The sequence below is a fragment of the Melospiza melodia genome, chromosome 5, assembly GCF_035770615.1.
Source record: "Melospiza melodia melodia isolate bMelMel2 chromosome 5, bMelMel2.pri, whole genome shotgun sequence".
Classification (NCBI taxonomy): Eukaryota; Metazoa; Chordata; class Aves; order Passeriformes; family Passerellidae; genus Melospiza; species Melospiza melodia.
In genome coordinates this window covers 6,514,517-6,586,605 of record NC_086198.1, presented here as the reverse complement: position 1 = coordinate 6,586,605, position 72,089 = coordinate 6,514,517, and the positions used below count along the sequence as shown (strand labels likewise).

Genomic DNA, 72,089 nt, shown 5'->3' with positions numbered 1-72,089 from the left:
ACATTCTCTTCCCCCTTATTCCTGGGAAAGTAGCTATTATGGATGGCAATGTACGGATCACTATTCCCTTAGGGACACTGCATACTTGCAAGAGAGACTGGTTTTATACTGGCAGTATACTGGCAGTGTTTAGCATTTGTCTGCATTTGGATAGATTCCAGTCATTGTTCAGCTTAGAATAAGCGTTAGGGCATTGGGTATGTAATGGATTATTTTTATAAAATGCTTTGTGAGTATGAGCCTATTATTTTTTTGTGATTTAAATATGTGTTTTAATTTTTTACTGACCATAAAATGAATGTAGATAAAAGAAAATTTTCATTTGAGTTTGTTATCTAGTTATTATTAGTTATACAAAAGTAGCTCAAATGGTCACTCTTATCTGCAGCAAGTTTGAATGACATAATTCATTGGCTCTTCTGAGCAAAAGTAATAAGAAATGTTTACTTCATGCCAAGAATTCTTGTCAAAGTGTGATTTGACAACAGTTACTGGTGACCTCTACAAGACCCAGAGTTGCAATTCAACTTGATCAACAGTTATTAAATATTATGCATCAAAACAGGCATTTTTCTTGGTTGAAGCTTTATATCCTTTTCTAGACCCAGGACTGTTTTTATTTCACCTGCCAGTTTCAGTGCAAATTTCTGTTTCAAATCTTTTGGTCTTTGCTAATCTGAGGAATATATATGCACCAAATAGAAGCTTTTACCAAAATAATCTGTATAAATTACTAGAATTTTATGCAAAAGGAAAGCTTTACATTTGGATAATCAGATATAGATCAGTTAGCTCAGTTTAGCATTTTGTGCTTTATTCCTTACACAAACTAGTAAATTCTAGACTAAATATTCAAAAGCTGGAACAAAATCTAAGTCCAGTCAGGCTTGACTTTATACACACAAATAACTCAGTGGCTAATGTAATTATCTCAAAACGGGCACTGTAAACACAAGCATTTAAATGTTTACACTGATAAATCAGAAATATTGTAGCATATATAAATCTGTATGTGTAAATCCAAGACACAAATATCAATAAGTGCATGTAAAAAATAAGAGATCACCTGGGACCAAAGACTATGGATTTCATGATTATAAAAGGTTGTTATTATACGACAGAGTGTCAGTTTTCTTGATTGCTTAACCAGGCAAACCAGTGGTAATTGGCTAAGGCATATGATCTCTTAAATCTCTTAGATCTTCAAGATCCCTCTGGGATACCTCTGGGAATAATGTTCCTGTTATAAGTACTATTATCTACACACTATTATTTCTTTATGGTCATACATAAAGTCTTCACTCAGGGAAAGTCAATGTATAGCAAACATCACCAAGAAATGAAGAACAGACTATAAGATGACTATATGTAACCAAATCAAAAGACAAAATTTGATTTTTTTTAGAAAGTAAAAGAACTTTAGTACTGGCACTGTAGGAATGTTAACAAATATCTACACATATCAGAGACAACCTAGAAAACACACTGGCTATTGTTCTTTAATTTTAATTGTAGTGGTATTTTGATATAGGGTTGTTTTGATTTTTTGGAATTATTGGGCTTTTTTGACAGATGACTTGTCCCATGATAACACAAAAGTTTACTGCAAATTCACAGAAGGTAAAGTACAAACCCTCTGATTTGGGAGAACAGCCTGTTTTGACTCAGCTAAAGCCAGAAATTTTGTATAATTGGCTGAAATACTGCTAAATTTTGACCAACTTGAAATCTCATGGCGATAAAAAAGAGAAAAAATGCAAGAAACTCTCATTTTGTATAACTCTCTTTGCCTCCAACTTTCCCAAATTGCTAAAAAATAAATCCCATATTCTTCCAACAGTACCATTTTCTTACAGAATTTTTCAGGCATTGTATGATGTATAGAGAAGATATTCCAATTGTGTCCTGGGTATTTTTCCTTTTAGTTTTTGATAAAGACTATGGCCACACCATTCCCATGGGCTATTCTAGTATGAGAATGCTTATAAGCACCTCTCCATAAAGCGTCCTTTCTGCATTCACACAGCAGACCTTCCAGGATTTGTTCCAGTTCCAACCTTCCTGTCACACAACTATCACAACGTTACTGTACAGTACAACACAAGGAGCTCTGCCTTACCCCACCATAACCAAAGGGGTGAAAATCCTGGGCCAGGGCAGTACCTCTGCATTAGCATCTTGGCAGATAGCAGCCTTCATGAGGCAGAGTGCACTGAGTCTGTCTGCACAGGGCTGGCCTGATGGAATGATGTCTCCATCTCACACATCAGTGCTCCCTGCCCCATCCCAGGCTGCCCTGTGTCACGCAGGGTAGGGCATGCCAGGTGTCTCATGTGCTGGCTCTCTTCATCACCTGACACATTGTACCAGTCTGTGCCTCAAAGCCAATCTACAGCTCTAACCTGGACCCTACAGAGCTTAAGAACACAGTGGTGTAGAGCAGGACACCTGCAAGGACCCAGTAGGACAAAAGTCCTTTCTTAGCCTGTGTAGGAGGGTAAGAGTAGCACAACTTGGAAACTGAATCAGGAGACACACATTTTATTCACACTGAAAGCCAGGGATATGCTTTACTGTTTTCCAGGCCAAAACACTCCTCGTCAGAGCTTAAGAAGAACAGAATCTTATAACCAGCCTCCAAAGAAATGTTTTCCAAGTTTTTTTCGAAATTTTTTTCCAATGTTGTCCAAATGTCTTTCCAGTATACTGCAGTTCATAAAAAAAAACAACAAAAACTAACAAAACCACTCCCACACCAAAACAACAACAAAAAACCTCCAAACCAAAGAAGGAACAAGATGAAGTGACCTTGTCTTCTCATCCTGGCATAATCTGAAATTAGATGTCTTAGGAGTATTGGGCTCCTGTTCCCTAAACATGAAGATACTTTTTCAGACAAGAACAATCAAAAAGAGTCTTGTCAGCTATTGCCAATCAGTGAACAGTATTTGACCTTCAACAACACTGATTTTACTACCACTCACTCTGTTTTACTGATGCTGGTGAATCAGTTAAAGTTTCAGATTGTGTCTAGTAAAGTAAACACTGACTTGAAAACACATAAAATATTTTAAAAATGCAAGGGCACATACCTTTATTTCAAACTAAAGTCGACATGTAAAGTAGTAGCTTTACTTCCTAGGAGATTTAAAATCATTAACTTGACAAAAAAAATCTGCTTTCTAAAGTATTTCAAAATATTTTAGAACTCTTTCACCTCTATAAACAAGATTTTAATTGACTTTTCTGAATTATCCCAGTTTATTCTAGATATGTGTTATATTCTTCATGATATATAGATTTATTGGAATAACTCAGACAGGCAGAACAATGATGTGAGAGCAACTGCACCTCAAAATACAGCTAACAGAACTTACTACAGCATCCAGTCTGAGCAGCCAGCTTATTTAGTCCTTCAGGACTGATAGTCTGCTAGTTCATGTAAGTATTATAGCTTATTGAAAAAAAAAAAAAACTAGCACACTGAAGTGTAAAGAATGTCAAAGCTTGTAGATGCTATACCATATAATTTCACAAGCTATGCTTTGTTTGGCAGGTGTAATTTTCTTAAAAAACTGTTGAGCAGCTAAGAGCTTTTAAGAATACTTTTTCTCACTTGTAGACTGTAAACAATTACAAAATGAATACAATATGATGTAGGAAATAGGTACATAAGTCAGCCACTTTTAGAATATCACACCCATAAGAGTATTTGCTTTGTTAGTACATGCAGCATGAGATTCTGGTATAAGTGTCTCTTTTCCTTGCACAGAACTCTATTTGCCACCCATTTGTATGAAGCATGTACTCACTGACTCCCTGTGAGGAAGAAAAAGAAAAGAATGCTTTCCATATAAGTAATAGGGAAGGAAACCTTATTCTTTCTAGTGTTTGTTTAGTAGCTGAACTTCAAACATTCTCTGAAAAGCAAACAACTCCAGGAAAAGGAAAATTGAAACACAACAAGCATGTTGAACACATGAAAAGTCTTGAACTGCAACTGCAGATTAAATAAAAGGTTAACAATGATGGGAACCAAATACATAGTTAAAAATTCAAGAAAAAGGGAGGAACCAAATTACACAGGTTCATGACAAGTGTTAAATCTTCTACTGATAATTTTTTAGTGTTCCTGTTCATGTTTTATACACTCTAGAATGAAAAATTTCTTCTTTGAGCAATGGGGGATCATGAAGCATCAATTTCACACAGAGTTTATTCTTTTAACATCTTTGTATGAAATAAATAGCAGGAGAAAACATCTACATTTTAAAGAAAATTATTCTAGGTAAGATATACGAGAATGTCAGCAAATAACACAATATCTTGGGTGCTACTGCTTTAGCCTCTAGCAAAAAACAAAAATGTCTCATTGCCCAGAAATACTGCATTACTGCATTGGAAAAACAAAGCAAGAGCTCCCTCTATGCAACTCTAGATACATAACTTTGTTGTACTGAAATATATTTTACAATATACTGTGAATGTGACTGATGCATATTACAAATCAACAAAATTACTCAAAACAATCAGAGTTCTGAGCAGTAGACTGAACTATTTCCCCCCCCTAATACAAATAGACAAGAATTACAGGGTAAAACATGTAAGACTTTTATACTACATGAGTTGTTAGGAAGTTACATGACTGGAATTTCAGATGAAGCACAAGAATGCTTCCACTTGAAAGTAAGCTAACCCACGCTAATAAGAAACATCCGAGGAAGTTTATTATTATTGCTACAGTCAGATGGCTGTAGAATTTACCGTTCTCAGCTGTTTTCCCTACCTCTCTGTTGAAAGCTTCTGCTCCCACAGCAGGAACAACTTCTGAACTATCACAGATGGTTCACTATCTCACCCAGATCACCACAACAAATTATATTGATGCTGCTTAGGATTACTTTAATATCCTGTGTACGAAACAGCAGTAGTTCAGAACTTGTTTCGTGTGTGGTTGCTCCTGCTACAGAAGCAGTAATCTCCAAGAGAATGAATACCAGGCAGACAAACAATAATTGCTTCAGCCAAATGAACTGTTAACACTTGTGTTTGCAAATTAGGTTTCTGAACACAAAGGTGATTCTTTAGTGATGTAATGCAGAAATGGGAACTGTTGCAACATTTCCAGGCTATCTTTGCAAGCATTCTTCTGCCTTATACAAACAATTCTTAGAGTTAATTATAATTTTTCACAGAACTTTGGCAGATAATCCTGCAACCAAGGGGGACAAAAAGCATTTCTTCATGAAAAATAATCAATAATGCATGATGGTAGTGAGCACTGTTAAGATATGGTTGCTGCAGACATTACTTACTGCCTTGAAGCTGTATAAAACTATTCTGAGTGTCATTGCATGTTCTATAATAAGAAAAAGCCATCTCCTGCTCATCTTATCCTTTTAGAAACAAAATATTTGCCAGCATAATTCAAATCTAAATTGGAAAATTACTTTCTGTCCTTAAGTTTGTGACAATTTTATTTTAAATTTAATGTGCTGTGAGATAGATACAATTTATGTAAAAGGCAGCTAAGATGTTAACAGTATGAAAGTCTTACTGTTCATTTTGAGGTTTCCTTCTCTTCTCCTCAGTGGCCAGACTGACAAGTCTTTTGCACAGAGAAAGGAGAACAATGAGTGCTGGTAGCTTACTGATTTCACAAATTCTTTTCTCATACCCTGAGGAAAGAACAAATTCTCTTCAGAATCACTTGTTATCTGGCAGAAATACTTATTGCCTGTCAAAACTTCCATCAGAATGTGTCACTTTGACCAGAGCACTCTTTTCTTGTCAAACTATGCTGTTGAGACAATTGCAACCTAATTGCTGAAGACATCAACCAAGACTACTCTAAGAATTTTCCGACACAGGCCAGCCTAAGAAAGCTGCTTCAGGAGTCTCACAATTTATTCATAAGAAAGATGGTAACTAGCCTGAAAATTGTGATTAGAGATTTCTGCCATGGTTACATTTTTTACAGTACATTCCTCTCCCAAAGAATACATTGTCAGAGGCTTGGTGCTTCTAGAATCAACAAACAACTTATTCAGATTTTCACAGCAGAAGTTTACTGCTGGGGTGTTAATGAGTCTCTAATTTATACTCTGGCTTTGTGGAGCTCTTTATGTTGACATGTCCACAGCTGGGTGTTGGTACTGCCCATCTGAACAACCTACTGGAAAATACCACTGGAGTGGGGTTTCTGGACAATTAGAAAAGTGTCATAAGAATTCAGAATTTATGACATGGAAGGTAGTCCTCTAGACATTACTAATGATTCCAGAGCTTTAATAGCAATAAGTTAGATTTGAAATATATGTATAATGATCTGGTTATAATTATAGGACAGGCAGTCATACTTTTGATAACTACAATCTGCCCAGCATTACTCATTTGCTGTAAATCAGAGGCAATTAGCAATTCTTTGCATGTTTTCTGGGTTCCTGAGCCCATGCAGGAGTATCTTCACTGCCTCTGTGAGATTAATGACACTAAATTTACTTGTGATGTGATCACACAGTTATTTGGGCTGACAGGCCTAGCAAAATAATATCAATCTTTGCAACCAATGGCAAAAGCAGCATGAAGAGGGACAGCCAACATAGTTGAATCTTCCTTGGCTGCCAGAATGGTGGGAGGTAGACCACTGGCACCTGCTGCCCGTTAGAGGAAGTAGCTGAGCAAAAGAATAACAATTTACTCTAGGATCTAAAAGTGTGTACTGAGAAATTCTATTCAATAATGAAACTTTTGGAAGAAGTCTATTGTGTTGATTCATCTCTTCTGATAAAGGACATCTTAATACTGAATTGTATCTTTTGTTAATATTTAATGTGAGTCAGGCAACACTAGTGTGAATTTGCATTCATAATTCCTTTCTGAAAAGATAATTCGACATGCCCTCCTTTTTCACTTTGCTATGTATTCAGCTTTAGTTGCAAAGATCATTTACTGTGCTAATGCCTTTCCCCTTCAAAAGTGTCTGTGCTTGCCATGTCTCATGATGAATACCCATTTGTAAACAAAGTAGTGATGCATTATTATAGCTGAAGGGCATTGTTTTACCTGGATGTAAATTCATCATTTTTTAATGCATCGCAGCTTGATGCTTGATATCTCATCAAGCACTCTGAAAGCTTTGTTGACACAGATTGATGATCCAAACAATTAACTTAATAATGGCATCAGCAACTGGAGGTTAGTATTAGCCAGAGAAAGAGCAGATCAAGTTCTTCCCTAGTGTATGCCTAACAAAATCAAAGGAGGTATGTTTGGGAGCTATTTATTGCAAACAATTTATTTGATCCCCTTTTTTCATTTTCTGAGCTAATTTTAAGAGCCTAGCTATGCTGTATTAAGTACTCTGTGGACAACAAATGGAAGCTTTTTTTTAAACAGGTTATGTTCTGTAGTTTCAGAAAAGCTAATAATTTGTGAATATTCTGTTAGAGCTCAACTGCAGATAGGTGCTTCCCAGCTGTTAACTTCTACACCTCACCTGAAACATGGTGTATATATGGAGATGTGGTAACTACCATACTTCTGGTTTGTTCCAATGTATAGTAAAATGACATTCAGTAAAACATTTTTTCTTTATTGTTTTTATAACTTGTCTAACTAGAAAAGCTTTCCCATTCTAGCACTATCTCAATGCATCTCTATGTGGACCTGGGAATCCACTGATGAATATATGGCGTCATTTAAATTCAGACTGAACAAGTAATAATTGTCTTAAGGAAGATCATTTGCTGTGGGTTTGATGGATTCTAGAAGACTGCAACCTCATTATTATATCCTTTGTTATCAATCTTTCTGATAACAACCTATCAGAAAACTCAGCATCTAACAGAATACAAAGTAATAATTCTTGAAACTAGGGAACTTAGTGATGGTTTACTAGGGAGTCTAATGTCTTGTGCCAACTGATGTAATTGTACTTGGCAAACAGTGCATGGGAACTGCCAGTTTCAAGCTGGAGACTGACAGATGAGTAGCTTTTCTTTCTGAAGTGAGCCAGGTGCTTGGAGTTAGATGTAAAGGGCTTAGGTATTGCCTTGAAGCTAAGCTGTTTCATCCTCTCTTTGATAGTAATAAATGAGAGAAATTCATGAGTCAGATGACTATAAAAGTAACCTGGATTCAAAGATGACACCTGCCACCATCTGTCTGCCTCCTTTTTTTTTCTTTTTTTTTGAAGTTTTTGTCATTTTTTATAACATGGATAATTTCTACATCCTCATCATTCCCTTCCTCTACCAGAGTTTTTAAACTCAGATTTGGAAGAAATTCTTCAGATATTTCACAGCAGTTGATATGTCTTTAATGGTACAGTTAGTGTTCCCATGTTAACACAAATCCTTTTCCACTTGTACATCTGGCACCACACAAAAAGTGGAGTGCTTAGCTAAGTAATCTTCCTACCTGTAAGGTATGACTACACACAGACAACTACTTATATTTGCCAGGTCTGTGGCATGTATCAGTGATCTTGCACTTGTAATTTACTTGCAGGAGCAAAAAAACCTTGTATGTTGGATGTCAATGTACTTTTCACTACCTTAGGAATACTGATTTTAGTACAGCTGTTAACAAAGTAAGACAAGCACTGGTAACTATTTCTTGTATTAAGATGCTGGGTACGCTCAATTTCGGCTTGTTTTTGAGAAAAGCAAAAATCAGATTAAAGTAATTCGAAAGAAACAGACTGCTAGAGGTAATACAACATGCAAATAAAGATGATGATACTCCAGTACTCCATATAGTATGCATTGATTTGCTTAAGTCTAATACATTAAAAAAAAAAAAAAAAAGCTGAGAAATGGAAGATGGTGACCAGTGGAGATGAGGAACTACCAGGTAAATTGGAGTTTGATTTGTGCTCCTAAAGTAGAATAAGCTGTAGGGAAAACAAGAATGTCTACACAAGCTTGTATTTTAAATTCGCTTTTCTGAAATCTTTCCATTCTAGATTAAATTCTTTTCTACTGCTAATGACTTCTAAAAAGCAGGAATCTAAGCAGAATCTTAAGAAGTAAATGGGAACGCATCTTTATCTTCTTTTATAATTTAAAAGTAAGGATTTATTCAAGAAAACAGGCTTGAAGTTAAAAGAGAATATTTTTATGAAGCACATAATTAACGTGTTGAACTCCCCACCACAAGATAATAATGATAGCAGCAGACAGAAAAGGCATGTAATTTAATGAATGTTGTTACACTAGAAAGAATAGTAAAGTATATTTTCATAGATGTAAAGCAATTAGAGAATTGCTAGTCATATCAGATTTTTGACAAAGCAAAAAAAGCATGGAAATGAAAGTGAAACAATACTAAATCCCCTTATTCAAACATCACTGTTATTACAGCTGTTATGCAAAACAGATCGTGCACCGCAACTCAGCTTCTGAAGGCTTGAACTTTTATTGTGCATCTCTTAGTTAAGATCTCTCCCCACCTCCAACCCTATTCATTTTCCAAGAAAAATGTGTACATCTTGGATTTTTTCCAGTCAGCTCTACTGTGTATAGTAGTCTGGTGAAGATTTGTAAATAGTGAATGAATAAGATAAAGTGTTGTTTTTGACAGGCAAAATTAATGTTGTGATGCATGGTCTGGAATACACAACTCTTCTAAATATCAAAAAAGTATTTTCTTCAAACATTGCTTAAATTGAATTTAAGAAGTAGAACAGCTAAATATTTTTGTACACTAGCTAAATAATTTTTTCCACATGAACCTTTTCCTTTAGTTTGGTGAAAATGCATTGTCCCTTTTAAAGAAGATTAAATGTGTACATAGGTGTGTGCCCAGCCCTTGTATAGCAGATTGCTGCAGCCCAAGCACTGCCAGTTGGGAGGTTATGTTTTACAGCCTGGGCTGTAAATAATCTCCTTTTTCCATGAGATTTGTGTTGAAAACTGTAGATTATTTTAAAACGTCCTAAGGGTATAATCATGTCAAAGTCACCCCAAATAAAAAAAAGAAAAAGAAATTATCAGTTTGTTGAAGTTCTTAAGTACGAGTACTCTTAACACTGACAAAGAGATATCAGGCAATGTGAAAAGTTAGTTTCAAGCTCAGCTTAACTGAAAAATGTTTCTTTCCATTTTTTTAATGGATGCCACTCCTGTGCAATTTGTTTCAACTTTGCTGGAGTATTTGATGTTGGCCACCATCAGTTCCTTTAAAATAATAGATAATTAGGGTTTGGCATACCAATTCCTGTGCAGACTAGCCTATTTACTTCTGTAGCTTGCTGTTCTAAGATTAGTGCAGGTGCGTTGATAAGCTTCTCAGTAGATGCTCATTAGGAAACCTGTATTTTCTGTGTACAAAATCAAGAAAAGGAAGTATATGTAACGAATGGTACATCTACTTTTAGGCTAACACGCTTAAGGACAAAGTTACTTCTTCATTTTGAAAGTAATTAGGTCTAAACAAAGCTAGATGTGTCACTCATAAATTACACATAGGTAATTTTCATACTCAGTGAATTCTATTAGCACAGAAATTGAAATTTTCAATATAGGACTATGCAGATGAAAAGCACTATATTGTTTTATGCAATACATTGTAACAATTTTTAACAAAAAGTTGGAATTAAAAACTTCTGTTGCTAGTTTACACTTAGAAGACACCAGTAGTACAAAACATATTATGCCATTTTATAGACAGAACTATAATGAAAACAATGAGACTTGCCAGCTACTTATGAGACTCAGGAGAAATCCTTTAACAGATGTTTCCCACATCAAACAGATACTTATCCCTCACTGATTACCATGATCTTGAAAATTCATTACTTGATTCAATGATCAACACCTCTTCATCAGTCCCATTAAAAAAAAAAAAAAAAAAAAAAAGGAACTATTGCAATAGGTTTTTCCTCCTACATAGCAGCTGATAAAATATATTATGGCCTTAAGTCCCTTACTCCCTTATGGTGAAGTTGTATTACAGCATTGCTTTGTTCATGGCATAATTAGGATCCTGTCAGCACATCAGTCATACACTGATGAATACACATCTCATTTCCTTTGCTATTTTAAAACCCACTATCCTCACAGTGACTAGTGACTACTGTACTACAAGCTGACATGGCCACATACATACTTTAAAATTTCAACTGCTGTCCTCTGGGATTATTTATTTTTATTTACCGCCAACTTAGTTCAAAGAGCTTCTTTTGACAGCTATTGTTTATTATTTTTAAACCTCCCTAACATAAAATGCACTGAATAAGATTACATCTGAATAGCCTTTTTCTTTAGCTGGAAGTTTCATCATTAGACATTGTTCAGACACCTATCATGTAGAAATATCAAACCCTTTCTAGTGTAGGTAGTCATCACCTAAAGAAAAAACTTTAGCAGCTTATACTCTGACTGCAATTAGCAAGAAAATTAGTTTGAGATACTAAACAAGTCTGGAAATTTGGAGGGTCAAATGAACACTGAATACAGCACCCAGTTCTATTTGTTTCATCTTCTTTAATTTATGGAAATCTTCAACCCTAAGTCCCACTAATAATATTTTTAATATCTATAACATATATACTTCATTTCTAAAATAACCTGCTCAGCTCACAAAACATACATTGCACATATGACACCACTGAACAGTGAAGTGCACTAATTTTTACATGCAAAATACTTTGAAATAAGCTATAGCTAAAAGACACTGAAAAGAAATTATTGTCAAGGAAATGTGAGAGGTCCCTTGATTTATCATATTATTAGAAATGTTTAGAATAATATTTTAGCTTTTTGTCAAATTTTATACCTCTACAGTTTTCACTGATTTTCATAAGGAAAATAAACCAGCTCAATTTTTAAGTGTTCTACTGCTTTCCATTTCCTTTAATATTCATCCTGTTAGTATGAATAATAACTCAGGTACCTCAAATGGCACGACTTATTTTTGCTATACAGTCCATGCTATCGTTTTTTATGAGTGGGATGAAAGTAACAGGCATCTTGGGCCAAGAAAAATGACTTCTTAAACAGAAAGAAAATCGTTATAATAAGTATTTTTAATTCAATTAAAATTTTTTTCATAGGTGAGTCAGGAGCAATGTTCAATTAAAATAAAATTTTTCAGAATAGATGTGGCATAAAAAACCCGAGCCTCTTGATTATCAATAAATATTTCTTTATAGTAAGTAATCTAATTTAGTCTGGAATATAAGAGAGACCAAATCACTGAATAACCAAATAATTCCAGCAAAACTGGTTTTAAAATTATATCCAGGGCAACAATGAAATTGAACATCTGAACTTAGCCTAGCAGCTTAAAACCTACACTTCAAAAAATATCACCTTGCCTACCTCTTGCACATAAATCACAGAGTGCCACCTTGCCTGCACAGCCCTTACTTTCTCAACTGCTAAAAATTGCTGGCATCATTAACTCACTTCATATTATGCTATTTCTCTTTCTGCCGAACCTGTCATCACCTCATTTTCTCCTGCATCCCCTGGTTTGACAGATGCACTTGCAGTAATTCTTTTCTAGTTTTTGACTCATTCAGATTGTGCTGTATTGCCAGCTTCCTCCTGAGAGCGCTGCTGGATCAGGAGCCTGCTTCCCTCGCTGGCACGTAGCACTGAAGCAGAGCCATGAGCGCCACAAGAACTGCAGCACTGTGTCCCACACTTGGGCTGCTTGTTTCCAGCTTAACACATGCCGCGCAGATTCATCCATGATTTACAGAAACAAGGGAATTTTCCAAGGGAAATGCATACAGCCCACATTGCTGTGGTCTAGACATCTCTGTCTCATTGACAGGGAGAGGGAACAGGTCTTACCTGTACGCATTCCACACAGATCATTACGCAGGAAGTACATTCACAGCTTCTGAAAAATCAAGCAGATTTTTATTCTGTCTTGTTTGTATGTACCTGAATTTTAGAGCTGGTGATTAGAGCTCTTCTTTTGTGTACTTGACAAGACCTTGTAGAAAATTGGCATATAACAAATAATGAGTTTCATTTTTCTTTTAAAAATAATTTTTAAAAAGGAAACTAGAGTGATAGATTGATATGAATAGATTGGATAGATTAATATGGATAGATGGATAGATTCATAAGGAACCCTATCAAAATCATGAAACTTCTGATACAACATTATATCAGTAAGGAATTCAAGGAGATTTAATTAAAAAACCACACCACTGTTTCTAGAAAATCTTATAATCAAATAGGTTTTGTGACATTGTTAGACCATATGCAATTTTGTCTAAAAGCTACCCAAAAATATGAAGTAAATAAATCCACCTGAAAAATCTAAAAAAGATCAAATCACTGGCAAATCACTACTAAAAAAGTAGTTACCATTACCAGTATGAAGTTGGGGTGCCTGTAGAGGGCTCTGTCAAATTCTAGTAATCTCCTTTCACTTCAATACTTTAGAAGTGGTCAAAAATTACTATACTGATAAAAGGTTTACTGATATTGACAGTAAATGTATAGCGTAGACTTTGTCTCTGAAGAGTACTGTAGTTTTACTCTTTTGCTCAATAAGAAGCAAACCGCACCATTTCTACTACCTTGCCTTCTCACCCTGTTAAAAAGGAACCCTGTATCTTACGAAGCCGTTACTTCTCTCAAGTTGCTGATTGCTTCATTGAATCTAAACAGTGTTTCAATATGTGGCTCATAAAAAAGTACATGCAATCACAATCTGCAAAATAACCCAAAAGTAAATGCAGACAAAATGTTTTCATAAATCGCTCTTATCTTCTTAATACTTGTCTTTGTTTTTAGTCTGTATTTATTTCTAGTCTAGCTAGGATCCTAGAATTATTTCTGTGCAATATTTGCCAATTCAATTAATGGTCTGTTTGCTCCATCTTCCAGATCATTAATGAAGATGTTAAATAAAACCAGTTCTAACACTAATCCCAGGGTGCCTTGGCAGACATTTCTCCTCACAACATAATTCATCATACCCTTTGTTTGGAGATTACTTGGATAATATAGCTGATGTAAAAGAATGCTGCCCACCTGCTTGGATATGTTATCCACAGGGAACATATTACACCAATTACAGGAGAAATTCAGTGACTTTCTTTGCTTCTCGCTGCAAGCCAGAAAATGAAAAGTGTTGACAAGGTTCTAGAGAAGAGCTCTGAATATTTTGGTTCCTGATATCTGAGAGACAGTTCAGCAGCCAGATCACTGGAAATTCTCTTCACAGAAGCACATTTCTACTTTTTGAAAAGAAGACTTACTAATTAGTGGAGGTAGAGAGATGGAAATTCCCAGCTTAAAGGAAAAAAAAAAAGGCAAAATACTCAAACCCATCAACTCCTAAAGAAAGCAACTTTATGAAAGTGCTCCTAAACCAGAGCATATTGGCTGAAAATCAGCTTCCTTTGAATCTTTGACAGCAAATTCTATTTAGCTGAAGTTGAATTGTATTTAAATTACTTTGCAAAGAGACTTCCACAAATGCAGAATTCTCTGAATAATTTACCACCCCAGGTAGTGATCTATGTAACATTGTTATTAAGTGGTATCACCAGCAGCTTTTCAGTGGTTGAACCTCTGGTGTCAATTTCCTTGCTGGCAAGTCAGCATACAGATTGCTAAAGCAAGGTCTTTCCCCCTCCGAAAAAAATAAATAAGACATTTAGTGATCCTTGTGAGTTTCAACAGCTTTTATTCAATTTGTATAAATAATCTCTATAGTTATTGTTATATAATCTCTATAGTGGAAGGCATAGTGGAAGCTTCCCACTATCACAAAAAGAGTCCAGGGGCTCTACATTTTAAAACAGCACTCTGCTTAAACCCAATATTACTGCAGCTGGTATTCTTACTGTGTAATTTCATGATTCAGATATTATTTATGTTATTTGTGGATATAAATCCTATAAATGTTTCTGTAGTCCAGTAAAAGGCTTCGTTTTATTTTATGAAATTCTTTCCATTTCATTTTGTGAAGTTTTTCAGTTTTCTTCATCAGATTCTATTTAGTATTAGCCAACATTATTTTTTCCCTAGTTACTCCAGTGACTAAACTCTAAAACCTTTTACAGTGATGGCACTTTAATTCACTGATTTATACAGCCTCTTTTTTAATTCTTCATTAGATCTGACTTAAAAATGGGCAATAGAACAGGTACAGTCCACAACCACTCATCAATGACCCTCTTATCTGTGATGGGCCACACTAAATAAAAATCTCTCCATTATCACCATAAATCTGCATGAGGGAACTGAAGCCAAAGGCTGAAATACTGAGAGAGTTCAAAGGACCAGAAAGCAAAGGGAATAAATCATTCATAGTATTGCAATGTTGCCAACCCTTACACTGAAAAAGTGCATCCTAAAGAAAGGTTTTGTCCTTTTTGAACTTTCTGGTAGTCCTGTCAAACCTCTTCCTCCTCAAGTTCTGTCAGGTTATACTCAGCCAAATAACCTTGTTGCCAAAGCAACCTTCTCCCCACTTCACGAAGCATCAGAAAATTTTTTGCACAGAAGCCCATGTCTTACTGCTGTAGCAGTTTAATCAGCAATTGCTTTTGGCAGTCCTCTGCCAACAGCTCTTAGATACAGTATTTCATTATCAGGAGGGGAAAAAAATAAATAAAGTCTGAGTTGGCAGCATGTGCACAGTACGACTTGCAATTTGTTTGAGTAACAATAGAATCACACAGAATTCAAAACCACAGCAAGAACAATCCAGCTGATGAAGAATGTAGATCTTAGACCCACAGGAAACAAGCAGATTGGAGGAAACCTCTGCCCAGCTAGTCCCACTCAAAGCAAGGCAATATTCAAAGTGACATCACCTTCCATTGGGTTTTACCCCAAGAGTACTCTCTTGATATGCAGATTTCGCACACACTCTGGACAATCCACTCCTGTTCTTAACCTCTTTTCACTAATTTATCTTTTTTCTTTATATAGAAAAATATTTCTGTTCCTGAAGGAGTTGCATTGCCTCTTGTGCTTTTGCTGTGAGCCTCTGAGAAGAGCCTCTGCATCCTTAACAACTTTACTTTTCCTTAAGCCTCTTAAGGTGAAGGCAGAGATCAGAGAAGTGCAGAAAGCCTTGTTGCTCTCTTGTGCTGAGCAAACACTGCTCTCGCAGCTTCTTGCCAGCCAGCTCCCAAACATATTGGTGGAGCTTGGCTGGATTGGCTTTAGTTTGTCAAAGTCTTCCTGTGCTGAGAAATCCAAAGCTATGCACTGCAGCCCTGGTGTGGCTTCCTGTGATATAATCAAGCAGAACCCATGGCTGCCCGTGATGTAACCGAGCAGAACCCATGGCTCCCCATGATGTAACCAAGCAGAACCCATGGCTCACCATGATGTAAACGAGCAGAACCCATGGTTCCCCGTGATGTAACCTAGCAGAACCCATGGCTCCCCATGATGTAACCGAGCAGAACCCATGGCTCCCCATGATGTAACCTAGCAGAACCCATGGCTCCCCGTGATGTAACCTAGCAGAACCCATCACTCACCATGATGTAACCGAGCAGAACCCATCACTCCCTGTGATGTAACCGAGCAGAACCCATGGTTCCCCATGATGTAACCGAGCAGAACCCATGGCTCCCCGTGATGTAACCGAGCAGAACCCATGGTTCCCCATGATGTAACCTAGCAGAACCCGTGGTTCCCCATGATGTAACCGAGCAGAACCCATGGTTCCCCATGATGTAACCGAGCAGAACCCATGGCTCACCATGATGTAACCGAGCAGAACCCATGGTTCCCCATGATGTAACCTAGCAGAACCCGTGGTTCCCCATGATGTAACCGAGCAGAACCCATGGTTCCCCATGATGTAACCTAGCAGAGCCCATGGTTCCCCATGATGTAACCGAGCAGAACCCATGGCTCCCCGTGACCTGACACAGCAGCACTCGTGGCTCCCGGAGCGCTGTGGGTGCCGCTGTCCTGTATGGTCGTGCTGCTGGCCCACGCTCCCCCAGCTGCAGGCAGCTCTGTCCTGCCGTGCTGCTTCACTGGCACACAAAGCCCCATCTATGCCAGCCAGCACTTGTTGCATGGGGTTATTCCATCCCAGGAGCAGGACTTTGAAAAACAGGCATCGTCTCGCTTCTGTACAAGTCCAGGCTTCTTTGTTTCTGACTTTCCTCACGTCTAGAAAATACACTACGTCTATTCACTCTGAAACTCAGCATGCCATTTACCAATTCTCCTTCTTGAGACCCACATTTGTTTTCCTTTTTTGCTTCCTTCTAACCCCTAGAGGAAAAAAACCACATCTTGGCTGGCCCTTCTCTGCTTTCCCGGCTTGAAAGCCAGGAATGAAATGAAAACCTCAGCTGCAGTAATGATATGCTGCCTCCTTCCAGGCAGGAAGAAAAATCTTTTTTGAATCTCCACAAGGACAGGCAGAAATTCAGAAAGAGCTAAAGCTTTTATCCTACATCAAAACTGTTTCTAGCCTTTACCAAACTCAGCAAGATCTATGCTTTCCTTCCAGATTGTTACCCTTGACTAAGGCTCAAGAATAAACTAGTAACTGTAAGCTCTTTGGGACAGGCAGGAAGCTGGACATCACTTTTGGGTAAAATGAGTATTTTGGAGGACAAAAATAGAAATAAAGTTCATAAAATAGGGCATTCACATTACTTGCATTCACCAATTTGAGTTCTGTTTTCCATTCTTTCTTGCTGATAGGGTTGCAAGTAATAAATATATGTATGGAAGGCATCTAGTTTTGTTTAATTCACTGGCATTGTCTGAGGAGCAATGAATCATGTCAGAGATTTAAAGGGATTACTGATAGAGAAGAGTGTAACCTTTCTTCCAATACAACAGCTGTTCTGAAAAATTTCCATAATAACAGTTGCTTTTAATTATATAAAGAATTGCAAAGCCTTTTTAGCTTCATATCAATAATGCAGCTTTGATTCAAAAGTTGCTAAAGAGATAATCCTCAGCCTTTTTTGTCGGGGCCAGTTTGTGAATAGCAATGATTTAAAACCCAATGTCATCTTTTTTTTTTTCTTTTTTTTTTTTTTTTTAAAGGAAGGAAAGAATCGTCTTTATTTCCTTGGAACTTGGACTGAAAAATTACAAACAATGCTTGGAAAACATTCTCATAAGAGTCTTTCAAGAAATGCTACTGATGCCTAAACAGACACATGTAAAATAAAAGGATCAGAAGTTTGGCACAGATATAAGGAGAAAAATAAATATTCTAAAATATCTAGTCAAACATTACTGATAAGAGTAAATCATAAAATCATAAATCTCTATATCTAGAATTAGTGTGTTTTACTTAAGAAGGACTGTTTTTAGTAATTTTCAGGACCCTGCCAAATCAGTAAAAATTGCATTTCTTTATCTTTCACTCTTCCTGCTTCTCTCTGTGATTAAGTACTGGCCTCTGACTGCTTAATGCTTATTCATTCCTCATTTTCTGGGCAGATCACTAGTTTGTGAAGATAATTAGAGACCCCTGCTATTCCTTCTAAGCCTTGAATCTTCAGACTAATTAAAATGGAGTGCTGCATAGACACATGCAGCTGATAAAGGCTTATAGTAAGGTACTAAGAATCATACTATTTGTGTCACAAAAACAAGTAAAACCTCACTGCATCTGCTAGGAGAGAGCAACATTTTTGCTATGGTCCTCTTTCGTGGTTTAAGAATAGTATCCTCCAATCTAGTACTCCCACTGAGACGCTCCAAACCACTGCTACTCCCTCTCGTCCCCTTGCCCTCCCCTCCCACTTTGCAGAGGGCTGGAGAGGAGAACTGGAGGCACAAAAGGCAAAGATCATGCATGGATTGAGATAACAATTTACTGGAAACAGCAATGAGATAAGAAAAAAAAAAACACACAAAAAAAAAGCAACAATATTAAAAGCAAAAGCTTACAGAGAGGAAGTGATTCACATACAAATATGCTCACCATGGCACCCAACTGACCAAAGCCATGTCACCCTGACCACTTCTATTGAGTCAAGGGTTTAAGTTAGAAATGTAGTTAGCAAAGATCATATACTGTGATTAGAGCGTAACAGGGAAATCAATTGATACCAGGTGGGGATAACTGAAACAAGGTTGGGAATGACCCAAGGTGATATATGAAATATTGTAGAGTGCAGGAGCCATAAATATCACTGACTTCTAAGAATGAGAGGGGGTTTGGACTGTGACCTGCAAGTGAAGCAGCCCTGCCAACTAGACACGGGTGAAGAGTTTACCATGAAGAAGACATCTTACTTCCTCCCCCAGAAGCCACCAAAAGAGAACAATTGCACAGCTGTAAGGGATATTCAAATAATTATAATACCAGGCGAGAGCTAATGTTTCTGTAAGAGGCATCATAGAAACTGTCCTGGAAACCATTTGAATATATAAAACCTTTTTGGATAAATAGAGAGCAGGAGTTTGACTTTTTTGCACATGCTTTTGGAAATAATTCTGCTTGTGTCCAGTACTGTAATAAACATACCACTTTTCAACTTTAATTAGTTGAAGAGTCTTCTGTCTGTGCTTCACTAATACTACCTATGCTTTTGAATGAATATTATCCTAATATTTTTCAATATGGCATTAAAGTATAAACTTTAACATCTAAGAAAATATGGTAAATTCTTCATCGGGATCATATTCTCCTAACTTCTTTTCCTTTTCTTTGAGGTATTAATCTTTAAAGTAAAACATACAGCATCAGTGAATACACCTTAGAGCAGTGCACATATAAATGCAATATAGGCAAGAAGGCTACAAAGAATTTTTCTCCGGATACCAATTTTCTCCTTTCATCTGTTTTAGCATGTAGATAGCCTAGAGGCATTGCTGGACACTTTATCTTAAAGAGCTTAAAGACTTTACCATCTGAATAAAGTACTGCAAGCTCTAAATGTTTTCTTTTCTCCTCTAGACAAGTGAAGCAACTTTTATTTAATTTGGGATGAGCCAATATCCATCAACAAAACAAGGCAAACTACTGGCCCTGAACTGTGTCTCAAGATGCTGAGAAGTTATGAGCAGTGTTCATAAATTGCCAGGAAGGTTGTCTGTACTCATCCCATGAATATCCAGCTTCAGTAAGATCTGCTGTCCCCACCCTGAGGCTGTTGCACAATGCTGTCATATTGTTTCTTCAAATGAAGTTAAACTATGACTGCAAATTAGATTATGCAGTTCTGAATGGGCACAGGCATTTATGCTGACAGATTTGAGTATCTAAAAGCAACAAGAGTATGTATCTGGAAAGGGAGTAAGAACCTTTAAGGAGTTATAGCTTTCAGTACAAACTTATAAAGTAACTTTTTTCTCTTCAATTTTTTCCCAAACATTTAATTTCTGAATATAAGTAGGGTCTAAGTCAATTCTACTCCAATACTAATCTATAGAAGAAACATTTAGGAAAGAAATTTTAAACACATCATTTGTGTACTACAGTCAGCATCTCTGAACAAATTCACACATTTTTGGATCTTTCTCCAGTTTTGCTTACTAACACAAAAAACTCCTCACTTAACTAAACTCGCAGCTTCATATCATCAGTGAACTTGCTGAGGAGACATTCTAATTCTTCTGCCAAGTGTTTTCCTAGGAAGCTAACTTTGTGCTGTAGCCAATTATCTCCACCTAGAATGTACTCACAAGTCAAGAGTTGATACCATTTGTCTATACCCTACACAGAGGTGGAATTGTTTAACTACCTCTGTATATCTTGTTTTTGGAGTGTGCTCCAAGAGATGTAGTTTCTTGTAATGATCACATGGTCAGCATTGGTCAGCGAACGGTGAGGCATGTAGTCTCACTTGGAGAGGTCTCTGCAAGTCTCTTTCCTGCAGGCTTAAAACAGTCACACAACATGGACTATATCTATCTTCAAAGTACTTCAAATGATTTGAAGCAGCATAGGGACTGTTGATCTGGTGTCAACAAAGGAACTGTCATTTTCACTGGATTACTAGGTATGCTGATGGAGAAAAGAAGAGGAATCTTTCAGTAAAACATTGCAATAAAAATAATTTTAAAAAGCAGATGGATACGGATTACTGAAGAATATAACTTACTAATAACATCATTAAGACACAGATTCACTTCCAACAAGCCAAAATTAAATTCATAATCTCAAAAGCCCCTGTCATAAATAATGGCAAGACCAAAGCCTTAATCAGAATATCCTTCCAGAGGTAATTCTATTACAAGACATAAAGTTTGAGGTGGCTATGTTCAGAAGTCAAATGCTGAAAATTATATTTGGTAATTCCAGGCTAATGTAAATGATTAAATTAAATATATCACCTTGGTGATAGTCACAGCTCTAGTGAAAAACAAAGCATTTTACACAAAGAAAAAGCATCTGATAAGAGGAACAGCTTAGAACATTGTCTTTTCTAGTCTACTGCATATTTTCTCAGGAAAGCTCTAGGATCAATTTTCTCCACTCCCCAGGGGAAGGAGGCACCACTGATTGGATTGCTCCAGCAGCTTAAAGAAGCTGCTACATTCTCTTAAAAAAAAAAAAAAAAAAAAAAAAAAAAAAAAAAAAAAAAAAGCTTTTCTTGGATTTCTAACCAAAGGCCAAAGGAGCTGTTTCACTGCTATGAATCCAGACTGCAGAGGCATCTAGGAAACTCCACTGGCACTTCCTGGCTCAGCATACAACTGAGTCACATTCTCTAACACCACTCTCCCCTTACACTGCACAAGGGAAACAGGTGACTGCTTGAAGGTTCACAGCAGGGTATCCAGTGGAAGGAGCTGCTATTGTTCCCTGTGTGGCTAATGGAGAGAGAGACCTAATGAAGCCCCTGCTCTAAATCACTGTCTGGTGAGGTGCCTACCTATCGCCATTGATTACTTAGAGAGTTCACAGTTTCCATTACCTTAGATATATAGTATAGTTGATGGACCTCGATTATTACTGAATTTCAGGGAGTGTGAATAGCTTCCCTGTCTCTTTTTAATCCTAACTCCCTCTAGTGGATTTAACCCTTCGGTCTGAGCAGCAGAAAAATTCAAATTTAAGAGAGATTATTTCTGGTCCCCTGCCCCCGCCCCAAGCAAAGTCCAAGAAATTAATACAGTATGAAGATATCTCTGGAAAGAACTATGATCTTCGGTGCTTGAAAGCAATCCATATCTAATTCCTGACTGAAAATGGCAAAATTACTCTGCTGAAAACTAGCATGTCAAACTAGCCCAGATTTTCAAGGGTGATGCATTTTTTATCTCTAGGGAAATCAAGGATTGCTATAGAGATAAAAAGCTATAGTTTCTAAGAGTGGTGTCTTGTTCACAGGCAACCAGTCATCGACAGGTGAACCTGTCATATTCTTAATTACTACCCAGGGAAATTCTGATAATATTGTGACAATAATGAAGAATAGTTATTTAAAAAATATAATTGCACACATAATTAAGCAGTTTAGGGGTGTTTTTTGCATCCTCTGTCTGTCCAATTCAAAAGCATGTCCTCTCTGGAAATTTCAAGTACAATATATACCTCTATAAGTATCTTTCTTTCTTCTTTAGTTTATGAGTTGGAGCTCTAAGAATATGCTTATCTCTGACCAGTTTTCAATAGGTAGAAATTAGGACAAAACTACTAAGTCTCAACTGTCCTTTTTACTTCCTAACAGTTTCTCCATTAATTACTCCATTTTGAACACATATTCCCATGTTCAGTGAGAATGGTATGTATGCTGTAGCATTTGCATGGCTACAAAAATGAAATAAATGCAAGAAACTCTCATATTAAATCTGTTATTCACAATTTGGTTAATAATTTTATATTGATACTTGACTGCAGTTCCCAAAGAACTCCTTGATCTTTATCTTTACAATAACTGCAGCTGTAAAAACAAAGCTACAATAGTATAGAGTTTTTTTTGTAAAGGAAAGTAAGACCTCTCTACTAAGAAAAGAATCCAAACATTCATGGCATTATTTATTTTCAGATAACTGACAAAAAATAATTTGATTATGTGTCTGTATCAACTATGAATGACCCTCAAAAATCACTGGCAGACCAGGAATTTATAACCAGAACACATTCCGTGGACAGTGCAACTATTTGGATTAATTGCATTAAGAGACTTAATTTAGAAGGATTTGGGAATGTTTTTACAAGGTTTAGGAAGGATTTCATTGGGATTACATGATGAGCAATTTTGAGTGTGCTCAACTGTTCACATTAACTCTCTAAGCAAGCATGAAATGGATCAGTCATCACTGATTATTAATTCTTATCCAAGACTTTGTCACCATAAAGGGAACATCTTTGTAGTTCAGTGTATACCTCACCCTGCCAGTAGAAAAGAACCCCATGCTTTAGCAAGGATCTCAGTGCTGCTGTTCTTCATACTGCTGGATTTGAACAGACTGTGCTTGTACTCTGCATACTTCTCTTCTCTTGTGTAACCTTCAGAAAAATGTAATTTTACTATTTGATCTAAAATGATACTTAAGTTGGCCTTTATTTAAATTGATCCATATTTGCCATATGATAATATTACTTGCCAATACCACTTTCAAAGCTCTACTAATTGCAAATTTAACTTAGGTATTGAAACTGAGCACCAATGTTCTAAGATTAAAATATTAATTCAAGGGAGAAAATATGCATAAAGGAGAAAGTTTTAGCAGTTGCCCTACTTGCACCAATTAGCCAAATCAATTTATGCCAAATGTTCTGTTACCTGAACTGGGACAACAAGGTAGAGAATTAGGGCTTCTATATAAATTCTGGAAACCCAAATTAAAAAAAGAATAGTATTCTTTATATATTTCTGGGAATCCTGAAGTTTTAGAAAGAAATGCACTTCTCTGTGTTTATTTTTTTTTCTAATCAGATCACAACTGCATTAATATACCAAAATGTGAGTGTCCAATGTAGAGCACACTGTTCTGTTGTATGCTATTATCTGATGGTAAATATGCAAATGCACAAATAAACCAAGAAACGATGCCTGCAAACCCCATTGGGAAAAATAACAGAGGCAGCTGTGCAAAGAGCTCCAAGAACACAGGTCAAATTTATGAGCATATGTAGATTTACTCAATTTTTGTTTTAAAAAGAGATTTTGCCTTTCACTGCAGATAATTTATGTTACTGCTGTATCAATTACTGTACAGTAGAACAGACTGATTTTGTTGATGCAAAGGCAGTCAGGAAGTAAAAAAATAGTCAAATGTTAAACTGAGTGAGATTTATTTGCTTGCTTGTAATTTGCATATTTAATTACGTGTGGGAGAGATTCTTGAGGACATTGGATTTTTCAAAATCAAAATAAGGTGTGAACAACTACTGATAGAATTACCTGCCAAGAAATATTAAATTCTAATACAGAACTCTGGAATAAATTTAATGAAGTTTTTATTTTTTTTATATTTAAAACTTGCCTTGTAGCTGGTAACTTCATTGTTGAAACTGAATGGCAGCAACTGAGATTTCCTGACTCAAGGAAATACTTTCACAAAAGCAGCTAAGACTATTCTATTTGGAATGCTGTAAAACACAAACAGCTGTATATTCCTCACTTGGCTACACTATTAGATCACTAAGAAATTATTTCAGCAATCATATTGCCCAAAAACTGTTCTTCATTCAGCTGTTGTCATTTAGGTACTTTTACCTATAAACTATCCTGATTTAAAGTTCAGCACTGGTCATTTGCCACAGAATACAGAACAGTCAGACTGGTATATTACAGCACTATTACCTCTCTTCCCTTTGTTTCAAATATATTATTAAATGTTTTTATTATGGCAAAGAAATTCTCAAATGTTTGTCACCACCAAACACTTTAATATGAATCTCACCAACAACAGATTGTGCATACCTGCAAGTGAGCTTTTAGTAGAATAAAAGTGCATACAAAAGGTGAGTTAATGCAGAATTTCTGGTTAAAATTCATGAACATAAGTGAAAAATGGCTAGAGAACCTAATTAATGGTTACTATTGGAACTTCTGATTAATCTGCAGAATTAGATGCGGAATTGAAAACCCAATCTCCTGTAGCACACTGCAGAAGCCACTGACTGAAAAATATCCAGCTATGAAATTAAATCCCTTATTATGAAAAACATTATATTTGACTGCCAAGTGAGAGTAAATATTGTCTGTGCTTTTAATGTACTTTAAATATTAATATAGAAACCTGAGTTACGTATCAATTTCTAATTGCTTGAAAGAACACTAAGGCAGAATTCTAGAGCAGCAGAAAAATCACTTTTGCATGCCATTTTTAACATTGCCGATTTCTGACTCCTGAGCTTAATTCTCTGACTAAAAATTGCCTCCTTTCTTGATTTTAAAAGATCACAGCAAAAACGCCACTGAGAAAAAGAAAAAAAAAAAAGGCATTTGCAAGAAGGGTAGCACACCCTAACTACAGCCAAAAATATGAATTACATTTTATTTCAATAAACATAATTTAGTCTGATTTATCCACTTCCCTCCATGCTAAAAAAAAAAAAAAAAAAAAAAAAAAAAAAAAAAAAAGTTATTTTAAGAAAAACACATTTTGATTGAACCAAGATAGAAGAGTGGATATTCTTCTTCATAGGCTGTGTATGTAAGAAATAATATTGAATGTTTTTAACCAGTGCGAGTATTGCCTCTCGAGCTGGGCTTTGGGAAAGGGTGCCCAATGTTCTACCCTACAATGCAAATTCCCCCAGTTTTCTTAGAGCTCGCAGATTTATTACGGCTGCTCGTACTTCAAACGTGATGGATAGAGGAGAATTTTACTTCAATAAACCTGGAATGACTGCAGAAACCTAATAACTACCGACTTTTTAAAAGCCGAAATTAATTTCTGATTGTGGATTAAGTCTTGGGGGAAGATCCACTTGCGCGTGTTTTCGACAACACCCGGGAGCGACCAGGAGCCAGCGAGGATCGTACGAGCAGCAGGAGCTGCCATTCAGAAGGGAAACAAACAGGAAACAGCGGCAGGCGCCGCCCTCAGCCGAGCGGGACGTTCGAACGGCGGCGGCGGCGGCGGCCATCGCGGCCATGGTGGAGGGCCCGGGCTGCGCGCTCTGCGCCGAGCGCCTGCGGGCGCGCCTGCGCCGGGGACAGCGCGTGCGGGCCGCGCGGGGCGGCGGCGGTGCGGTGAGGGGACACGGACAGGGCGGGGCAGCGGTGAGGGCACAGGGACATGGACAGGGACAGGGACATGGACATGGAGAGGGCGGGGAATGGCGCTGCCGGCCCGGCCGCCGGGACAGGCGGGGCCGCTGCCCCGGGCAGCGGGGCCCAGCGCTTTTGCTGGTGGCTGTCCGCGGTGGTAAATGCCACCGGGTGTGCATGAGAGCGAGCGAGCGGGCAGGAGCCGCTGGGGTGCCAGCGCTGGCGGGCGGAGCTCCGGGCGGGATGGTTGGTGCCCCGTGGGTGATGGTGGCTGTCATCCGCGAATACTGAATTCTTCCTTGGAGCTGTGAAATATTCCTGTCAGCACCATAATATTCCAATTGCGGCAGTCAGATGCGTGAAGACGATTCTGAAGCTGTAGAAACAGCAGATTTGAGGAGTAATGAGGGAAAGCTTTTAGCATCGCTGTGTTCACTTAGGATAGACTTCAAAATACCATGTTGCTCGAGGAAGCACAAGGGAAATTATTGCTAATCTTCCTTCTTCATAATCTCTTCAGTCTAGGCATGTCCTAGATGCTCTTTAAGGTCCCTTCTAAACCAAACCCTGCTATAATTCTAATCTGTGTGAAACATGAGAATGTTACACATTGGCCTGCAGAAAGGCGGCTTCTATATTTATTTATTTTTAAAAAAATTTAAAATATATTTCTATATTTATTTTTTAATTATACCAAGTATTAAAATAAGGAGTGTGACATTAGGTTTACATCTTTTCATTTCACAGCATAAAATAGTTCACTAGTATAAAGCTGCTGGGACTTGTGAGACCTTGTAGCAGATGGAGAAATCACTTGGCTGATAAGTGTGTAGGTACTGTCCTCTGGTTTTGATTGCAGAGGTGTCTTTTTTTTCATGCCTCATTTTGCTCATCTTAAAAAGACTATGTGTTGCTTTTGTTGCAAGTAAATATATTGGATTCTGCCCGGCAGAAAGTTGGGGAATTTTTACCTACTTTTAGTATGTATAAAACATTATAGGAGTTTGTGATTAAGGCACAGTAAGATAGTACTTCAGTGAAACAATTTAGGAAAGGATGGTTGAAAATATGTCTGTAAGATATGTCTTGAGACTAGACTATAGGTTAATATCTTTCAGGACAGATTTTTGAAGTAAGGAATTATGCTCCTAAGGTTTCAAAAAGAAATCTCACTCCCTCAAATAGATTCGTTATTATCACTTTGTGCAGTAAAAGTCACCTCAAGGCAGCCTCTATTTATTGGAAAATGACCAACCTAAGGGTCTTGGACTTTTTAGATTTCACAGAGGCTGCTGACTGTGGCTAAAGCCTTGGCCTCTGCTGAAGATTACACTGTTCAGGAGAGTTTGTACTATGGTGACTGTAAGGGTTTGCCTGATACCAAAGAGGTATGAATTTAATATGAATTTAACTTCAAATATTTGAAAACACAAGTTAGTTTTCCATCTCAGTCATTTCCTATTCTGGTTTATTTTAAACAACCCTGAGTGGATTAAAGTTAAATAAACTTTGTTACACAGCAACAGACTCCAATACTTTTATTGGAAAGCGTGAACTGCTTACATGGGAGCAAAATGTTGCTTTCTTCATATTTTGATAACAGACAAAGTAAGTGTTACGCAAGAAATGTTTTTATTTTCCTACTTGACAGAATAATAACCATAAAACTCTCAAAATGTGTATAATTTCAAGGTAATAATATAATGGGAGATTGCATAGAGAGTAGCTCTGAAATGTCACTAACTAGCAAGAGGCCTGGCTGATTTGCCAGCGTTGCTTTCATACATATTTGCATTGAAATTGAGTGCTGCAATTGAAGCACTGATATATCCACCTGCCTTGCAGTCAGGGCTGTGAGGGCAGTGAGTCTGGTGCTCGCAGGTTTCAGCAGGGTCTGAGGGGACCTTGGGGTGCTGGACAGGAGCACCTTCACAGGCTGAGACAAAGGGCTGGTAGAAAGTCAAGTTCAGCATTTGGAAAACCTGCAGAATCCTGCACTTGGAACAGAAGAGTGTCATGGAACAGCACAGTCCTGGCTGCTGCCCAGATGGGAAATGGCTCTGCATCAAAAAAGGGCTCTAGGGTCCCGTAGAAGCTGAGTCCATGTCACTTCCATGTTCCAAGAAGAGGGACATCCCCATGTGGGGCTCTGCAGGTTGAGGATGCTTACCTCTGAGGAGCAATTGCAAGGCTGCACCTGAGTTTGCAGCTCCCCATTAATAACAAGATAATAGCAGACTGGAGCGAGTCCTCTGGTACGATTGGCAGGGTGAAGCGCATGGTGCTCAAGGAGAAGCTGACAGCAGTGGGGTTTTCTTGCTCTCCTCAGGTAGCTGTAAGGAGGATATGGAGCAGACAGAGCTAGGCTCCTGTAGGGACTTGCACAGTGGCTGAGAAGCAGCAGATGTAGGGGATAACAGTTCTCATTCAGTATTAGAAGAAATTTTCCACCACAACAATAGTCAAGCCATGGAATAAGGGCCCAAAGAGATAGGAGTGTCCATCCCGTTCAGAGCTGCTCTGAATCGTACCGGACAAGGCCCCGGGCTCCCTGTCCTAAGTGTATTCTGCTTTGACCAGGTGTTTGGACCAGATAACCTGTTGACATCCCTTGTAAATGCAGTGTATTTTCATGTGCTATGGAAGAAAATATGATTGCTTCAATCTCACATTTATCTTGTGCTCTAGTAGTGTCCTACCTGCTGCTCATCTGCTTCTGAGATTAGACTTAAAACTAGCAGGGGGGGAGAGATATCTCTGTGGGCTCAGTGGAGGCTTTTCTGTAGCACACAATACACTATGCAGCACACAGTGCACTATGCAAAATACTGAAAGCCTGTTATTAACATTTGAAGAAGGATATAGATCTGCAAATGGCAGAATTGACACTGACATGTTTTTAATATTCAAACTACCTGTTCGTTTTGCACTAGTGTGAAACTCTTATCATAAATTCATGACTCGAAGGGAAAGGCATAAAATTCCCTGATAAAAAAGATATATTGTTTCAGTTAGGAAAAGAATTGAGGTAAGTTATGATAGCATTAGCAATAGTGACTGCTTCATGGGTTAATAGTCCCATTGTTTTTGGTAGAATACTTAAGGAGAAGATAGTTAATGCTGTCCAAGCTGGAAAATCAGTTAGTACAGCCGCTTGCTGAATGTGTACTGGTGCTGGAATCTAAGCAGTATAAATTCTCCTTAATCTTTGTGTATGTACTCATTTTTCAGACTGCTGCAAGTAAAGAGAACATCTCTGGTCATGATTTCCTTGTTGGACATGTTTACAGGGGTGTGGAGACATTGGGAAAAGAACTTTTTATGTATTTTGATCAGAAAGCTTTGAGGTAAGTGACAGAAAGGCTTCCTATGCATTCAGACTGAATATATTTGCAGAGGTCATCTTGATCTTGCTAATGGCATTCTCAGAGAATTGAAAGTTTTAGAGAGAAACTTCTCATCAGCCTCTCTGCAGTACAGGCGTACTGGATAAAATCACATGTTTAGGTAATATACTACTTTACTCCAAGATTCCATGTAAAGATATCTGGAGAGGACAGTTATTTATTGACATGCTTTCTTTCAAACAGGAAGTTGCATTTTGTGGAGACAAAATAGTTGTAATACATGCAGTGCATTCAGATCCCTTCAATATTGTGTAGCACGAAATAATTCTAAAGTTTCACCCTTTTACTTTAAAACTAGAAATCATCAACTCCTTACTACTAGTTCTCATTGAATAGCATTTCCTAGGCTTGATTAGCATGCCTTTTCTATTTGTAATTAAAAAGAAGATTTATATTTTGCCCTTTTTCAGGACATCAAAGATAATGAAACACTTTAGAATAAAATTTTATAAATTTCTTAATGCTTTTGAATGTAAACGCGTAGTGATGTTTCATTTTTTTTTTTCTAGTCATGAACTGAGAAGGCACTAGAATAGCTAATAGTTGTGATTCTTAAAGTTTCTTTCAAACAGTATAAAGCTTGGTAAATGAAACCATCAGCTATAAAACTGAATGAAAAATAATTTTCTGGAAGCATTTAATGCATCACCATTTGTAAGCAAGATGCAAGAGTTTGGTTTAAAAGTAAATTTGTCTAGGTTTAAAAATAAATTTGGCTAGTTAAGCCTGTGCTATATTACTCATGGCACTTGAGAATTGAAAATGGCTTTTGAAGATAAAAGTGATTGGAACAACTATATCACCTGATCTGACTTGTAAGAAGAGTTTTGGAAAGACACAGGTTTTTAAGTAACTCATAGCATTACTTTTTTCATGTTTTAAAGAATAACTTTAAGAATAGGCTTAATGACATGTGTCTAGGCCATCTGCAAATATTTAAAATGCCTGTCCTTCCTGGAACGTAGGAAAGCTGGGCTTACTGGAAACAGAGACCTGATATTGCATTTCTTTTGTCATTTATGTAGTTTAGTCTGTTAAATCTTCTTGTAACTACAAAATAATCTACTTTTTCTGGTATACAGTGTATAGGCATTCCTGCTGTCTTATGGTTTTTAGGTCTTGATTGTACCAGGTGAAATTATAATAAATAAAATGTGTGAGATAATAGTCAGACTTGTCCTTTGCTCAAGCAGAGCTCCTCGTAGAATATTTTATAAAACTTAAGACCTCTTAAAACATTACTAATCTGTAGAATGAATGCTTGAAAGGGTCTGTTCTTCTACTTTGCCATCTGTGCATTTTTCAGTTTATTTATTTTATTAATTTTTAATTGACTTGCAGGTTTTGCCGTGGTTGTAGGCAAAGAAGAGCAGAAAACAACATATGGCAAATACTAATTATGTTGTTTATGGTGTTACTGGATTTAGCTGCAGTGTGATAAACAGTGGTGGGAATATGGGGACTAAATTCTTTCTTCTCATACCAGGTGACTTCTGCCTGATTTAACAGAAAATTTTCTGGTCAAGTGGCCTCATTTCTTTCAGCCTTCCTGAAAGTTTATGAGTCTGTGTTGGAAGATCAGCATGTCAAGTGAAAAAAATTCTAAGTGCACCAGAAATGGTGCTTCTTAATGATCAGGTTTGACTTCTGTGCAATGAATTATGAAGACTACACAAAACCAGCTGTGTTTTGGAGGGATTTTTACTTGGGGAGCATTCTTTGTTTTTTGGGAATTGAGCATTCTGTAAACTAAGTTTGTTGCTGTGTTACTGATAATGACTAGAATTAATGTACATGCAAACTGACTTGGTTAGGTAAGGTTCACAGCTCTAAAAATAGACTGGTGTAGTGCTTGGAAATGATAGCAAAGTTAAAATACCTATAAAAACTCTCTTTCTTTCCAAGGATTCACTTTGGTATGAATGGTTCCATGCGCATTAATCCTGATGGAAGCAAAGAAAGAAATGAAGCACAACCAGTTTTGGAGATACAGCTTATGGAGGATACTGTTTGTTTTTGGGATGTGACAGTAGAGTATAGGTAAAGCAGAAACTAATGAAACAGTTTATTTCTTTTCATAACTATCTTTTAAGGTAAATGAAAAAATAATGTACAGATTGTTGGAGTCTATCAAGAAAAATCTTTCATATCATAAACATATCATATTTGTTGGTATGGTAATTTGAGTTTGTTACTTTTGTATCAGAGCTTACATACAGTTAAAGTAGTTCTATGCCATAGTGTCATTAGGTAGTGCTGAGACTGGGAATGAAAGTTGGATTTAATTCTTTCCTTAGATCTGTATGCTGAAGCCCACTGCTCTGTTAATTTCTATCCAAATCTCACTTCTTAGCAAGAGTAACAAACAACCTGTCACAATTACTGGTTTCAAGTTTTTATGCTCCCAAGGTTGGGTTTTTATTTTTTTTCTTTATGGAAGCAAATTCTTATAATTGCTTTAATTTACATTAAGCAGATGTTTATGCCCATTAGCACTGTACTTCACGTTGCTTAAAAAAAAAAAAAAAACAGCACCAAGCTTGATTTTAGTGATTGAGGCTCTTGAATGGAAATGGGCATGTAAATTCATGCAACATATATAAGTGTATGTAAAATTACAAACCACAAAATCTCATGTAAGCCAAGGCTTCTTGTATGGTATTGTTTTCAAATAAGTATGGTTATGCTAATAATACATATCTTAAAATATGAATATATATTTTTCTAAATTGTGTAACTACTGTTAATAATCTACTACTACATCTATTACATAATTATAATTCTCTTAGTTGATTAGAGCATGGTGCTAATAATGCCAGGATTGAGGGTTTGATCCCCATTTGGGCCATTCACTTAGGAGCTGGACCTCATGATCCTTGTGGGATCTTTCCAACTCAGAATGTTCTGTGATTCTTTGAAATATAATATATAAATTGATTTTACACACATATATACACACACATGTAAATGTCATGTTGTAACTAGTGGACCCTGTAACCATACAGTTAGGTATGGTTGAGAGTCCAAACAGGTGGGCTTTCCATCTTGGAAGCAGTTTTAAAGCAAGGAGCTGGCAAATATTTTTCAAGCTACTAGGAACAAAATGAGATTGGACTAGATGCATGTTCCATGCATGTATCATTGACCTGTTTTTGGAAGAGGTGTTTAATGGAATTTCTGTGTCACTTCTTGTCACTGATATTTTCATGGTTTCTGTTATCTGCATTTAATGTTCTAATTTGTTGTGTTGTTTTTAAAACCACACTGCAATATTAGAATATATTTAAAATAAAAATTAATCAGTGTATTTTTCTCTTCCAGAAATGCAGCTGAGTGTGAGCAGAAAGTGAGGATGATGGAAAGTTTGGATGTCTGTTCTCCAAAGTTTAGCTTCTCAAGAGCAGAACAGGAGATTAAGCAGCAGAAGACCCGTATGTTGTGTGATGTGTTATTGGATCAATCAGTACTACCTGGAGTGGGAAATATCATAAAGAATGAAGCACTGTTTGATAGTGGTCTTCATCCAGCTCTTAAGGTGGGTGAATGTCTCAGGATGGTTTTTAAGGACACCAAAATATTAAGAATTTAAATACATGTTTTTTTAATATTTTGCTGTCTTCTTACCTTTGTTTTGTCATCTCTAATTTCTTAAGTTATTCTTGGACACTAAATTAATGTTTTATCTTTATAACAAGAGGTTTTTGTCATGGCACTCCTTGGAGCTGATAAACTTTCATATTTTAAGTCTGACATCCTGTTATGCTGTCATTAAACTGACAGTCCATAAATAAAATGGGAAAGTGAAAAGTGCTCATATTTTTTTGTTCATTTACTACCCAAAATAGTTTATGTGGTAGAGTTGATAATTTTTGCAGCTGCTTCTTCCACTTCTTATCCTGATAGCTGGCATCAGTTGTTTTTTCTACCATTGTTTATCATACTTTTTCTTCTTACTTGTTTTAAGATCCTCAAGCATGTTTTCAAACTTTGGGTGAGAAGATATTATATAAAACAGAGATTACATAGGATGTAAATGGAAACTGGAGAAGATTAGTAACTGAAGTTTTTTAAACACAGTATTTTGAAAATTGTTCATAGGATCCATCTGGATTTTAATTTTATCTGTGATATGGCAGAGGAAAAAAAGTGTGATTTAAAATTTTGGGTTCTTAAGAAAAATAAATTTGGTTGATATGTCTCTCTAATTGTGATGCCTTTGACTCGTGTATTCTTCCTGAATATGTCTCAGAGGAAAGAGCCTCAGGTGATAGGTCATATTATTTCCATGAGGAAACTAGGAGGGATGTGAGACTTACTAACTCTGTTATTCATGTGATCATGAACTCTTTGGTCAGTACAGGGCAAGACAACTGAATTTTCTAGCACATGTTTTGCAGGTTGAGGCAAAGCACGTTGTTTGGTATGCAAGCCATGAGTTTTGTAGTATAGAATGTAAACATGTGCTGTTTTACTGAGAGGATACATACAATATGGACTCAGGGAATTATCACAAAACGGAGAAAAGCAGCTCCACATCAGTGTTCAAAGTGCACTTACTCATTGGTCTTCTTTTGCCATTGTCCCTTAGCATTGTAATATTCTAAAACTCATTCTTGTCTTTCTTACAGGTTTGCCAACTGACAGATGAGCATATACGTCACTTGGTGAAAATGACACGTGATTTTACCCTGCTTTTTTACAAGGTATTGGCACATATTCCTGGAGAACTTCCAAAATCCTACTCTGGCCTGTTAGCTGTGTGTGATCATGTGGTGAAAACAGTATAAAGATGCAACAAAGCAAGTGTTCCCATGAATAGGAATGTTGGTTTGTGTGCTCTTTATTAATTGTGAATTGTCAGATGATGGAAAGGTAGGGAGAGTTGTGACTGTCAAAATATGCACAGTTTGGCCCAAAGGACTTTCACAGATGCAGCCTGAAGGCCAGTTCACTCTTTCTGTGCATGTGCTGTTATGCCAGTTTGAACATGTCAGAATTGATGTAGGCTAAGCACAAAGTTACATGTAAGGTAACAAAGATTACTCCTCAGACTGGGAACTAGACATTGTCCCAGGGAAGTATGAAGGTAGTTGATGTGGCTTCTTATATAAAACTTGAAATAGCAATTAAATTTATTTGGCTAAATAGTTTGCAACTTCTAAAAACCTTTTTTTTCCTAACTCAAATAATGGATTTGGTTAATAAACTGAAATAAATTACAGTTTCTCCCTGCAACTATAACTTCAGTAGGACTTAATTTCTTCCTGTATGAACTCCATAATTCATGGTGCTCTTTAACTTTCCACAATAGAAAAAGAGAAAATTTGACTTAATTCTTCTATGTTTTGTTTGTTTAAGCTGCAAACAAAAAAAAAAAAAAAAAAAAAGAAAAGGAGTAGTGACAATTTTGTATTTTTCTCTTCATGTTCATGAAAGGCAAGGAGCTAGCTGTGCCAAAAAGATTTTTTTTCTTGGGTGAGAGCACCTAACATGCCGAAAATCATAAAGGCTAAAACTTTAATTTGTTTAATAGTCTGCTTAAATATCTACTTTCCCTCAACCCACTAAAGAGTACTTTGGTTTGTTTGTAGGGAAATGTTTTCATTTCTCTGAAATTCATAATGAAGTCTGCCAGTAAAGAGACACCTTGTAGTTCTGCAACAAATCTAATACTCAGAAATTTAAAGGCTTTTGGACTGATAATAAACAGGTTGTACTTTCTGTTCAGCCAATTTGAAAACTTCTGTAGTCCACACTTAGCAAGTACTCACCAGTCAAGTGCTTTTGAGAGGGCTAGCCTCTCCTTCCATGTTAGAGGCATAATGAAAATATGTGTGTGAGGGATAGTGCTTGAATTTTTTAATGGACTGCTATAGATTGTTTGCAGTCATCATACTGTATCATTGCAGATGCAAAGGTGAAGAATCCTGTTTGTGTAAAAAGCTGGATTTTTACACAAACTGCTTTTTGTGTCAACAAAAGCTGCTTTTGTTTGTTTTTTGCATAACTGGATGGGAAAAAAGCTACTCATAAGAAACTGACTGAAAACCTTGAGGAGGCAGCTGTGAATATTCATGCAAATATCTATTAGTAATTCCTTCTGATTGAATTACTAGTTTGCACTGGCACTAGAATTCTCTTTCAGCAAGACTGATGAATAAGAGCGCAACAGAATCAAATACACTGTGCTCAAAGACACCTGTGTTTTGGGATAACTCCAAGGGTTTTCATACATTTTGGAGCTAGAGCTAGTGAGCTCTGCCAGAGCTGTGCTGGTATTACTTGGCCAGCTGTGGTGTCGTTTGAGCTGAGCCCAAGGATTTGCAATTGTAGGGCAGAAACTTGGGTGGCTCTGCAGAGTTGGCTGCATCTCTACTGGGCTCTTCTTGTTTGGAATTTTTTTTTTTGCCACTTTTAGCTGTAGTGTGTCTGTGCTGACTTCATGGGTGTTTTGGGAATTGTCTCATAAAATGTACCTGCCAGCTGTCTGGAGGCTTTTCAAGTCACTGCCCTTGGGCTTGTACTGTACTTAATTTAATATGGCTTTCTGCCAGACTCTGGGGAGCTCACCATAGTGCCAGGTGGCTTTTCAAGTTGGTTGGCATGGCCAGGGCCAAGATATAGCTGAGCAACTTTACTGGGCACTACCCAACATTTACAGAATCTTGGGAATATTTCTGCATTGCACACTTCTTTAGGTTTTGGGAAGGCTTATGAACCCAGATTGTAGCATTGCATCTGAGCTGTGCTGAGTTTTTGGGTCTTTGGGGGTGAGAGAAGGCGGTGTTTGTTTTGTGGTTTATGTTTGTTTTGTTTCCTATGCTGCATTGATTGGAGTTCTGATTGATTGATCAGCTCTTCAAGAAGACTCCTGCAGGTGTCAGGTCAAAGGCAACTGGTGCTGATTCAGAGCTAGCTGGTCCAGCTGAACTCAGAGTTCCTAGCATGTATTTGCTCTCACCTTGCTAGCATGCTTTTTTTTCCCTGAGTTTTATTTTGTTATGTGGAGAATTACAGACACTGTTATACCTGACTTGTCAATTCCTTACATAAAATAATGTGAAATATGGGGATAGCATTTATTAGCGTCTCTCTTAAATAACTCCATCTAGTCATTGAGTTGACAATTGATGTAGCATTTTTTTATTTTCAGACTCATGTGAAGTTGATGCTGAGTGTCTAACAGGGCCTTTGCCCGCGTTGTGTTGCAGTGCCGCAGGGCGGGGTCCCCGCTGTACCAGCACTACCGGGTGTACAAGCGCGCGGCCTGCCGGGCGTGCGGGGGCAGCATCACCGTGTGCCGTCTGGGAGAGCACGGCAGGGTGACTTACTTCTGCTCCCAGTGTCAAAAGGCAGATCCCCAGCTCGTCAGTCTCAGGTATTGGAAAAAAGGCTCCCAGTATTACCAGTTAGATTGTGCCTGGGCCAGTCTGACCCTCGCTGCCGGGCCAAAGGCAGCGACTGCGGTGTGTCACCCCAGAGATACCTTGGCTTGCTGGTGGTTGCAGCTGGGCACTGAACAAGTCCAGGCTTGTTAGGAACCCTGTTTACCTCAGGAGGAGAACTTCAGGCGATGGTGAAGAGAAAAAGGAGATGGATTCTGCTGGAGGGTTTAATGTCCAGAGGTTTATTCCATGGTTACAGAGGTCTGAACGTGAGGACCTGCTCCAACAGAACTCGACCGCATGGTCTGATCACCTTTTTAAGCTCAGGGACAGGGGGAGGGGAGGGACAGGTGAGCCACCAACCAGGTGAGAGGGGCAGGGTCTCAGGGGAAGATGACACCCAGACAGGCCAATGACCCCCAGGCCTGAGGGGCATCCTTTGAACTTGACCAACCACAGACGCCTTGCTGGAATGTGTAGCCTGATTGACAGGACTCACTCAGCATGGGGGCAAGGGGGAAGGGAGAGAGGTATAGGCACACCTGGGAAAGTGACCTGGAAGGCCAAAATGGGACAATACAGCACACCACAACACTCAGGTATGATGGTAGCATCATGGTGACATTTTTAAGCACCTCAAAGTGCTGTTACAGTAAAAGGACACCCCCTTTGAAATAGAATGGATCTGGGTGCATTTTATAACTAAATTAACTATGTCAGACGAAATCAGAACATATTGCAAGAAGAAAAAAATTGCCTATTGGTATTTAAAAATGGTTAGAAGCTTTGATTCTTTGCTGCTATTCTTTTCATCTATTATAAAGCAGCTGTTACTGTAATCAAATGTAGGAATTATGAAACAATTTAGAGTACTCAGATTTATTCACTGAAACTAAGTCACCAGAAAATTTGCCCTTTGTTCTTGGTGTTATCAATGTAAAGGGCATGGATGTTTCCATACAACTGAGTTGAATGTAATGAAGTAGGAATTTGTCTATCTTTTTGCAGGATAGCCCCATCAGTCCTGGCATATCTAGATAGCTGTGCATCTGTACAGTTTTCTTCTGGATATAGAAACTGATATACTGAGGATCACTAAAACATCAGTAAATTCAGAGTGCAGCAAATATTTTAGGGGCTTAGTATTTTTTCTTCCTCCTTATAGGATTTTGAAAGCTTTTGCTATAAGTGTGCTACAGAGGCACTTTTGCTTCCACATAAATTGTGCTAGCAGCAGCTTTCCTCCTTTTATTTCAGGAAAGCAGAAAGTGCATTTGATATCACAAAGGGTCAAAAGGTAAAAGTTACAAAAATACCTTATTCAGACTTAGGCATCTGTTATTCTTGAAAATTTTCTTCTGAGGCTCCAGAATTCTGCCTTTATATTCTCTGTCAGTCTAATATAAGATGCTGTTTCACTTTGCGACTTTGCCTCATTAGTGTGTGTGGGGGGTGTGTATATATATATATATGTTTTAGATAAGATTTACAGAACACATAAATCCCTCTCCTACCTCCAAGCTTCTTTCAAGATTCAGATGCCTGAAGGGATTTTGCTTAAAGCTTAAAAAGATGCCTTTGGGTACAGATCAAATATCGAAAATTCCAGCATGGAAGATAAATATTTCACAAGCTGATAACCCAAATCCGCTGTATTTTCAGAAAGTAATAATGAGAAATATTTTGCAAAAATGTAGGAAGACAGCATTCTTCTGTTGAGTCAGATAACTAGAAAACAGTGTCAGGAAAAAATCTTTCTGTTTTCTAGAACAAGTAGTGGTTTAGCATTTTGTTGTTGTACTTTTAAATAAACAATTAAATAGTGCTGTATTTAAGCGAAAAACATGGTAGTGGTAGCTATAAAATAAAAAGATGGTTTCTTGTCTTGTCCTTATCCTAATGGTCAGTTCTTTGTTTTCTACTGCTCTCTTTTCAATTTTAAGTAACTGTTACTATATAAAATTATGTACAGCTCAAGTAATTTATTTGCCATTCCAGGCTTTTCACATTTAAAGATTGGAAGGGGCCGATGTGATTAGACTGACTTGCTACAGATAATAAACTGTAGAATTCAACCCAGTGGTTTTGGGGTCAAGTCAACTAGCTTAGGATTCTGCTCAACTGAAAAAAAAAATAGAAGATACCCATTATAAACTTAGCCCATCAAATTCAAATGTACCTTGAATTTAAAAAATAGACCTTTCCCCACATATTTCATAAACTGGGAGAGGGTGTGGGAGTTATAATGACAGGACAAATGACCCAGGGTAACAACATGGAATTAAATTCCCAAACATGATACACTGAATATATTCAGTCTAGTAATGCATTTTTTGATAACTGAGTAGAACAATTGATCAATAATGTGAAAATACCCATTTTAACACTTACAGTTTGGCTGTTTTGTTTGGTAGCCACAGTATTTTGGTGAATGCTGTAATCTCTGTTCTACCTCTTAACAGCACAGACTCTGGAATGTCAGCAGTTCTCATTATCTTCCTTAGTTTTCCTCTTGTGGAAGATGTGGTAGGTAGTGGATATCTTTACTGTTCTCTTAGAGCTCTAGCCTCTTACAGAAAGGGATCATTATGGAAAAAGTGATGGGTCAAGGGAGTGTCACAACAGTGCCCACCTACAGCATTTGCATTGTTGACTGAAGTGCTTAAATTCTTATGATTAATAAAAGTCTCTAAAAAGTCCACAATTCCACAAAAACTATATAAAAATATATAAGCTTGACAACTTATCAACCATAAGTTGAATAATATCATAGCACTTAAAAGCATACATACATAACTTACTGAACAGGTAAATTCAAGCTACAATTAATATGCTGTCAGTGTTTGGATACTATGACAAGAGCAGCCCTTTGTAAAGGAGTAACTATGATTCTAAATCAGTCTATCAACAGAGGAGGTTATAATTTACAGGAAAATAAATACAACTAAATCTTTAGTGGTGTCTGGAGTAGCTTTGTCTCACAAGTCACAGCTAGGCTCCTTAATTCTGAACAGGTTCCTACATTTAAAAGGCTTTCCAGCAACTGGTGACACACAAGAGACATTCTGACTTTTAAAGCTTTCAGTGCTTTCAGCTGTTATGATAACAGTGTGGACTTATGTGTAGCATTTAAATGAGAACAAAAAAAATTTATTTGCTGGACTGTGTGATTTCTGCAGTTCATCTTCTAAGCAGTTCTTCATCCAGTAATGCATTTGTTAGCAAGTCTTGTGTACAAGAGATGGGGGGAAAGCCCTAAAACAATCTCCCTTTCACACCAAGCTTTTTGCTGCAGTACTTGGAAATGGTAGGGAATCTGAGACACTGGGGCATTGTCCTGGAGAGTACACCAGTTGATAATTAACTTTCTGTCAACTTCTTGTTTAAATATTTTTATTTGTTTTACTTCTGCAGCATCTGGAAAGATTTGGCCTTGAGGTAAAGAAAAGAAAAATCAAATTTGAACACTGACATGCTGTCCAAGCTCTGATAGGAGGCTTAACACTGCATCCTGCTTGTTCTCTAGCCCATGCCTCCCTGCACAGAGTGGTGTAAGGCAATTTGTAGGGGGAACGTCACGAAACACTAACATCACTCTTTTGTTTCACAGCAAACTGCCAGCTAGAAGCAGCCTAATTGGCTGGGCATATGGCAGGGGGTCATGTTCTAATGAACATGTAGCTCGCAAATCTGAAGAGGAGTGGACGTGTATGTGCTGCACCCTAATAAACAAGCCTTCTGCTGAAATTTGTGATGCCTGCTTGACTCCAAGACCTGAAGGTAGTGAAGGGTTGTCTGGCAGCTGTATTGGGAAAGAGGGGAGGTCTGTGATTTTGGTGTAGTTTTTATGTAGAAGTGTCTCATTGTGAATCATATATATATATATAATTAGCTAACTTGAAGTCAGATTTTGAGGAAATCTTACACAGATAATATGGAAACTGCCTTGTCTTAAACCCTGTGTCATCTTCCAAACTATATTCTATAGATTCTATAGATTAGTGTCTTCAGTGACCCTGTGTTTTCACTTGGGCAAGGAGTGAGAAAAATCTCAATTCTTTCAACTCTCTGTAAAATCCTTCAAAGTTTGCAGTGTAAGTCTGAATTAGAAATCATCAAAGGTCAGAAAATTACCTGTCATTCTTTCATGTGAACAAAAGCAATATATTTTAGTACTGTTTTCTAAAAGGATGCCAGGTTTCTCTGCGACTACTTTTTTCCCTTCAAGTGCAGAGTAAAAATGATTCTGAACTTCTTACCTCAATTTGTTGTTTGTCTCTTGTTGGAGCTTTTAATGCTGCTATCTACATGAAATATTGCTTCATTGCTTAATCATTTTATGACTGGAGTGATGTGTGGAAAACCCTTATTTGGCACTAGCTATAGTTCATTTTCTCAGGTCAGGAATCAATAAAAGTATGTCTTTGTGCCTTACATGACAGTTGTTGGCAACACAGGCTAATCTTGCATAATTCTTCTGCCAAATCAGCACCAGAAACCTGAAAATTTTAATCTGTTCACCGAACAGGATTTACCAACTAACATTTATCCTGGAATTAATGTTGTCACCTGGCCTTTATAATATATTATGCCATGTGCACAAATGCTTTACTTTAAGCTTTGAAACAAAACTTTTTCCTTCTCCTGTACTTCTGAGTTTTACTTGTTTAGTTATATGCAATTACTGAAATCAGGTGTGGAATTTGAAGCTGTCTTAGACTCGATGGAATACTGTTGGGAAATCTTTATTTTTTTAAATATGACTTTATTTTTGGATAGGAGTGATATTTGAATTTATTTTTTTTTTCAAAATAGGTTTGCTTACCTCTTTTTTTTTAATCCTTACGAGTCTTTCCCTTCTCACTTTGTTCAATGTTTGTTTTTTTATGTTGTTTCTAAAATTACCCACTGTCAGCAGAAAAGTTTGAATTTTTGAGGACAGGATACTTGGTCTCTAAAATTAGCTGCTGGCCCTACAGTCAAAATAATTCAGTCTGAAGACAGATAATTATTTACCATTACATTGCAATTTCCATGCTCCTTTGCTGAGTAGGAGGCTAAGCCAATACTATTCTGTCTTTAAAAAGTCTGAATGAAACCAAATGTCTGACTGTGCAGTAGTGGCAAAATGGAAGGTGCCTGGAAACAAGTAGTGTTCCAAGTCAAATGTAGAGATTCTTATTTTGGTTCTGAGTGAGAATGCCTTTGGAGAGAGTGAATGTCTCATCTACCCATGTTCTGCTTAATTCCCTCTTTGTTGTATGGAATACACTGGATGTAGTAGAAAAGAAAGGACTCTCTCCTGGAACACTGTGGTTTCCCAGCTACCTAAAAAGATTGCATATAGGATGCCATTAGGTTTTTCACCCTTTTCTCAGGAAGGGGATTACCTACAGTCTCCTTATGTATTAAATTTGCATTAATAAACTATTCCTATTCTTTTGAAATTATTATTGCCCACTAGGAGGGCCTCTGATTCTGTGAAGAAACTGTTGTTTATATCACAAAGCAAATGTCTGGACTGCTTTCTTCTGAAAAGCCTCTTACAGTCAGTAAGTTTGGATGAACACAAAGTTTGGAAAGGATGGGAACTCTGAAATCACTAGAAACTCCAAAATCTTCATATTAATTTTTGTGTTAATAGTAAGGTAATACTTAAAAAATGGATAATGCATTGCTGCTTGGATGTACTATAGTCTTAGGTCTCCCATTACTGAGGTTATCAAAAGTTATTTTGAAAAATTTAAATGCTTTAATCTTTGTGTTTGGGCCAAATTAAATTTTTTATGGTTAAGTGTCTGATAGCTTTAATTTACATAGTACTGTTAATTGATCCTACTCAAGCAATAGTAATGCTGTCTTGAAACATGTTTTACATGACTCTAAGAGTGCATGAGTTTTTTTTATTATAAGAAATTTTTTTTTTACTCTTATCTAATTTGTGACAGGTTTTGAGATGGTTCTGTAAATTTACTCTTTCATTCTCCAGTGACAATTTATGAATACAGATCAGAAATATAATGTAGCATTCTATGCAGATGGATTACAACTAAAAACTTTTTTCCTTAGTTCCAAAGATGGAGAGTTCTGAAGATTCTGCAGCCTTTAACACAAACTTAATGAAGTACCCTTGTAATGATTTCAGAAAACCAAGCACAGAAATAAAGATCAATAGGAAAACTGCATTTGGAACTACAACTCTTGTATTAACAGATCTTGGTAACGCGACTGTTCTGAGAAATGATATCCAGGTATCTGGTGGACATTCTCAGTGTGTTTTTCCAAAAAGCAATTGTAAACAGATCCAAAGCAATGCCTGCCAGTCAGAGGGAAGCCCAGACAAGGATTGCTCACCAAACGTAGCTGCCCTGGCTTTGTCCTCCTGTCAGCAACCTGTCTCTTTCAAGCACATACAGAAGAAACAGAAAACTGACCATGTGCCTTTGGTTCACCCATATAATACAGCAATCAGGTATGTATTCTCAAATGAAAGCAAGTCTTTATAATCCCATAAACCAACTTTATCCTTAAATATTAATTGAATACTGCACTGTTTGGCTCAGACAGTGTTGTCTTTGGATTTCTGCCAGAGGTAACTTATTCTAGGCTAACCATAATTCAGATTTCAAAAGCACTGAATTACCTAGGCTGTCATTAGAAAAGTCCTGATTTTGGCATCCAGCCAGTACTGCTGTAAGCTAAACAGCTGTTCACAGTTCAGCTATTCCCATTGAATAGGCCAATCTACTTTTAATAGGTCAAGCACATTTCTACCTCAGGAGTTGTCTGATCTTAGCACTGTAGTTGCTGTCTGCTTAGAGAGATCTTAAAATCAATGTGAAAGATTACAAAAGGAAGCTATCTGGATGAATGTCTTCTAATTGAAGTTATTTGTCAACTGCCAGGTTTCAGCATTCTTCCTTGAGAGGAAGATCTGTGCAGTTACCTTGATGAGCTTCCCATCACTGCTTTTACTTCCCTCCTCATTCTGTATATAACCACTTCAATGCTCTACCCATACTTTTATTTACAGAGCCCTGTTCAGACACATCCATTGCCTAGTTAAGAGAAATGTGAGAGTCTATGGGGGTTGTCACAGAAAAGTTGGGCAGATAGTAGCAACACTAATGGGAGTGCAAGGTAGATGTCACATACAATGGTAAATTATGCAGGCTGAATGTGAAATATTGATGATATGTTACAAAATTCTTCGTCATGTGTCTGTTCTGAAATACAGAAATTACTTCTTACATTGTTGAAGCCCCAGTTTTGAAATGATCTCGCTGACTAGCCAGGCTAGACAGAACGAATACAGTTCCTCCTCACGCTTTCAGTACAGACTGAGGAACTGAGGCTGCAGGCAGGATAATTGAGAATACAGAGGACTGTAAACAAGAAATGAGATAGTATCAATCATGACAACAGGTTGTTGTGGCAAGTCATCAACTGAAATGCTTTTTTTATAGCATATTCTTAAACAACCAAAACCGACAAAAAATCTGTTGGTTATTTTTATCTTCTTGTGTTTTAATGAGGTGTTGGAATAAAACTGCTGGTGTCTGCAGGACTGCAATCTTCCAGACATAGAAGACAACATAAAATTCCTAAGCTGATAACTTGACCAGAATGAATTAATATTTTCTTCTTTCATTAAGGTTCCATTACTGCTTTTCTGCTCTATAAATATATTGGAAAGATACATTTCAGAGCATTAATCTTTTTCATGTCACTATTTTTAAATGAAACCTTGTGTATTTTAGATAGTCAGAAATTGTCTCAATCATGAGGAAGAAGGAAACTTTATCCCGTTCAGAGAATTCTGTTTCATCCCATCATTTGGATTATTTCTTGTCCAAATGTGATTTGGAGCATTACTGTAACTTTTCAGTAAAGAGGGTCGGAGTCTTTTCTGTGAAGCATACAAATGTCTTCAGACTGGAGTAATTAGTGGTATTGGTGTTTTTCCCACTAAGACCAGAATACTCTTTTAGAACATACCAGAATTTGAGTTGGGCAGTATAACATCAGTACTAATATTTATTTTGTTTTGTACATGAATTTGAGTGCTTCAAAATAATTTAAGACATGGTGGGGAAAACTGGTATAGTACCTCAAGGGCAGCACACAGTCGTGTCTATTCACAACTCGCAGTCACTCAGATTTAAAGGTGCACGCAATAGGGTGCATTAGAGAAGCAAGTCCTTTGTCTGTCACTGTGTGCAGAAGTACACTGGGTGAGCTGTTGTCATGGTAGGAGAATTCTTTGGCTGCTAATCCCTTTTAAATCACACAGAAGTCATTTTGTCACCTGTCGTTACAGCGCACCTCAAACTAATGTGACAGATGCTACTCGTATGTGGAGCGTGGGGCATCCTCGCTGCAGTAAACACAACCGTCTCTGCAGCCTCAGAGTTGTGAGAAAGGATGGAGAAAACAAGGGAAGGCAGTTTTACTGCTGCCCTCTCTCCAGGGAAACACGGTGTGAATACTTCCAAGTATGTATAAGACTTCTGGACCTGTTTTTGTTTTCATAATCAGTGCTTGTTTCTGCAGCCTCCTTGGCCCAGTGACTTGTTAATCATGGACAGCAGATATATTCCATTTACAGTTTGACATAAATACTGTTGCACACTGAATTGCAACTAAGAGCATAATAATAGCTATTGAACTTAACAGTTTTAGTTACTTCTCTTAGTGTTGAGATGGCACCTACTTGTGCAAATGCTCTTAATCTACTTCCAAGTGATGTGAAATAGATGCATAAGAAAAATACTGGTTTGAGGGAACTTGTAAAAGTTGTTCAGATCAGCTTCTTCCTGAAGGGACTATAACAAACTCTTCAGATCTAAAACAGATCTAATTTTCAGCCATGTTTCTGGCTAGCCAAAATCCTGACAGCCTCTCAGGATGATGATTCTGTAATCTGCCTGGGCAAACCCTCCCACTGCTGCACTAACACCTAACATGACCTTTGTAGCTGCAGTTGGTGGCCTCTGCTCCTTGCTACAGATGTAGATGTCTTAAAAGAGTTTGACCTGAAAAGTGATCTGACAGTCATGACTATCGGGTAGTTAATAGATGGACTCAAGACAGTAATGCCTAAATTTGAAAAAAAACTATGTGCTAACATAATTTCAATTTACACAAGTCAAAGTGCATGCAGTTGCAGTTGATGTTAAAGAAAAATCTAAAAAGTGTTCACAAAAGTGATAAAACTAATCTAAGTACTAGGAAGAATTTCTTCTATGGCATCCCCTGTAGGTCTTTTTCTATTGTCCATTTTAAAATAAGGAGTTCATAGCCATCACATGTGCCTGATATCTGTTTCTTTGGCAGTGGGCTGACTTGGATTTTCCGTTTTGTAACCATGGCAAGCGATGTGTTATGAAGACTGTGCTGAAGATCGGTCCCAATAATGGAAAGAACTTTTTTGTGTGCCCTCTTGGGAAGGAAAAACAGTGTGGCTTCTTCCAATGGGCAAAAAATGGGCCAGGTATGCAGATTCTTCCATGATGCTCACGTTACAGTTACCTGCTCTTCAGGATGTCTTAAGTGCCTGTAACATTCCTAGTAATTTCTGTTTTGTTCTTTTTCCCTGTTCACTCATTAATTAGTAAAAAAGCTCCAATGTAAAGAACAGATCTAGAAAGAGTAATTTTACATAGTCCTATAAAAATTAAACACTGCTTGCGTGCAGCTTACAATTATGAAATAAACATTTAGCTTGCAACATAGTGTCATATACTATTGTATTTCTAATAAAAAATTGCACTGCTTCCTTTTTACATGTATTGTCTTAAATTGCTTTAAATTTTGATGTATTGTTTTAAATTTTCTTAAGTGTAAACATGTATTTAACAAAAGGAAATAAAAAGAATATACTTTATTAAATGCCAGTCTGTGCTTTCTCAGAGCATAAGATGAAACAGCAATGAACTGTACAATTCAAACGTTACAACAGTTGATTGACCTTGCTTAGATTTGGAAACATGACAAAAAACTTCCCTAAAACAAATAACATGACTCTTTGGTTTTCTAAATTATATATTCTAAATCCATGTCTTATGTTTTCTTCTAGTTGCTACTGAATATTTTTCCCCCAGTCCATATATAATAGATAATAAAATCTTACCTCGAGGATAGCTAGAACTCAGTTTGTTTGCTGGTTTTACCATTATTTGCTGAAGGGGTAAATAGAATATGGTAAGCTATCAAATCAGAAACAGAATTCTTCAGATCTTTAGAAAGTGTACTATAGATAGCAAGGAAAATGAGACTAATGAAATGGTCATACACCATTCAGCTTTATACATCATTCAGTTGCAACCAGTTTTAATTGAAAATAATGGGAAATAGTGTTGCTTCCCAGCAAAATATGTGAGATGAGGCACCTTGCAAATGGTTCTTTGGTCTGTGCAAACACTTGTGGTATTTTGTTTTATGGAGGACTACTTGATTTTCTTGAGAACATTGTATAACTTTTCTTGAGAACATTGTAAATCTTCCATTCCATGATGCAAAGGAAACTGCTTCTTTCCCTAAGCAGCACAAATTCAGAGGCTTTTTTTCCTTCCTCTTTTTAGTAGCGTTTGATACCTTTGAAATCTTTCTAAACTTTCTTTACATGAAGAAAATCTTTTTTAATCAGATTGTAGAAACTATAATCTTTATGTTGGTCAATGGCCTCTTTCCAAATAATATATCTCTTTCATGAGGTACAGAACTCCACCTGAGAACAAAACAAGCTACTTCATATGTGAGGACTTATTTTTCCATTGCCATCTGTTTCTGTGATGCTTCTTGTTGCAATGATATGTTGCTGCTAGCTTGTGCTTATACATCTAAATCTTTAAAATTGCAATCTGACTGGTTCCTCACTTGTATTTGTACAATTCATTATGGTGATAAAGTGTGTGATTATTTTTAAATTGTACATGCTTTTGGATGTCTGGCACAGGGATTAATCTTCACCAGTTCAGTTAAAGTTGAAAAATAAAAAAGAAATGCAACCATTTCTGATTACTTGCCTTCTATGAATGTTAAGATTTCTCTGAAGCTCGAAGTTAAATGAATTTTTCAAACTTTAACACATGAAAAATAACAGTTGGGCTCTTACATATTTTCTAGCTTAATAGCGAGACGAGAAGTGAATATCTGTTTAGATAAAATGCATCCAAGTTTTAAAGGATTAAGTGCATTTATTCACTACGGCAATCACTTTACTTTTTCTGTTCTTGTATTTCTTGAATATGTTGTATATGGCATATTTGTAGCAGCCTAATTTTGCTATATATGCTAGTTCTGTAATGTCACAAGGTGAGGAACAGCAGACAGGGAAATCAAAGGGCAAGGACACCCTGAGCTTATCACAGTGAACAAGAAATGAAGGAATCTCACATGTTTACACTTAAAGAAAATAGGAAACTAAACAAAAGACAGTGAATTCTAATTCATTAGATGCCTCTGCAAACCTTACTGCTTTTGCCAACACTGCTTTTTAAATTCTTTTTTTTTTCTCCTTGGAGAAGATGGCACTTTGTAGCTTGTTTAACAAGGTCTGGCTGATAGCTGGTTATAACAAGTTTTGACCAAAAAAGCTGGCAACAAAACTTATCTTGGAATAGATCCCCACTCGACCTTTCAAAAAGAAACTGCAACCAAGGGTGCAAAACCAGATAAAAGTCCTGATTTTTGGCTTTTATTCTAATAGTTTACAAATGTGTTTTTATTTTTTCACATTGATTCATCTATCACAGTGCAAGTGATGGAACACACTTCTTTCAGGTTTGTATCTGGCTTACACATTTTAATGGCTTGTGTAGCACACAGTGAACTGTGAAGGCTAAAAAGAATAACAAGACCTAAGTTAAAAGAGGGAGCTATTTTTCATAAAGATTTTCTGTAATTTCTATTCCTAATGAAAGCAAATGTAAATCTTTTAGAAAAGAAATGTGAAGCTTTTAGAAAAATACAGCCCTTTCTAAAGGCCTTATGGTTCTGAGACAGTTTGTTACTTTGGCCTTTACCCAAAGACAACCAAGAGAAATGGGATTATTACCTAACAGCCTACAGCACTGGCTGTTAGGAATGACAAACTCACATAAGCTCCTTTGACTGGATGATTTTTAAAATGAGGTGCTGAGGACAGTTCTGTAATAAAAAGGAGACTTCCAGTAAAGCTGACTTCTAAGTACTCTTGTGTACAACTTTTAGAGGACTTTTAGATGTTAACACTACACAGTGATAACATGACTCATAACAGAAACCTGTCTTTCACCTTAAGCTGAAAACACATTTTATATACCACAGACCTAACCTCAAAAAGCCCCTGAACTCAGCTGAGATACTATACAAAACAGGTTTTAGAGGATCAAATCAAGGTCACACAAGTTGTGGAGTAAAAATTTTAAACTTGGAAAATACTAATGCCAAATGCCATAACCAGTTTCTGCTTTATTAGCAGCACTTTCATTACTGTTACAGTTTAAGTAAGTTTAGGCTGAGTATACCCTTCAGACTGAAATTAATTTTTATTTTCCAATTTGTGACATTCGGTTTAGAATCAACAGATTTTTATGCCTGGTTTCATGCCTTTAAAACCTTATTTAAAATAGTTTTTTAACCAAGTACTTGTTAAAGACAGGCAGTGCCATTTGATGTCAGTACAAATTCAGCAAATAAATTAAGAGAATACAGTAGTATTCTATTCTACAGTAACAACTAAACTTACACTAAAAATATGCACTCAAGTTTTGGGACATGACTATGTCACAACTGTGATTACAGACCTTGACAATTATACATGTATTCTGCATCCACCTTCCTGCATAAAAAGGTGCTAGTTCTCACTTGTTTTTCTGGAATGGAAACTTAAGAAGAGTCATTTAGCTAGATGACAGAAAGGTCTTTCAAAGACGCAGAGGATGCCTTCCTTAATATCTGTATGAATGCTGATCATTAGTGGCTAAGCATCTTTCACATGAAATCAAAAGGTATTGTAAAGTCTCTAACAGACTTCACAGCAACTGTGAACATTCTAGAAGATTTAAAATTCTTTTCAATGCCTCTTGTACCTTTTTGCACTTTCTGCAATTCAGCTTGCTGATGATAGGCAGAGTTCATCATGCAGTGTAACTTAATATTCTGCACGTCTCTTTTTTATTTCTCTGATGCCTGAAAGGTTGTTTATTATGTCAAATTTTTACTTGAATATTCAAAACATACATCCAAAATTAATTTAGAAGTGTGTGGGAGTGCACTATAATTTATATTAGTGGAACAACAAAACCCAATCTAAGGAGAGAACCCAACAAATTATTTTCCATATGAAAGCTTATTAAAAATGCATCAAGCATTTACGGGTGAGCAGAATTCAGAGTGTACACAGCATTGTCTAAACATAGTTAGTGCTTTAGTTACTTAACTTATTGAATTGCCACTGCTGTAGAAAGTGCAGGTCCCTGCAGAGTTTGTATGATTTATAATTTTTTATTATAAAATCAACTTCAAACAACATGACTGTCTTTCAGCAATTAGCCATGTGATATGATCATACTATGAAAAGGTGCTAACACTACTCATTTTTTAATACGAAGGTTTTTGGTGAATCTTCTTAACAGAGAGCTGGCAGAGTAAAGAGAGAGCTGACTCAGCAGCAGAGCCTGACTTAAAGGTGGGATGGACTGTGTAGTTAGGAACACTGAAGGGGAAAATGAAGCTCTGTTTTGGCAGAGGAGAAAGCCCATTTGACTGGTTCAGCTACTTGTGGAACTGAAGTCTAAGTCAGACACTAAAAGCCTGTGTGGTCTGAATAATCATCTGCCCTACACTTCTGTAGAAAACGTGGATGTAGAATTTTTTCTGGCTATTTTCTTTAAACATAACTTCTTTTGTTCAACCACAGTACTCATGATGACAGTGACAATAAGCATTTGAAGGATTTTTATCCTTTTATGAAGGATAAAAATCCTTCATAATTTATTAGAGACAAGGACACTGCAGTATGGAGGAGACTACCTGAAATGGGGAAAAGTGGGAAATAAATGCATTTTAAGCTTTATTAAAAAAACAATGCAGCACAACACAAGGATCACCAGCTTTGTTACATGTCCCCAGTTAAGTAGCATGTGCAAGGTGCTTTTGCTCCAGCTAGCTGACTTTTGAAAAGCACAATATTGGCTAAGGCTAACATTATTTCAAACCTAAGGCAATATCCATTAAGAATAACTAGAGAAAAAAATAATGCATACACTCTCATAAAAATAATTCAGACTACATTTCTCAACTATAAATAATTCCATACCAGCAAAACCCCAAGGGTTTTTATTAAAAAGAAACAAAATCTAAGCATTTATTAATTTAATAAATATGTTCTAGAACTTCAGGATGACCTAAACTTAAAAATGAAAATTTTGAAATGTCTATAGAAAAACACTAAAGTTACAAGATACCTCTAAGCAAGCTAAATTGTAAATTTCAGTTTTAAATCTAGACTACATTTGAAGAGCAACTTTGCAATATAAAAGTTAAACTCATTACTATAGCAATACTGCTGAGCCTATGGAAGTGAAAAATACATTTCACCAAAGTTCCACTCAAGGCAAAGATGGTGGGCTGTTGGGAAATTTCTTAAGGATGGTGATTTCACATGAAGTGGTCTTGAATAAAAAAGTGTAACTTGCTTTGATTATAACTGAGAAATAACATTTAAGTCAGTGCATGGCCTTGCAGAAGATGAAAGTAAAAAATGCACTGAACACTAGAATGCATAAACCATTTGTATGCACAAGAAATTAGCAAAAAAATGCACTTGCTTTTTTCTTTACTGTACACATAGAATATATAATTTATCCTTTGCTTCTCAGGCAGTTCATGTTAGTTGCACTGTATTTGCCACTTCCCAGCTTCTTTCCAAGGTTCAGTCATCACCTAGTATTTCAATGCCTTACAGTTTCACCTAGAAACCCAAGCAATATCTCATGCTACACTGCACTAGAAAAACAGAATATACTTATTTTTAGTCAGCCTAAATTCATTTAATAGGACAAGGCTTTACAATAAAAAAAAAAACCAACAAAAAAAAAAAAAAAAAACCCAAAAAAAACCAAAAAAAAACCAAAAAAACCACCCAACCTTCTATGAAAGTAGGCTTTCAGCAAATTCATTTCTTAAAAACATGAACTGACTTCAAGTCGACCAGAACAAATATACCTAATATTATCATACTCCTTTCTTTTATTGTAAATTACTCAGGATTACTGTAAGTAATCTAAACCAGTGTCAGATGCTAAAAGCAGCAAAAATGTTACAGAAGAAGTTCACAATAAGGACAGAAGGTTTCAGAAAGTTACCTTTGAAACTTTTATATTTTTGTCAGATATGGAACCACTGAAATGGAATTAAAAGTCACCATCACATGAACACACCAGAAAATATGTTTTCCTTTTGCAGGAGAAATGCACTAAACATGTATTCTTGACATGAGCTGCTAAAGGTTCTTGGATTCCCACACAGCCCAACCCTGACAAGATCAGGTGATGGACACAAGGTTTAACCATACAAAGTATCCCCCCACAGCCTGACTTGGTGTGTTTGGACACAGCAATGCAGAATGAGACCAGCAGAGAAAAAACTTTGGCCATAAAACTGTTCAGATACGCAGATGTTACAGCACATACAGAAGTTTCAACTATTAATATTTTGCTAAATATAATTTGTTTTGATAAACCAGAACAGGAATGATTAGTTATGGATTGAAACAGAAGAAGAAAAGCAATTATGGGACAAAATAGAAGGTGGAATTCAGGTGAGGGGAATAAAGCCCTGAAACTATAGTGCATACAAGGAGCCCCCTCCCCCCTGAAAAAAACTGGCATGATTACTATCCTAAAACTTTATTTAGCAGATCTCAGGTGATGCTAGTTTGCATGTAATACATTAGGTACTACTGAACTCAGTCCCTGATAAAGATTAACAGCTGCAATTCAAAAACTTTTGTTTCCTCCTCATTGCTCTACACAAGCCACATCTGGGTGCTGCCTAGAACACATTACATTCAAATTCAGTTTAAAGCCTTATTGATTGTACATGGTGGACTAACTTAATTTAATTTGTTGCTATATCTACACATTAAGCACATGGAGAAATTCAAGCACTTGAACTTTGTTCCTAAAATCTCTAGAAGCCAGATAAAGCCTATTTATCTTATATCCATTTAGCTGTATCTGTTGTGGAGTCTTAAAAATTGATATGGTATGCAGGACTGACAGCTTTAATGGTAATAAATACTGGAAAAAAACATTCCTGAGATAGCACTCTTAATCAAGTTACACTTCTCTATTTTGTCAAAAATACTAGTCGTGTTAATTGCAAGGTTTCAGGTGACAATCAGCTAACAGGCTCTGCTGATTGAGAGGAGTCTTTTAATGACAGTTTAGGTGATTATATTCACACTATATTTAGAGCTTGTTTGGACTGCTTGACTGAAAAAAGTAACAGAAAAAAACCCTTGTAACTGAGGTTGGGATTGTTTCCTAGGAGCAAGAATGACTGGGGGACACACAAAATCTGCAGCTCTTGGATTCTGCTCCTTTAGTGGCAGAACTGCAGGCTCAGCCACCACCTGGCAGCAGCTGCATTTGCTCAGGATGAGCGAGTCAAGAACCAGCCAGGCTCAGTGTTAAGTGCTAAAAAAGCGCAACTACATCAGCTTGGAAAATGAAAGTATACCCAACTGAAACTATTTAAAATCGAGGGTATGTGTAATTGCCTTGCTTTTGTGAAAGCTGCTAAGTTAGAGAATACTGTACATATCCACTGAAAATATTGTTTCCTAGATATTTCAAATAATATGAGGATTTTGCACTGCAAAAGAACAGCAAGGTCAAAAGAGAGAACCTTCAATTTTTCATTATGTCTATTCACATATAAGTTTGCCACCATGAATAATACATTTCAGTGATGGTAATTTATTATATAATTTCTTTGCAGGCCTGCCAGATGACCATAACTCTCTTCTCTGGTACAAAAACAAGTCCAGCAATTTGTTTGGGTCAGCTAGAATTACAATTTTTCCAGAAGTTTTGGAAAACTTTATAAAGGTGTGAGTTTGAGGCAGCCAAGATGCAGGAATATACATACTCAGACTGCAGAACAAAATAAAACAATTCCCACTTATTCCTGGCAATAAGAATGAATGAATGTAGCTGTTTCAGTTATAAAAGTGCTTGGCCATATGATTAAGACAGATGGCAGTCTGTCTTAATCAGTGTGCACTTTTCTCTTCAGGCTGTAACACTGCTTTACCAGATAGCTCACCCTGAAGCATCATTTCCATAACCCTGTTAAGTAAGGCTGAAGTAAACATTCTTGGATGTAGGAAAGATATACTGATCATTAATTAAATAATTACTGAGAATACAGTGATATCTGCTAAATGGTTCTCCTGTGGACAGGCTGCTAACATTGCCAGAACATCATTAAAAATATAGAAATTTGTTAACTGTAAATTCCACACACAGGATTGCAGACCTGAAACTGGGACTGCACAAAGAAAGGGGTTGTGCCTAGGCTGGTAGTCTTACATATTTGGTTTGAAAATAAAATTTACTCATTCTGTGAGAAAAGAACACCTAGCTTTTAATTCTGAGGCAAGAGATATGTATGCTGTTAGTTGTTCACTATTAAGTCATAACATTATTGGAACAGACACTTGTTAAAATGAAAATGTAAAAAGTTGGAAGTTAACCACACTGACAGCAAATTCTTGTAGTCAAGAGGTTTTACCAGAAAGTTGCCTTAATGCCTTGCTGGTGGACCACTCAGGAATTTGGTCTGAGCCCTGCTGGTATTCAAGGAATGTTTAACAGATGGTAAAGGAATGGGAGGAAAGGGTTAAAACCAGAAGATGTGGTCAGGAGGAGGGAATAGTTTTGTTCAAAGTGACATTGTAGCTGGGATTGCTAAAAATGTCAGTGTGGGGGAAAAAAAAGCCCATTTATTGTCTGGTGTGGTTTATCCTCTGCCTGCTTTAAGGGGAATTCCTGTGAACATAGCACACTCACGGAGATGCACAGAGCCTTCTGTAAGACAGCAGAGACCCTCCTGGCGCCCAACAGGATGAGCTAAGCCCAAGGAGTCCCTGTCCCTGTGTGTCTCTGCTGCCCTGTGTTGTGAACAAGGTTCACAATTAAATAAATCTACATTTTAGGTGTGGCTTGGAGGTTGCCTTGGTAATCAGTATGTGCTGATTCACACATCACCTAACCAGCACTGACAGGAACAGACATAGGTGAGGATGTGTGTCCTTATGGAATCTTCCATCTTCCTACAGAAGCAGATCTTCACATGCTATCCTCCTCATCATCTCATGTTTCTTACTGAAGGTGTTCCACCCAGTATAAATGAATTGCTACTTATTGAAGGAAAATGAGGAGAAAAAGATTCTTTGGCCTCAGCGTTCTAGGATAGTTAGGCAGGTTATTATTTGAATATGGATTTTCATGTTCCACACATAATAGCACAGTCATTAGAAGAAATGCAACAAGCCACAGAGGCACAAACTCCCTGCCTGCTGAGCAGCACTCAGTGTGGTGGATCAGCAGGCTCATCCAACAAGGCCCTGGGGTTGAGCTTGAGGGCTTGCTATCTTACTAGCAGTGGGAGCTACTGGTTTTATGCAACCCCACTACCAAAATCACATACAGATGTGGGATACTTACAAAGATAGAAAGCAGCAGCTGCTACAAAGTACTGAGATCCTAATAAAGTTTAAAGTGTTGTACTCCAGTGTCTAGGTCTCTTTTGGAATTTCCCAAGAAAAGGCAACTTTTCCCTTTTTGGAGCACTCTCAATGAATACTGAGACTAAAGGCTCCAGTAGCACTGTATTGTCCAGGGATGTTGTTATTTGGTGCAAGAAATACTTTATATGTGTGAGAAATACTTCAGAGGCACTTACATGAGATAATCTATTGGATGACCACATTGCCTGAACTTCCAGTATGCATTTGAAGTTCTTCTCAAATGCTAAATCTGGAAAAATTTTAGGTACAAAGCAGAACATAATGGTTAAGTTCAACACAGACTGGCGTATTATGAATAGCTGCCTGACCAAAGTGCAAAAATTATAATTATAAATGACAGTTGGAATATTTATCTGACATTAGCACTTATATTTCTCATAGTGAGGCACTACATTATTGTTATAAAAGTACAACTTTATGCAAGATCAAACTTCTATTCCCAAGTCTGAAAGAGTCTTGATTTTTCAAATTAAGTTACAGGGTTATGGCTCTATTCTTGAGTGTGCCTGCAGATGTTATCATAGCTCCACTGAGCATATTGGTGATTGTCTCTTCCCTAAAACTCTTTGTGATTCAGTAACCAGACGTCCCCGTGACAGAACTCCCCAAGAATCCAATCTCATAGTCTGTCCAAACACAGCGGTGTTAACACAAAGCACATCTCACAGCGACTTTCAATTAAATAGCCAGTCAAGGAGACTGCATTCATAGTGCTCACATTTTCATAAAGCATTGCAGTAGCAGCAGCTGTTCTGAAGCTGTAAAGCCTCCTCAGTCAGCAGAAATTCAAATTCATATTTTAACAAAGAGAAGGTGATCTGAAAGTTATATGGAACTCTGTACTTTCCCATCCTGAAAATGGGAAACCTATGGTAGATAATTAAGTATTTACATGACAGAAGAGAGAATAAGAGAAACATGACAATAGCCTGTTGATAAAAAAATAAAAGAATAAAAGAATACTAGATGCCCATCCTGATTTTTCATATCTTTTACTGCATTGTATTGGGGGAAAAACAGTAGATGGGCCTCTAGCCTGAGGGTTGAATCATGAAACCTGCAGAGAGACAGGCACCTTACTTCAATCTGTAGGAAAATTTAGAAGAGTCTTCTTTTGCCAAACTAAGAATGTGCTGTCACCAGCTGGATAGTTTCCCGTGCTCCTCAGTCCCCTACTGCGTATTCCTGCATTCTACCTTTTGTTAGTATTAGCAACTGTGTGGCTAAAGTAAAACAGAACAGCTTGCTTACATTCTGAAAAAGAAAAAAAAAATTACTTTTTTTAGCTAGACAGCAAGCTACCAGTAGCAACCTGCTCCTTTTGAGCAGCAAAATCTTTCTTCAGCTGAAACCATCCTTGAGAGATAGACAAATATAACCTTGTCTTCAGCCCTTCATTGTTAACTGTGATTAACACTTAATTCTTCCTTGTCCAATACGGTTGCTTTTGGTGGATTTTATTAGCACTGCTGTAACTATGATTCCTGGAGCTCAAAACAGGAAGGATGAAGGTATGATATACATACTTAATGCATGCTCCCCCAGCAAGCCCTGCAGCCTTTCCTTGCAGCTCTTAGATGGGAATTTAGTCGATGGAATGGGGTGCAGGCAACTGCTACTATCAGTGCAGAGGGAGGTCAGAGAGGACAAACTTTTTGATCTGGAATGAAGCACGTACCAGTCCTGGTACAGGAACAGTAACCTCCAGTGAAGAGATACAGGAGGCAGGGAGAAGCAGCACTGCAGAAATCATTTAGACACTGGTAACACCCTTAAGCTCATGCAGCAAAGTGGTGTTACCCCTAAAGACCCATTTTTGGGGCTAGCACTTTCACTAAGCACTAACAAGATCTGTCATAACTCTAGCTGAGAAGTGAGATCACAGGACTTTTCATGTCGGCAGATTTGTAAGAATGGGTACAGATGGAATGTCAAAAGTTACAGTTCGTTAACACTGCAACTACTCCAACGTGATTTATTTTCTACCACATAACATACAAATTAGTCTTCAGTAACAATCAAATTAACAAAACACACTTGACTGCATATGAATTAAAATTGTTTATAGTACCTTCTAAACTCACCCTTTTAAGCTATAATATTTTGTAACATCTATTACCGTAAATCTGCCAGGAAAAAACCCCACATATCTAAAGAAATGATTACACAAGGAAAGTAGGAAATCGTCAGTTCTACATTGCTACCCAATGCTCAGGAAAAACGCTGCAGATAAGAATAATAATTTATGGGAAGTTTCATTTCCTTTCTACTTCTCTACTGTACTGTATCAGCCTTCCAACCCAACCACAAATCTCACAGACGATCCATGATAATTTGTCCAGGAATTTTTCTTGTAACAATATCTATCCAGGAGCAGCACTGAGCTAGCTGCATAACTGTTTTTGTTTTCAAAAAGCCTGTCACACTGTATTTAATAAATAACCACATATGCCATCAAGCATCTACTTATGAACTATAAGCATTCACAATCTCGCTAAGTATAATTCTAAACCTGTACTGCTGCAATACTGTAATCTACTGCTTCAGTAATTATGCCACCTTTAAAAGGTCATCTCATATAGAACTGAATCCTCCCTGCCAAATACTGCATGACAAAATTATACTACAACACAGTCTACATCATGCATGAAGTACACTACAAAAAGAAAACTGAGCAAGAGTTGAACCTGGATGGATATAGCCAGAATGTGTCAAGAAAGCTGTTATGACAAGTCTGCTGACAGCAAAGAAAGCAAAATTAATATAAAGAAAACATGTATAAACTGACAAACTACAGATCTGAAGAAAATATAAAGTACCATTAATGGCAGAACAGGAAAAACACCACTGGGTTTCTTCTGATTTTAGGGAAAAAAGCCTTTCTCCTGTTGGGAGAGCTAGGTCTATAACAATCTTTCTATACTTGTATTGAAAAAATAACAACTTTAGGTCTTCCTATCTGCACATAAGAATATTCCAAAAAAACCCACAATGCCATAGGATTTCTTGCTAAATTGAATTTCTTATTTCTCCAGATCTTTAAATTATAAATGTTTAGAAATTAGAAATATAAAACACAACACAACTTTTCAGCTACATTCAAGTGGCAAAGTCATTGCTTTCTATGTAAGTACGCAACACCAGCAGTCAAAATCAACATAGCAACAAACAGAAATAGGGTCAAAATGTATTTTAGAGTCTGGCTGGCAAGTATGCAAAGGGTGAAAATATGAAACTTCCTGTTCATCTAACACATGACAGGTTTTTTTCTATGCAGAGAAACAAAATCACCATTTTTAACCAATAAAACCCCCTAACATTTACAATACAATTCCTTTTATAAAGCTCTACCTGGAAAAAGTGTAATCAAAACTTCTTGTAAAGCTTTTTCTCTATCTTATTAGAAAAAAGGAAAAAAAAAAACCTCACTAGTAGCAGGGAGTCCCTAAACTGACAGCCTTTGAAGTTGCTATTGCTTTTATTTCACAGACCATCACCTGTCACTGTAAAGGTATGAGCTAATCACACTGAGACAGCATGGCATCAGCAGCTGTATTTACTTACACTGATTCCAACTGTCAGGAGAAAAAAAGAAAATGAAAACACAGCTAAGGTTGTTAAATGCACAAACATAAATGTTTCCTTCTGACTCAGCAGCTTAAAGAATAACAATATTAGTCACAAAATCCTGAGATTCATTCATTTCTGCTCCATGAATATTTCAGTTCTTGCTGTAAATTTAATGGAATCTATGCAGAGGAATGAGCAGACCCTCCAGTGAAAACATTTGTACTTCAGTAATTAATATATAACATACCTGCTGTATATTAGAGCTGGAGTAAATTTAACAGTATAACTGATGTTTCTTTATGCACAGATAATAGAACAAAAATCCTGCACACAGTCTGTGTTTCAAAACAAGAATGAACAGCACTGTTAAGTAGTTAAAAGTCACATGATAAACTAAACTCAACAAATGCTGACTGATTCACTTCAGTTTATATAGCATTGAAAATTCCATCTAAAAATCAATCTTGAAATCACTAAAACTCTGAATTATTCCTGACTGAGGCTGCTACAAATGAAAGAATGTGTTTCAGTGGTAACCTACAAGTGGTGAAATCACAGGGAAGCTTTCTTCAGTAAGTGCATGCAAAACATTGCCAGGGTACACACAGATTGCTTTATTAAGGAACAATTTGATGCCACGCTAAAACAGAGCATAGTTCACTTTTAGTCAGACTGTTGAGCAAAGATTCTTTTTCTGTCTATAGAAACAGATTAAAAAATGGCTAAAAAGAAGCTAATGAACTTTAAAAAGCCCCACAGCTTGACAGACAGATGCATTCAATTGAACCACTAAATCACAAATCCTCATATTCTGTATTGTAAGAGTTGGATAGTAAAAACTGAAATTGAAACAGTAAAATACTTTTTTTGCAACTCCAACAGATTGTAATAGTTTTTGCTTACTTTTGAGAGGAGTCTGTACTTGATATCTTTTCTAAAAAAATTTGTGTCTGCTAAGCATAACAGAACATCATTAGCAACCTTTAAAAAATATTCTAAGACAAAATATCAAGGCCATTGTTTTTCTAATTCTGAATTCTGTCCATAACATGAGAATGGTACATTCTTAATATTATGATTTAATATATTGTCAAATTAATGCTATATCAAAATAATTTACACAAACTAACCCTTTCATTTATAACTAATGCATCATCGCAAAGAAACCCATATTATCTAACCATATGTATTAATGCCTATGTCATGGAGACAAGTAATTTTCATAGAATAATAGAATTATTCTATGAAAAAAAACATGTTACAAAAAAAACATATTACAAAGTGCCATGTGGTCTTTTATGGAACGCTTCCAGAGACAGTGACTCCACCATCTCCCTGGGCAGCCCATTCCTATGCTTGACTACCCTTCCAGTGAAGAAACTCCTCCTGATATCCAAGCTGAACTTCCCTTGGCACAGCTCGAGGCCATTTCCCCTTGTCCTGTCACTGGCAGTCTGGATAACAAGGCTGCCTCCCACCTGGCTACACCCTCCTTTCAGGCAGTTGTAAAGAGCAATAAGGCTCCCCCCTAAGCCTCCTTTACTCCGGGCTAATCACTGTACCCCAGCCACTCCTAGGATTTACCCTCTAGCCCCTTCAACAGCTCCACTGCCCTTCTCTGGACTCACTCCAGCCCCTCAACGTCCCTTGTGTTATCGGGGGCCCAGAACTGGACACAGGACTCAAAGTCTGGTTTCACCAGTTCTAAACACAGAGGGACAATCCCTGTCCTGGCCCCACTGGCCACACTATTGCTGATCCAGGCCAGGATGCCATTGCCTTCTTGGCCACCTGGGCACAGCTGGCTCACATTCAGCTGCTGTCAGCCAGCACAGATAAGGTATGTAGGAAGTCTGCACTGTAACAGTGACTTCAAGATACACTGTTACAGGGCACTATAACCTTTACTGGCACAGACTAGCTAGTACAGAGTGACATAAGCACTCTAGAAAGCAAGCTGTGGATGTTCCCAAACCTTTTTGAGAAATGAATCCTGGAGGATTCAGCTGCAGAAATTTGAGACATTACTGCTCTGCTCACAGTACTGAACCTTCTATGTTCATAATCCATGCTGCAATCTTCAAAGTAGCAATCACTAGGATTTTATTAATCTATTTGCACTTGACTGCCTGAGTTATCTGAAGATCGAGCAGCCATGGAAGAAGGATTGTAGGTAGCACAGGTAGAAATTTTCTTAATCCATTACAGATGTATTCAGTAGGAGCTTCTCTGAAAAACGCTTTCTGTGGCCTGCAGTGAATACTGCTACAACATGCTCTGAGGATCCAGTGACAGAAGTGAATAAATCACTTTGTTGATGAAGTTCAATAGCAAGCCATTAAACATAGCCATTCTAGCTTGAATGGTTTATTTCCAGCTTTTAAAGATACCACCTTGAAACATACATAAAGCAACAATTAATCTAAGGCACAGTACACCAGCATCTAAATTACTTTATTAATACATTAATGTGTGCTTTTATTACCCAATGATTTTATTTAAGTAGACAGAGAATAATTAAAGTGACAAGACACATTCTTTTTACTCACTCTCCTCTTTTTCCATTTCTTAGCTCAAGTTTAGCAATGATTCCTTGAAATCAGCAAGCCACCAATTTAAGAGAATGATCAAACAGATCTTCAAATACCTGTGAATGCTAAAGTTCTATTCCAAATGAATCCTGGTGTCTCTAGACACAGAAAATGACAAAACCCAAAGCTATAGGTAACTGTCACACTCTAGGCATTCAACTGCTCCTCTGCAGAGGTTAATGTGCTGTAGGACAGGGTGAGTGCACAGCATATTACTGACAAGGAAATCACTGTGATTATGGTTCATAACTTCCACTACAAAAAACAGGTGACAGGATGATTTCTAATCATTTGTCTTCACATCCAGTCAGTCAACCAAAATTCCTTGAAGGTTTGTACTACTAGGGATGCTTGCATGTACTGTCTATTCAAATGTATCCTCAGCTGTTGTGGAACAAGTTAGAATGGTCCATGAGGACTTCTTATCTCTTCATTAAAGCTTTGAAATAGTCTCCACTACTCCTCAAGCCCCTTTTCTTCCATGTCAGCATTTTCATTTCAGCAATTTTCTTTTCAAGAGAAAACCTCGACTAAACCTTAAGAAAGACAATTAAATATTCTCGACATAAATTTTATGTGTAGAGTCATAGTTCCACTTCCAGCCCGTTATTCCAAATGTCTGACAAATATATTGTTAAATGGCAAGGCAAAGGGCCTGTTCAATGATTACTATTCATCACTTCTGGCTACTCAGTTCTTAGGAAAACAAGCAGACCATAATAGCCATTAAATGCTAGAAACAACCATTTTTAAGAAGTAATAACTGGTGGCACTTAGCACTGTCCTCTTCTAAGTTGAGATGCTAACAGGACAAAAGGAATTAAATGCAGTCTACTACTTGCTCAGTTGGTCGACTTAGCAAAGGGTTTGAAACCATGAAGTGAAACTGTGTGAATCCTGGAATTTTATTACATGCAGCACCTAGGAAAAAAAGAAAACATGATTCTAATTTACTACATTTGACATTAGTCTCTCTGTCACTGTATTTTATCATCTAAAGATCCAGTTACTAATTCTACTACAGTGGAATGATTATTCTTTTACAATCTGTTTAACCCAAGATATCTTGAAAGCATTTAATTTTTAAGTTAAAATACAGTACTGCTGGTTGCTGTAGTGCAATTAATGCCCTTATAGTACAATTCAAAACAGTAACCCATAACAGGAAAATCTCTCTCTCTTTCAATCCTGATTAATTTAATGAGTCCCTTCAACACTAATCTCTTAAACACAGAACTATAGGAAGTAGCAGATCAAAGAAAAAGCAAAGGAGTCTAACTAAATAATCCACATTGATTAGCAAATTGTACTTCCTACTGATCTAAGAGTTCACTAATGAGATGCCTGGCACAATGACTACTCTTAGATCACTTTGAAGCTATGCTTAACATTCATATTCTCTCCCTCCCTTACACCATATCTAGGGAAGGCATAGCAGCCTTTTTTTAAAACCTTCAAATTAATCATATACAGTCCAGGAAAACAAATGAAGGTTGTAAGTATTTTTGGGTTTTGCTAAGACTTCCATAAATTTTGTGAAAGTCTAAGACATCAAAATGCAAAATTAAATTATCTCCAGTCTGCACTAGGACACAGCTGCCCTGCTAACGAGTATTCCATACTGTGAATGGCCAGTGCTGCTGCAGTCTTCAAAGAATAATTAAAGACTTTTTCAAAATCTCTGTCCAGTTTTGTACATCAGTGACCTAGTCAGGGTCAAGCACCTTTGTCTGCAAAACAAAATACATACCATAACTTCCAGTTGTATTGGCACAAATGATAGCACCAAAGAACTTTGGCGCGTACTTCTGGATTCTGGAAATAACTTTCTGACAGGCTACTGTTGGGTCTGTTCCCATCCTCATATATTCCACAGCTTGGTAACTAAAAAAAAAACCAACCCCATATGCAGAAAATTAGCTAAATTTAGGTTACATAATTTAGAATACCACAGAACAGACCCTGGTTTCTTTGAATAATGGAAACACATGATAATTTTTTAGGCCGACTTCTTGTTGACAATTATTATTCAAATTGTACACAAAAAGCAATTAAAAACAAGACTAATGGGGCTACAAGATGACATCTATACCATGTATCATTCTATGGCAGGCCAAACCAAGACAGAACTCTGATCATTGGCAGTAGAAGAGGCTAAGCAAAAGATCAGTTAAAGAACTGCAAGGAGCAGTGGCTTAGAAGACTTCTTCTTTTCATCATATGATTTGGTTTAACATTAGAAGTAAATTGCTAATTTTCAGAAAGGCTAATGTCAAGATAATTTTTTGAGGAAAACTCTATATTACATTACTGAAAAATTATTGAGTTCAGTAAGCATTAAGTAAATCTTTCAGAAAAAATTAAGTTTCTGAAAACATCAAAATTGACAGATTTTCCTTATTTTATGAATATGAAGGTACCATGTTTTGACCAGGACTTTGAGCCACTTTCAAACTTTTTGCAAAGTGACTAAAAAAACCCCCCTTATTCTAAGAGTAATCAAAATGAATTTCTTTTATATTGAAAGAAATTGCTTGAGATGAACCAGTTGCATTTCCAAAATGTCCTGAAGTAAAAAATTACTTATGTTGCCATTTTCTTTCAGAACCTGAAGATTAAATGGCAACTCATGACATAACTTACAAGCAAACATTTTATCCCTTTGATGAAAGATGCATATACCAAGACAAACTTGTTACACTAAGACATCTACAGATTGCATTAATTACAGATGTTATTGAAGTTCCACAGAAAAGAAAAACTCTTGCATTTCGAGACTCCCAATAATAATCTTTGATTTATTCTAACAATCAAATAGGTTTAAGTTATCTAAAGATAAGTATCTGAATATAAAGCTGTATTTCACTCTTGACTAATCAAAAACTCAACAAGAAGTTGCCACCTCAATGAAGACATATGGAAAATGTTAACAATTTTGCCCTTTATTTGACAGTTCCTTCACTTCTGTGAGGTTAATTCTTGTCTTTGTTTTCATGTGGGAGTATCTAAATATCATGCAATTAGTAAAAATCTCTATCTATAAGGAACCAGTAATTAACTACCTAGTCTGGTGATTAACCCACTGGTGCCAACATTAAATGTTTTAAGCATTACAGACAAATATTTCAGGCTGCTTAAATGCAATCTAAGCTTTTACTGACTAACCTTATAGTGGAGATCAACTCGCTACTCACCTTGGTATCTTGTATGACAAGATAGATAATTCATGAAGTTGTCAACTGCCTTGTATTTGAAAGACCAACTCAGAACAGCTTGAAATTCACTGACAACATCTGTAAATATGCAACAGCTAGCAGGCTTTCTTGGCTGCCAGAGTTTCAGAGAAGTTGCCTGAGTGATATGAATGCCATTTCTATATTATCCTTCAAGCATCAGTGCCCATTATGTTCAGCATGGCCTTCCATAATTGATTCCTACTGAGACTAACCCACAAGGACCCTCATGAAGAGACCTATTTCTTACACAGTTTATGCAAGCACTGTGACAACACTAAAACACCTCTTTCAGTTCCAAATTAGATGCAATTACAAAGGATTGCTGCAGTGATACCTCCTGAGTGAGCTGAGACCCACAGCTCATCCTTTCTACAATTTATGATACTTTCCCACACACAAAATGCTTTGGAGAGAAAGCTAATCGGTTCTGCTAAAAAGCTTACAGGTTGGAAATATACTCATTACCCACTGCCTGGTTGCTCACAGCTTGGCAGTGTTAAGGGATCTGTCACCAAGATATTTAAGTCTCTTCTTTTAAAACAGATCAAAAGGGTAACTTGGTTCTGCTGCTATCCTTTCCCCTTCCACTCCTTCCTTTACTCCCAACTTCAGCAGCCACTAAGTCAGACCATATTTTTAATCAATTTCTTCATTTGCTGAGTCCACATTTTGCTGCAGAAATCTAGCAAAGTCTGCCCTAAGGACAAACCTGGGCAAGAAGCGCATCATGATGTCACCATCCCCAGTGGCTGCAGCTCCTCCGGCTGTACTGTCCGCGTAGGATCCCGCTCCAGCTATTGGAGAATCTCCCACACGCCTGCAGTGAACAGTGCAAAGTAAAAACCAAACTTTGTCAGCCTTACTGCCTCCAGCTGACTTAGCATTAAACCCACAGGAGAAAAGAACAGGTAAAGAGGTCAATTCATTGCAGTCAAAAGTCTTGTCTTAAAAGTATCTGTAAAAATGATCTGTGATAACCTGACTGACCTGAGGCTCAATCCACTGCCAATGCATAACTGTCTGTTATTATACTGACAAGAGTTAAGCCAGTGAGCTTTAGTCTGTGGGCAACAGTAAGCAGCTGGGGACATTAATATGTTCAATAACTTGTTGCTAAATCCAGAAGTTGTCTGACTTGGTTGACAGACAATAATCCTAACTGTGTAGAAAAAGTATCTCAAAGACATAACACAAGCCTGAGGCTCTGATTTTATGTACATTTCTTAGGAGACTGCACCTCTCCAAAATGCTTATTTGTCCCCGGTGCCTTGCCTTACAAGTTGTCTCACAACTGTGCCAGTTGTTTGTGCCTCTATATGGTGAATTAACCAAGCTGAAAAACAAGCATTCCCTCAAATGCAACATGTACTCTTGCAACTGAATCAGTTTCTCAATATTAGGTTTTATGGCAAGCGCACAAAAAAAAGCAAAGCCATTTTGTGATCTACAGGTTAATGTTTTAAGTCCCAATGACAAGTTTAACATAGGAAACAAGGTGGGGAAAAAGGCTTTTTTGTAAAATCAGAGATACTAACCCTGGAAGTTTGTGGATTGCACCATTAGTAGAGGTCCCAGAAGCAACAGTTCCACTCGCGCCAATTACAACCATACCTACAGGGACAAAACATATTCAGGGACACTACTAGCACATTTATCTAGTTGGCACTTACAACTTGTTCATTCTTGGTATTGTAAAGACCATCAGACAAAAAGTTACTGCTAAACTTAGAAAAATCCAAACTAAACCAAAAAGTGCAAGTTTCAAGACTACGAAGTATAAAGATATGAAGGACATGAACCTGTAACTGCTCTAGTCCTTTGTCTGACCCGCTCATTAATCAACTTACAGTCTTAGCAATTAACAATCCTCAATCAGTAAACTCTCAGAAGTTTTTTGGACTACTACTGCTAACTTCTTTTAATGTTAATTTCTGTAGAAATTTCCTGATTTAGAAGAAAGCCAGAATAGAAGAAAAATGAAAGCAAACTTTATAAGTTTAAGGAGCGTGAAAAACACTGCTTTTAGTTGGCAACAGGACTAACGGTATACTCATTTCTTCTACCACTGCAAGGCCTTTTAAGTTGGTGGTGACAGCGCACCATAATCAAGACAAACATAATAATTTTAAACTTAGTCAGTTTCCTAAGCATCCACAGCTGCCCAAGCAATTATGCCAAACTATCTATGGGAAAAGCAGCAGGGCAATGAACAAGAGTTAATGGCAAAAAATGAAGCAAGCGTCTGTGCAGCCAGTGAACTTGAAAAAAACAAAAACAAATCCTACTTTTAGGCATTCCATCCTAACACATAAGTAACAGAATCTTGAAACCCCTATAAACAGAAAATAATTCCTATATTAAATACTCTTCTTTAAATAAGTATGATTTAATTGTTAGGGGAATGAGGAAAAAAAGATCAGCATCAGAGTTAGCAAAAGTTGTTACCAATAGTATCATGGTTATGAACATTTCTTTGTGAGCTGGTCTGTTCTTCTTTATAAGTTACTTCTTCACGCCGTTTATACGGTCCACAGGACTTTGAAGAGTCTGGCACCACATTCTGTAATTAGTTTGTGATTTGTATGAATAATTTAACACATTCAATACAGATAAATTAAAAAATACTCCAGTCAATACCTATAATCGACCATAAAGGCATTAGATGCCCAGTACTTAAACGACAGAGATGTACTGAGAGATCCCAAAAATGGTTTTGCTTCATGAATAAAGACTGATTTCTGGCATTACACAGTAAAAAGATTTTCCTGGAAAAGTTACGTTGTTCAAATTAAGGACTCTCTTTTGCTCAACTGACTGGTCAAAAAAAAACCCCAAACCAGTGTACAAACATGCAGAATTCTGTAACACCCAAAGCAAAAAAAAGCCTCATTCCAATAACAAGCCAAGCTCACCACAACAGGCAAGTTTAATGGACATCTGCATTAACCTGATGTATTCATAGGTCTGCATAATGCCTCTAAACTATTTAAACACCTTAATTATTACGGTAAGATTTTTTTTTTTCAGAAATTTATACATGCATCAAAAATACATGCACTGCTTTGTTTGTTTTGGTAAGTCCTGTGCCAATCAAGAACTAATTAACTCCCACACCAAAACACTGCTACAGCAAGGTCAAAAGCAGCAGGAGCTAAGAAATTATAACTAGACACACACACTGCCAAGTCTACCAAATGCTTAGCAATACCAAGTTTTTTCTGTATAATAGACAAAAATTCTTTTTCTTCACATGTAAAGGGTAACTTCAATATAAGCTGAAAGGAAGAGGCACTAATGACTTTCTAAATCCCCCCTCCACTGCCATTACTGCACTGTACCTTCCAGTAGTTTGGCTGACAGCTTTGATTAAGCCACTCTGAATACAGTGAAAGGGATTTCTGGGTAGTTAAATCTTCGTATGGAAATCCCATTTTTACAGCAAACAGGGAGGCTTGAAAAGTAAGAACAAAATAAAAAAGAAACACTGATTTATTCACAGTTTTATGGGTTTTATGATAATGTATTCATGTTTTGCTTTTTTAGAAATCAAGAAATTTGACATCCTTTTTGGAGATGAGAAATACATCTTCAGGGAGCAGTTTCAGCAATTAGAATGATCTAGAACTGCAGTAGCCAACTCTTGCTTCACAGGCAGTGACATAAAAGTTTTCCCATTGAAAGAGAAACAAATTCAACTCTGTTAATCAACTGGACACAAGAGTATGAAGCAAGAACAGCCTAGGCATCACAGAAATAAATAAGTCATGAAAACATAAGTGTATTTTCCCTAAAAAAGTAAGTTTTTATCAAATATAAATAACATAACACTATGTTTGTCATTAAAACTGATACCTGAAGAAAGCAATCCACCATCTTACATCACATTACACTTCGTCCTAGCAGCTTTAGAAGTGACTGCTTCCTTGTTTTGAAAATTAATATAGTATGTGACAAGAGAGCAAAAGAAATACCAACACAAGCAATGAAAGAATGCTACACTTCTAAGAATGACTTATCATTAGGAAAAAAGAAAAGAAAAAAGATCAACTCTTCTGTCATCTTTTAGCTGTAGATACCTTTGATATTACCCAGTAACAGATTCTGTTGCTAGGTGCAGCTGCTTAAATTTATATTATCTATCCTTGATCATAATGTCACTATAATACACAGGTGAACAAACTTATCCAGTCCAAGAATAAAGAAAAGCCTTCAATTATTTCTGGACTGCTTTTCTATGTTTTTCTTAAAAACTGACACAAGTATCAGCACTCAGAGGAAAAGAAAATTGACAGCTTCAATTAAATAAATACTTTCCCACTTATAGAACAAACAGGCAGAATTTGGGTTTTTTTGTTGTTGTTTTGTTTCGGGTTTTTTTGTTTTGTTTTGGTTTTTTTCCTAAGATAAAACTGCGCTTGTGCATGTTTATCAAGAATTATTTCATAGCTTTTGAAACATTGTTTCTATTCCAGAAAGCAGAGTTCCTGATTTTGTATCTTGAATAAAAAATGCCGACAGAGATTACACGCATTTATATGAAAAGATTTTACTGTTCTAGCTATCTTTTCTGTAATACAAGTATTTCCATTTAGAAATACAAGTATTTCTATTTTGTTCTCTCACATGCCCATTTGAAGGTTCATATGGATTTCCTTTTTATTCATCTTCATCTGGTGAAGACAACCAGAGTTTCTCTTATCCAAGTTCCGATTTCCACAAAAAAAACATTTCTTCAAAAGAAATAGTCTTTCTCAATTTCTCCACTGTTTTCATTAATTCACTACAATTAAATACCATCTCCAATTTTGACTCAGATGAATCTTTAGCTTTCACATCTTTCTTTTGCCATTACTGCTAGGTGTTTTCTTCTGAGCAAGCTATCACTGACAGTAAGTATTCAGCATAATAAACTTGTCCACATCCCTCCATTAAGCACAGAGCTATCTTCTTAGCTTGGAAGATGTATCTAAAATCAGCACTTTAATCCTTCTGTTTTTCATTTTCCTTATCTGTTCATTCTCCAGATTAAAATTAAAAATACTATGGTAACTAGCAATGAGGGGCAAACAAGTATTAGAAGTATTTCTCCCTCCACTATTTAACACCTGAACAATTTCTTTTTCTGCACTACATGAGAAATTTCTCTTAGAAAAGCCACTCATCATCATGGTCAATTGCCTTAAATTAAATAGAATCTGCACGTTTTTCTGTTCAGACCTTCAGTCAAATTGTATCCTCACCTCCCAAAATTGTTTCATTTTACTCCACCAAAAAATTGCTCGTGCACTTACTTTTGCACATGCTAATTACTTCAAGAACATTTTATCTTTTCTTATCAATTTCAAAGCAACTGAATCACCATTAATGCTCAGATGCCATTTTCCACACTTATCTGCATATTTCTTTCTGAGCAGGTACAGGCTCAGAGCAGGCTTCTTAAAAGCCAAGAAACCTGTTCACCACTAACACACCTCTGAGGAATGAACAGCTCTTTTTGAAACTGGTACTACTCTACCAACAGCAGTCGGTATTTAAAAAGCTCAACTACTCCTCCAATTTACTATTGCTCGTTTGTTGTGTCTGGGAGTACAGCCTTTAATGAGTTTTTTTTTCATTTAAATTCTCACTAATACTTTTAAACTATGAAATACACTAATCACACTCAACATATACCAAAATATTAGAAACTAACTCCAGTGTCTATTAATTCTGCCATTCCTTAGAAAAAGTTACTGGTTTTAAATGCAATATTTACATCTAATAGTTTCTATGGTGTCTTTTAATAAATCATCTTTGGTAACTTGGTTATCAGTGATATTAGCCTTGGGATTACAAGTAAATATTTGCAGTTAAGCCAATGGAAAAAACATACAACTATTTTTTCTGTCTAAAAGTAAACCTGTTTCATGGACACAGAATGAAAGAATAAACACTTTTGAACTATTTGAGTAGATTGATTTGATTGTCAAGAAATTCATCTACCTGTATTACCAAGAGGAAAATATGGCAATTTTACTATGAAGTGTTTTAAAATGAGGGTTTGACTTGGAAAGAGTATAAGGAATAATTACCTGACTCTCCCACTAGTAATGTATGCTTAGTGTATTCAATGACCTTTCGTGCTACACCAATCGCATTTTTCACACGCCTGAGATCTGCAACAGCCCCAACTTCCATAGTGTTGCTGGAAACAAGGAATATTTAAAACTTATTATAACTACAAGAATAATTGCATACTTTTTACTAGACAAAATCTATTCTCATCTAGATGAAAAAGCTTGCTCCTTTACCATAATGCTTTAATTGTTCTATGCCACAGACAGACATCACTATATTAGTAGGGAAAGACTTCCTACATATATTGCTTCCTTTCACAGGCATGGAGATGTTGCTCAAGAAACAGTACTTCCATTCACAGCAATATTTTCAGTAGAGTAACTATTTTGTTACATAAACTCAAAACATGACCCACACATTTGCAATAAATTATTGAAGACAATTGCTCCAAAAGTGAAATATTTACAGACTGAATGTAAAGGGAAAGCTAACAATGCTACAAACCATCTGTTACAGCTGCTATACCCTAGAACTGGATTAAAACAAGTGAAGAGTAACTTCCTACTCTTCCACGATCAGGTATGTTATTTTGTCTTGTTCCACAAATTAGTGTGCCCCATAGTCAGCCCTAAAGCACCAAGATCCTGTAACAACCTTTAAGTGTGCTAAAAATGGCAGGTGTGAGAAACAAGTTAATGGAAGTTGGCTTTCACTGGGTGTTGCATGAATTGATATCACTAATTATATTGATAATTAAATATTATGATGTTGTCACTATTGACATAGTGACATGTACTGTGGAGTGGTTGATGTTGTTGCAATGACCTGGTTGTGAGGATGGTTCTGTGTTGTGGTGTGGGTTTGTGAGTTCACATTGGACAGACTGTTGCTGGCCTAACCTCTGAGACACGACCTCAAAAGCAGCAGAACTCATCCAGTGATG

General features: G+C 36.9%; 2 protein-coding genes across 2 annotated transcripts in view; one reads left to right on the top strand and one right to left on the bottom strand.

Moving 5' to 3' along the window:
* Positions 1 to 25,981: 25,981 nt before the first annotated feature.
* Positions 25,982 to 47,884, top strand: NEIL3 (nei like DNA glycosylase 3). Its single transcript, XM_063157969.1, has 11 exons — positions 25,982 to 26,344; positions 27,376 to 27,486; positions 29,330 to 29,445; positions 31,411 to 31,545; positions 32,827 to 33,040; positions 34,134 to 34,208; positions 36,717 to 36,883; positions 40,501 to 40,670; positions 42,960 to 43,362; positions 45,211 to 45,385; positions 46,227 to 47,884. The coding sequence occupies exons 1-11, from the start codon at positions 25,982 to 25,984 to the stop codon at positions 46,401 to 46,403; spliced, it is 2,106 nt and encodes a 701-aa protein (XP_063014039.1). The 3' UTR covers positions 46,404 to 47,884.
* Positions 47,885 to 61,613: 13,729 nt separating this feature from the next.
* The window catches only part of AGA (aspartylglucosaminidase), a 12,951-nt gene continuing 2,475 nt past the window's right edge, over positions 61,614 to 72,089 (bottom strand). Inside the window, exons 3-9 of the mRNA XM_063156157.1 lie at positions 71,161 to 71,273; positions 68,428 to 68,540; positions 67,535 to 67,649; positions 66,625 to 66,700; positions 65,799 to 65,906; positions 63,604 to 63,737; positions 61,614 to 62,774 (exon numbers count right to left, since the gene is read on the bottom strand). Coding sequence (XP_063012227.1) covers positions 62,674 to 62,774; positions 63,604 to 63,737; positions 65,799 to 65,906; positions 66,625 to 66,700; positions 67,535 to 67,649; positions 68,428 to 68,540; positions 71,161 to 71,273 — 760 coding nt within the window. The 3' untranslated portion in view covers positions 61,614 to 62,673. The remainder of the gene's footprint in view (positions 62,775 to 63,603; positions 63,738 to 65,798; positions 65,907 to 66,624; positions 66,701 to 67,534; positions 67,650 to 68,427; positions 68,541 to 71,160; positions 71,274 to 72,089) is intronic.

Excerpts from the sequence above, each read along its gene's own strand:
- NEIL3 (XM_063157969.1), top strand. The coding sequence starts at position 25,982 with ATGGTGGAGGGCCCGGGCTGCGCGCTCTGCGCCGAGCGCCTGCGGGCG. Across the intron at positions 26,345-27,375 it reads GCGGAGCTCCGGGCGGGATG|ATTTCACAGAGGCTGCTGAC; the intron begins GTTGGTGCCCCG and ends TGGACTTTTTAG. Across the intron at positions 27,487-29,329 it reads GTTTGCCTGATACCAAAGAG|ACTGCTGCAAGTAAAGAGAA; the intron begins GTATGAATTTAA and ends CTCATTTTTCAG.